This window comes from Canis lupus, chromosome 6 (assembly GCF_011100685.1).
Source record: "Canis lupus familiaris isolate Mischka breed German Shepherd chromosome 6, alternate assembly UU_Cfam_GSD_1.0, whole genome shotgun sequence".
Taxonomy (NCBI): domain Eukaryota; kingdom Metazoa; phylum Chordata; class Mammalia; order Carnivora; family Canidae; genus Canis; species Canis lupus.
This window is the reverse complement of record NC_049227.1, coordinates 43,917,033-43,989,121: the sequence shown is the minus strand read 5'-3', so window position 1 is coordinate 43,989,121 and position 72,089 is coordinate 43,917,033. Positions and strand designations below refer to the sequence as shown.

General features: G+C 42.0%; 1 long non-coding RNA gene across 1 annotated transcript; it reads left to right on the top strand.

Moving 5' to 3' along the window:
- Positions 1 to 23,927: 23,927 nt before the first annotated feature.
- LOC102151888 lies at positions 23,928 to 45,327 on the top strand. Its single transcript, XR_005360399.1, has 4 exons — positions 23,928 to 24,036; positions 36,917 to 37,087; positions 44,160 to 44,246; positions 44,802 to 45,327. It is a non-coding gene; the product is annotated as an uncharacterized LOC102151888 (long non-coding RNA).
- Positions 45,328 to 72,089: the final 26,762 nt, after the last annotated feature.

Here is a 72,089-nt window from a genome sequence, read left to right as displayed (position 1 = left end):
ATTTAGACCTGTGGAGGGTGGGAAGTCTGAGGTGAGAAAAGGGAGGTGGGGTTGGCTCCCTTAGTTCTCTGCCTCCCTCTTTTCTCACGTGAATGCTCCGGGCTGGTCCAGGACTGATGTCTGCGAGGACTCTGTCCAGGGGAGAGGACAGAGATGTGCAGGCAAGCAAGGCCTCATGTGACAGACGCTGAGGAGAGCGGCATTGGCTTCCTCTGACAGTGATGGGTGTTTAGAGCCGACTGGCATTGACAGGTGCTCAAAGTTGCCTCTTTCTGGGACACTCCAGTGGTTTCTTCAGAGACATCTCCTCCTCCTCTTATTTCCTGCAATTTCTCACTCTCTGTTCCTTTGGAAAGCTGTTCCTCTTTCAGCACTTGCTTATGAGACCCCTCAAACCTCTAATTTTACTTCACACAGAGTCTCTCTTGGGGTCCCATTGCCTTGCACAGCTAGGCTTCTTGGTCACAGGTACAGCATCAACTCGGTACCCCCAGGGGCTCCAGGGGACAGAGGTCAAGTTCTCTGAGTGATTTCCTTGGCGCTTTTTTTCCCAGGCTTAAAGAGAAGGGACTCATGCCCGCCCCTCCTCCATGGGGAAGCTTGAGACTTCATAGCCACTGTCAGTTCTCTCCAAAGAATTTCTGCCAGTAGTCTCCCACTCCTTTCTTGGAGCTGGATGGTCATCTGACAGTTGCAAACCTGGGTCTCAGCCCTTCTTTATATATCCTGCTTGGGTGACCCTATTCTGTTTGGGGAGCAATGGCATCCACTGTCTTGGGGCCACAATATAAACTGAGGCAAAAGAGACTCATTTTAATGTCTTGCTCCTCGTGAACACAGGAGAGTGACAAGTCACAAAGGAGTGCAGAGTGGCAGCATGGGTGGAGGTAAGATTTTCCCTCTGCAAAAGCAGTTCTCCAAAAGAGAACTCATTTCCCCCTTGGGAATCCTTTTCCTAGATTCCTAGTTGTTGGATTTCTGCAGGAGGGATGAGAACAGAGCTACGTGAAGTTACAATTGAACCGCCTGGATCAGATCACGTAGGAGGCCATACTATTGTTTCCTAGTGGAAGATTTACCAAAGCGGTTGGGGGCATGGATGGAACTGAAGTCAAGTCAAGACATGGTCACATTTATATTTTCAAGTGATTTTCCTGGCTCAAGTGTGGTAGGATTGGGGAATTACCAAGAGGTAGAGAACCGGACTTCATCATTCCATGTGCTTCGAGAACATAAACATAATGATATTTATAAAGTAACTATGAAAGAAGACAGAGCCGTGGGATACTCGAATTTTCAATCATTCAGATTACATTTGCAAAAGAGGGTATGATGTCCGGTTTGTCTTTGAACCTTAGTGCCTGGTACAGTGCCTGACCCACAGTGGCAACTCAAGGATGTCTGCGCAATTGAATTGAATTGAACACATGGGATGATCAGCAAACCACAAAAAAGTAAGAGCTCAAGGTGGGATTTCTTAAAATCCTGCTCTGATGAATCGCTCTGTTTGCTCTTTTCTGACCGTGAGACCTATTTTTGTAGTTTCTCCCTTTGCCTTGGCTGCCGGGGAGCTTAGAGTCAACTAACTATCTTAGCCCCCAAGTCCAGTACGTTTGCTTCCTTCTCTCTTTGAAGGGTCTCAATAGTTCTATCTTATGAGCTCTGTAATGTTGCTTTATACAATCTTGGAAAGAAGGCAGGACACAGATTAAGTCCTAGGCCTGTGTTCTTTGCTGGAGAATGAGGGTGAGCATCGAGGTCTGACTGATGGCCGATTCCTGGGATTGAGGTGGCCGCTTTAAGACAAAGGCAGGGCGACAGGAGACAGAGGTTGTCTTATTTCTGGGAGACCTATCTGGTGCTCTGCTGCAGATCTGTCCCTTCCCACCTCAACCCTGGGGCATCCTGAGAGATGAATAAATGCTTCTCCTCTTAGGGAAACTTGGAGGCAGAAGAACGACAGGAAGACAAATAGAACGTGGGCCAATGCGCAGCGGCCAGTGTGAGGCCTGGCTGCCCTGGGACAGAAGAGAGGTGGGGGAGGGGGGCAGGGAGAAAAGGACCCGCAGTAGCAGCACAGCCCTGGGCCCTTGATGGGATGGGAGGGGACAAAACAGGAAAGAAGGAAGATGGGAGAAGGTGGAGGGGAAAAGATGAGGGAGAAGGTGGAGGGGAGAAGATGAATGGCCACTTACCGAGCACTATTAATTCCTGGAATGAATGCCTCCTTTGTGCCAGGAACTAAGGCTACGATGATAAATAAGACAAAGAATTTTCTGCTTGCAGGCAGTTTACATTCTAGCTGGGGAGGGGGTGGGGGTGCTGTGCAGAAACTCTGAACAAGTTGTTTCAGATTAGAGACCTGATCTAACTCAGTGAGTGAAAAAGAGATGAGTAGGTAGGACCAAAGAAGGAGGAGGAATCGGGTGGAGGCAGAGCTGGAGACCGCGCCCCACGGAGCACAGGGGGTGCCCCGGAGTGAGGAGGACCGGCAGGGGGGCGGGGGGTGGGGAGGCAGGGGCCGCCCAGGGCCCGGAGGTCAGGGTGAGGGTGTCAACAATACACCAGAAGCCATGGGAGGCCATCAAAGGGTTTGAGCGAGTAATAACCTGGTCACATTTCTGTGTCAGAGGATCACTCCAGGCCTGGGGTGGAGGATGAACTGAAGTGGGTGGGCATGGAGGCAGGGAGACCGAGCTTCTCAGGCCCATCAGGCTTAGTGGGTGGATGAGGGTGGGGGCAGCGGGGCTGGAGGGAATGGTCAGATTCAAGGTAGGCTGGGGAAGGATGGACTACTGATTGTGTGGGGGGGAGGGGGGTGTAGGAGAGGGATGAGGCAAGGAGTCTCAGGTTTCTAGTTGAAGCCTGGGGCAAAGAAGGGTGAGGTCATTTTCTTAGGGAAATCTGGAAGAGAAAGTGAGGAGAGAGGGAAGGGTCAAGAGCTGTTTCATACAAGCTGAGTCTGAGGATCCTGTGAAACAGTCAAGTGGACACAGAACATAAAATTGGATGTATGGGGGTGCCTGGGTGGCTCAGTCAGTTAAGTGTCCAAATCTTGATTTCAACTCAAGTCATGATCTCAGTGTCGTGAGATCAAGCCCTGCATTGGAATTTTATCTCTCCCTCTCCCTCTGCCCCCCTCCCCTCCTAGCTCATGAACTCCCCCCTCACCAAAAAAAAAAAAAAAAAAAAAGTTTGTATCTCAAAGGAGATTCTGGGCTTGAGATACAGTAGTTTGGGGACTTGTTGGACCATAGAAAATAAATGAAAGATTTAGGATTGAATAAATTCACGTAGGGAGTGTCCTTGAAAAGGGTCTAGAACAAATCCCTGAGAGTCTCTGACTTTTAGTGGTCAGGGGAAGGTGGACAATGGATACTGAAAAATAGTTGCCAGAAAGTTTTCAGCTGATGTTTGATCAGGAAACCAGGCGTTACTTTAGATAAGTAGGAAGGTATAGATACAGGAAGTTATCCTGTAACCTCAAAACCTCTCAGAACTTACAGCAAGCAGGAAACGCTGCTCTCAAGTTCACTGCTGTCAGAAAACTAGGAAGTTGCAAGAAATTGCAAAAACTCTTGAGGTGATGCCATTTACCTGCTGCACGGAGGTGCTAATTCTCAAGAGAATGTTGGAGGCTGCTATAAAACCCCCACCTGCCTTCCATTGTTGGAGGAAAAATATCTCCTGTTTCTCCTCTGCCTTCGAAATCCTGCACAGATGATTGAGCAGGTCCCATTGGTGGGACGGAAGGCACAACGCTGCTGGCAAGGGATGCCGGGCCGAGCTGCCCAGACTTAAAGTCCCTTATGACCCAGGGAGAGCATAAAATGGAGTGGGAGTGGGGTGGGATGCTCAACGCCAAACAAAAATCAAAACAAGGGCAAACACAGCAGCAGGGAGACCAACAAAAATAGCAGTAAAAGTAACAGAATCCAGCCGAGGTAGGAAAGGATAGTGTCTTCAAAGCTCCAGAAAGAGTGTTTCAAAGAGTGAACTTTGCTCCTCTGGCCTTTCCAAATGTTCCCTAAGTATCCAGTCTCCTGCCTTCAACTCCTTACTCTTTGAAACATCCAGAGCGATTTCTATTTTCCTGACAAAAACTCCCTCTCGGACAACTGCATCTCTTTTGCTGTTCTCCCTCCTCTCCACATAACATGGTTGTTACTGTTTTGCAGAAGAAGAAAGGAAGGAGGAGAGAAATGAAATAATTTGCCCAGGATTAGAAAGCTAGTCCTAGCAAAGTCGACATTTTAATCCAGACTAATCTCAATTCAAATCCCATGCTCTTGCTATCATAGAAATCTTTTGTACACAGAGTGTGGAAAATAAAGACTATGAGAGAGAGAGAGAGAGATGGGGAAGGAGGGAGGAGAGAGGAGGGGGGAGGAAGGGGAGAGAGGGGGACGGAGGAGGAGGGAGAGGAGGAATGGGTATAAAAGCAAAGAGGAAGAGACAACAGCATCAAGAAAAGAGAAGGGGGGATCCCTGGGTGGCTCAGTGGTTTAGCATCTGCCTTCTGCCCAGGGTGTGATCCTGGGGTCCCAGGATCAAGTCCTGCATCGGGCTCCCTGCATGGAGCCTGCTTCCTCTGCCTGGGTCTCGGCCTCTCTCTCTCTCTCTCTGTGTCTCTCATGAATAAATAAATAAAATCTTTAAAAAAAAGGGGGGGGGAAGGAAGAAGGAAAGATCGAAGTCCTTTCTGTTCTTTCCCCATCCCAAACTTGCTTCTTGTTTCTGTTCTCATTCAACAGCCCCAGGATCACCCTGCATTCCCATTCCAAGCCCACCCCCCCCCCCCCCCCCACCCCACCCCCCACCCCAACCCCTGCCCAGCCCCAACCCTGCCCTCCTTTCCTTCCTGCCCTCACTTCAGGTCTTCCTCACTTCTCCTCTGAGTGACTGCCGCTTCTCTCCGTTGCAGCCTTGCCCCTGGCCCCCACCCAGTTCATCCTCCGCATCTGGCCAGAGTGATCTCCCAAAGCAGAAAGTTGACCTCATCTATTATCCTCCAAAAGGGTCTCATCATCTTTTGTAAGAAGTTAAAATTTCTTGGCGTGGCCCGTCTTGTCGTCTTGTCCGGGCCTGCCTCTCCGTCTTCGCAGCTTCCGTTCCCCACCCCCTACCCCAGGGGCCACCGACACCAGCTCACTCACACTATTCATGCCCCAGTCGTTATTCCTTGGACTCCAAACATCTGCGATCCCGTTCCCTCTGCCTGGAATGTCCTTGCCTTGCCCCTGCCGGTCTGACTGTTACTCCTGCTTCCTTCAGGGCTTTGCTCAGGAGGCTTTTGCTGACTTCTAGAGCTGTGCTGGCTGTGTCTCCCCTCTCCCACTGGCACCTTCTCACCTCTGCTAGAGCCCTCACCACGCTCCATGGTAACTACTGGGTAGCTTTTCTGTTTTTCCACCAAACTGTCAGCTCTTTAAGGCAAGGAATCCTCTCTTTCCCAGCAATAGATATTTTCTATCTCTTTGATATTTCATTAGCAGCTGATTGGGTGGGTGAATGAATGAAGCTGTCTGTAAGGATGGTGTAAGGGGGAAAGGGTATCTGTTCCACAGTGACCCATTGAGGTGAATAAAAATACCCTCATGAGGAGATGGTCAATTCAGTGGGTGAAATCAATGAGGATAATGTGGCATATAAAAAAGAAGTTGACCAAAGGCCAAGAGGCCAAAGAATTAGACTAAAACTCAGACTTATTATTCTTGGCCATCGATCAGCTGCTGACTCCCAAGTAAGGAGGAACTGGTGAAAGCTCAGCTTACATTCTTGCACCCTGTTTATGGTAACATAAGAATATAATGAGCTGCATATGTTTGTTTTGATTGCTTAGTAAATCTGTTTATGATTTTGTTCATGTTGTATAAATTGAATTATTGTGAAGTGATCCAATTTGTCAAAATGCTAAAGTTTAAATCCCTAACTAGGTATTGAAATTAGAAACCACTGACTCCAGATGCATCCTATCAACCCTCTAGTGGGTACATCATAGGCCAGCATAGACTGTTCTAAAGGCAGCTCCTTGCACACCACCTGGTGATTAGAGGAGCAGGTAGGGAGGAGGTAACAACATTTGTATCTGAAAAATAATAGCAGCATTTATTGAGGACTTTCTAGATGCCAGTGGGCTAAATCCTTTCTATTCATCATCTCACTAAAGCTTCATACTGATTATATGGCATTTGTGTTACTACACCCCTTTACTGAGGGAGAAAGAGAGGCTTTGAGGGGTTAAGCAAACTTCCTAAAGTCGGGGAGACACGTGGCAGAGCTATGATTCCCGTCTTTCTGACTCCTACTGCTGTGCTTTCCACCATTCACTGGCTGCACTTGCCTGCCTTTGAAATGACTCCGTCAGGGGTCTCTACAAGGGGCAGCAGAGCTGTTTGACTACGAGAAAAAGAAAGCATGATACAGCGACGTTCCAAGGTCTCATTGACTACTACCATAGGAGAGTCATCTAATGAGAACAGGATTTTGTTTGGCCCAGCAAACTGAAATTCATTCTTCAACATTTAGCTCAGGGCCGTCCACCAAGGGTAGGGCCTTCCTCAGTCCTCTTACATAAAGCTGACTGCTCCCTCCTCTGTTCATACTTCTACATATCTCTAAAAGGAGGCTTTTTAAAAAAATCTTCTGTTGGTAGGGTCTGTATGCCTACTCCTTAATGAAACTTGAGCTTCTGGAAGAAAGGAATGGTGCTTCATTCATCTCCTATCCCCAGCTTCTGTCACGATGCCCAGTACATGCAAACCTAGCAAATGTTTGTAGAATGATTAAATGAGTGAGTTATATAAACAATGAAGGCTGTAGCACGATCTGAGATAAGGGGAAAAAATGAGAATGAGCATCTGCCAGCTTGTGCACACAGGATGTGACCTAGACTTCCTCTGCTTGAAAAGTAATGCTCATACTCTGAGTTGTTGCAGGAACAAAAGAAAGAGAATGGAAGAGACATCGGAAGGCAGAAGCAGGAGTGTTCCCGTTCCTGGGGCTCTCCACCGGGGGCTCCTGGCTGGGGTTAGATTAGCACCTTCCAGCTCGGAGACACTGTTGCTACACAAAGGGGCTGGTAGGCACCTTCTAGTTACAAAACACAACAGATAGATTCTGATAACAGGCCTCTAAGCAAAACAACACACACATACTCACTCATAAAATCCAAAACAAAAAGCACAACTCAAGTTGCAAGCTAATTCATTATTTCCATGTTTGCTGCTCTGTCTGTAAATACCTCATAGACAGACGACGTAGTAGGCTTGGAGTCGACTATCTTTTCAGAACCGTACATCATGCCAACTTGGAAAACTCCCAGTCACCCAAAGTGACAAAAACTCTTAAATTAGTCAGGACCTAATTTTAAAAGACAAGGAAACGCTTTCTGGACCCCATGCCTCATGGGTGTGTACTAGAAAAGCCCTTCTGTCATAGTACTTGGCACAGAGACTTGCACTTAAACTGTTTAATGTTACAACTACAATCGTCAGCCATAGACTAAACTCTGGAGAGGAAGATGAATGTTCACTACCTGCTGTCGGCTCTGGCACTAAGAACTGGCACTGAGCCTCCCTTCCCACAAGAAGTGGGAATAAAAACAAACCACTCAGACACTTTTGGCCTTTATGTGGACTTATGAGCATAATCTATTTTTTTCTCTCTCTCTCTCTGTCTCACACACACACGCACGCACGCACACACACATATACTCCACATCATGATACCTAAGTAGAAGAGGTTCACATTAAGGAAAAGGAGTCTTGAAAGTCTGATCCAAGCAGAGAAGAAGGCCATCCCCGTCTCTAGGACTCTATACCCAATGTAATGTTTATTTCATGTGCTTTTGCCAGCACTCGCTTTCATCCAGCAAGAAGTACAAATATACACAACGCCACGACAGTGCTATTTGTGAAGTCCTTCCCTTCCAGCTGAAAAGGAAATAGGATCCAGTTTTTTCTCAAATAAGTGAAATCATCTGGTTATCGCCACATGTAATTGTTCAGTCTTTTAAGGTCTTTGCCGTGCTGATGAAGAAAAAATATCATTTTCTCAGGTAAAGGCTAGTGTCTGGCACAGAGCAAACATTCGGTAAATGTTCATGAATGAATGAATAAACAAACAGATGAGAGGGAATAGTCAACTATAAAGAGAAAGATGACAGATCTCATTAAAATGCAGTCATGTTATTATGGTCTTTTATCGGCTGGAACACAGACAAGGGAGCCACTTGTACAGGATAATAATTATAGACCTGCCACAAGTTTTCAAGGTTTCATGGAAAATATTATCTGGCTCTACCAAGACTTTCTATAATGTGGGCAAAGTATTTATCTCTTTTTTTTTTTTTTTTCTGACAAGGATGTTATAATTCATCATGTAAGTTGGTGTTTTTTTTTTTTTAATTTTAATCTGTAGCTTAAAACTTTCACAGCAAAAAATCTAGCTCACAGGCAATAGCAATCCTAGTGGGGCCCTTTATATATTGGACATCAGTTCAAAAACCCCACTGTGGGTCAGGTCTCCACAGGTCGCCAGGACCTCCTTGGAGTCAGTAAGAAAATCTAGCTCAGTTCAGAACCTCAAGGACTCCCCCCAAAAGTCCAACAAATCTCAGAAATGACCATCCTGGGGCCAGGAAGGCCAACCTTCCATGATCTACCTTGCAAGGGCCATGAGAGCTTTTCCCAACTTTAATGACCGTTATCTGGGATTGTCTGAGAATCTCATTACAATGCAGATTTGGATTTCATAGGTCCAGGATAGGGCCTGAGATCTCCCTTTGCTAATAAACTCCCAGGTGATGGTGATGCCACTAGTCCACAGATGGGCTATTATATCAAGAGCCTTCAGTTTTCTCATCCAAAAGTAGAAAGATATTAATGCCCAACTTTCGAAGTTGTTTGAAGATTCAGTGAAACAATGAAGTATCCCTGGCATGGGACCCATTCCTATAGTTCACATTTATTTTTTTCAACTATTGAATATAGAAATTCAAAAGAAGTAAGTCGTAAAGCTAAGCTACTCAGAGAAAGTTCTTGGAGGAAGCAGGATTGTATCTGAGTCTTAAAAGTATATAAGGATCAGAGTATAATTATCACCCTCTTCACCTAATTCTGAACCCCTGTTAAGCCTCAATTTAGATGTCATGATCTTAGGAAAAGCTTCCCTCCACAGGCCAAGCTAGCCCCTATACTGTACATTATTACAATATTTGGTACCTGCCATAGGTAATTAGCCTCCCACACTAGTCACTAAAGTCCATAATGTTGGCACAGTCTCTGCTTTGCTCATGGTTGTATCCCTCAACCTAGCACAGTGTCTAAGTGTATACTAGTCATTCTGTTCATCTTGTTTGCATAATTTAATGAAATGAATTCAGAACTCAAGTGGTCAGGTATCAAAATATATTTGAAATGAGATAGAATTTCTAAAAATTATGCATGAGATGTCAGAATTTCCACTCAACAACAAGAATTACAGAGGGTCAACAGTCCTTTTGGCCTTGCCAGAGATAGAAGAACACAGGCATGAGGAAGTCACAGGCTCACTCTTAGGCTAGCGGGATGATTAATCCACAGCCACAGTGGGATAAGCATTATTATTGAGGTGTATATGAGGTATTGCTGGAGCACAGAAAAAGCAGCAATTTCTTTGTCAGGGAAGGAGTGGGAAGGAGAGCAGGCTGAGCTGCAGAGAAGAGGACAGTTGAGCTGATTTTGAAGAATGAGCAGGAGTTAGCTTAATTAACATCTAAATGGAAGAGCATTTATTTCATCCTGAGGAGGTCCCATCAGGAGTACAAATTCTGAAGCGCAGCCCTGCCATTTTACTATTTGCAAAATTAGGCAAATTATTTATCCTCTTTGGGCCTCAGTTTCCACATCTGAAAAGGGGATTAATAATAGAATATACTTCACCAGATCTTTCATTTGGATTAAGTAAATTACTCTATGTCAAGTGCTTAGGGCAGTGCCTGGCACCTGGGAAGGGTTGTAGAAGAGTTGGTTGTTGCTGCTGCTCTTGCTGTTGTAGTTCCATTTAGCTGTAACTAAAAATGATTTTCACCTGTGAACCAAAGTTTGGCTTTATACCCATAATGGGTTCAAGTCCATTGTGTGCCTGGGCACAGCAGTCAAAAACGACCTCCTCTAAAGAGAAGGGAGTACAGCCAAAGGGAGTCCGAGATAGGCGGATGTGGTATCAGCTGACTACAGTAATCCAGATGAACAGTGGTGTCTTCTCACACACCCGACACAGAGCAATCCGCCCATGCCAGGGTGTTAGGGTGTTACAGGGAGAGAGCGAGGCTAGTGCCACTTAGGAGAAGAGAGGCCCGAAATCCGTCCTGTTCATTTAAGTGCATGTGCCAGTCAAGTGAGGAGTCCTTTAAGAATGGCTTCTCCCAATGGCTATTTTTTCCCTCACAATCTTTAAGGCAGGAAGATGGCTTAACACATCAAAGAGACATCATTCATTCTGTATGCGTTTTCTGAAGCAATCTTCTTTATCAATATTTCATGAAACAGACTCCCCAGAATGAGCAAGCAGACTGAAGGTCAAGAGAGGGTTATTTGCCACAGACACTGGAAGGCTCGACTAAACCCCACTGATGTCACATTCAGAGGCTGTCTACAATTGAGACAAAGGATACTACATCCTAAAGCAGAGGTTTAAGCAAAGAATTCTAGAGATATCTATTTTAGAAAAAAACAGAAAGCCCTGCAGTGTCTTACATTTATTACACGATCCAGTTCCCCACTCCACACAGTGGTGTTCCTCTTATTACTCAGCTCTTGGTTTTTCTTATCTCCACTCAATTAATTGTCAAATGATTCTTAGTCATAAGACAATTTTGTCACATGATAAGATGATCTGTGATTGCTACAAATTTCCTCCCTCCAGCCCCAAATTTCACCAATAAGACAAAATAATTTTGGTGAAAATCTCAGAATTCAGGACAACTTCAATCTCAGCTACAGTTCTGGTTTCTGAGTCTTCTCTGGAATAAAAACAATAGAAGGTCCATTAGAAATAAACTGGAGGATGGTCAGTTATCCATTCCAGCCTTTCCCAAGGCATCACCATGAACTTCCAAGAGCAAGGAGCCATGTCCAATTAAATGCTTAGCACCATGCCTCATGCATACTTCTATTTTTGATATTGTTTGATGATGATTGCAACCTTGATTCAGATTTTTTTTTAGAAAATCTTTATTGTATTTCAAATGCCTAAATAAATACCTCTAGTTTTAATTTGGCTTTATTAATAAATTAGGCCTGCTCTTTCTAGGTCCTCTCCAGGGAAAGCCTTCCCCAAAGCAGTAATTCCCAAAATGTGATTCTGGACTTCGCAACATCAGCATCACCTGGGAACTTGTTAGATATGCAAATTCTCCAACACCATCCAGCCCTATTAAATCTGAAATTCTGAAGGTAGATTCCAGCGATCCATCTTTTAACAAGCCCTCTGGATAATTCCGGTACATATCACTAGTTGAGAACCACCACACTACATGTATAAAAATTACTTTTCCAAACAAGTTATAGTGAGTCCCATAAGGTTAATACCAATATACTCATTTTGTTGACTCTTCCTCTATATATCAAATTACTTGCTTAAAATCCTCTGGTACCTACATGATAAAACACATATTCCTTAGCTTGACCTACAAAGATCTTAATGAGTCTTTCCTACCCTATCCAGCCTCACCTCCCTACCACATACATCATGCCTCAGACCCACTGTGCACATTCTTCACTCCATGTGATACATACTCTGGGGCCTCTCCCTAGAACACTCTTCCCCTCTCCTTTGCTTAGCAGACCCCTCTCCTCCTCAAAGACAAAGCTGTGATATCACCCCTTCCCCAACTCCCCCAAGCAGAATTAGATGCTGTATCCTCAGTGTTTCCATGTCTACTTGTTCATATATCTCTACAGTTATATATTAAATAATCTTGTAATTTATCTTCTCATGGCCATAGCCCCAGAGATAAACAATAAGCAATTTAAGAGCAAAGGCTGTATCTTCTTGGTCTTTGTAGTCCCAGAGCTAAGTTCAATGCCTGACTCTATCACATGTTCAACATGTTTGTTGAATAAATGCTCGATGCCACAGTCACAGAAAGAAAATCCAAACATTTATATATTCTGTACTAAGGCAAATACAACTAAGGTCAAGAAAAGAGTTCAAAACATTAAATTCTTTAATGTTTTGAATTAAATTAAATTCATCTGGGGCTAAAAGGCTGTATGAATAGAGATCTAACAGTAGAAAAGCAAGTGCTTCCAAATCAGAAAACATGGGTTTTGGTTCCATCCATTAGAGTTGTTTAACCTTGAGGAAATGAATCCCTGAGTCTCACTTTCCTCCCGTGTAGAATGGGGGTGGATAATACCTGCCCTGTTTGCCTTACTGGTTGTTGTGATGACGTGAGTTACCGAAAGATATTACTAATGTCCATATGGGATTTGATCTTATTATTAAACGTTGCATTAACTGAAACATTAAAGCACATTAAAGCATGAAGACTTCAGAGCATTCACTAAACATGAGGCGCTGTGATAAGAGGAAGGAGGAAAGGAAAAAAGAAGTTCACCAGTTGAAAAACACCCCTTTGAACTTAACCTAGCAGAGTGTCTCAACCCAGGAAAACTTCCTGCAAATATTTGCTCTACAGAGTAATCGTGGCTTTTGTTGTTGTTGCCTTTTTCTCTCTATGCTTCCACCCTTCAAATATCCTCGACTTCTGGTTTCTGAAAGTGAAAGCATCAAGAGCAGCATATACTTGCGGTCTCCCCCACCTCTCTTTCACATTCTATTCCCATTTTCCACCTCTAGGAGGGCAGGGGCAGTCTGCCAATTACATTTCTTGTCATTCTCCCAAGAGCCTTCACGGTACACAATTATGCCAAGCTTCAGACTGCCTACAGTCAAGTAGTCAGGCTATCTGACTGTTTTCAGCTCCACGCTTTTTGGCTGATATAAGGAATCTGGTGGTACAGGGAAGGGCCTTAAATTCCCAGCCTGCTCGCCAAATCCGGCTAATGCTTAAATCAAGAGTAAAGGAATTTGAAATGGAGTCTGGCTTTGGAAATTCTGTTTAAGGGATGTCAGCAGTTTATAAAATTTAGTCATGTTTTAGATTAAGTTTACTGGGTTTCATCTGTGTGTGTGTGCTAATCTATAATCTCCTTTCATTGGCAATTCGTTCATTCTATTTTGATAGCCCTGCTCAGACTCCATTAATCATATGTCATGATGACTTTCCTACCTTTCAATGTTTAAGATGCTTGGAGGAAAGTCCATCTTCCCAGACACTTATGTGCTACATTGTAAGCTATTTTTGCTATGAAGAGTGTTGTAAGATCAAATATGAGCTTAACTGTGCTGACAATGAACACAGATGTGGGCCAGGCAGGCTTGACCTCTTGCAATAAGGATGGTGAGCAAACAGCCTAAGCAAAATTGAGAGGAAATGAAGCAAAAAGAGGAAACAAAAAGGTGAGAAAATAGAAGAGTTGGGGGCAGGCAGGCAATTTATGAGGCCACCACAAAAGGAATGTGTTAAGTGACCAAAGCAAGACCGCTAGAGAGGGCTCATGCGCATTAGAGAACACAGTGGGCTCTTCTCTAAAGTGAGAGGTGTGTGCTGAATGAAGAAAGAGAACAACTTGTTCTGAGAAATTTCTAGACTGACGGAGTCCAGGAAATTTACTAAAGTTTCAATAGCCATGAGGCCGATTTCAACCTGGAACCAAACTGCAGACTCAAGATTCCTACAAAACTTATGCTTCTTCCTTGATGAGAATGGATTAAAACAGCTTAGGGAAGGGATAGGAATAGGGAGAAATAGCAGTCTTGGAAGAGTCAGCATATTAATTTATGCTACCTAAAATAAATACTGATATACTATAATTATATCCCCATATGTAGTTTCTCCCATGAGCTCTCTCCAACCTGCTAGTGTTTTGATCCTCTAATAGACTGATGATGGCTGTGGTCTGCCACAGAGGACATTGGAGGGGATGGGGATTTCTAACACTAAAACGAGGGGAATCCCTCTTTCCACTGTGTGATGATGGCAAAGATGTATATAAATACAATTTGTCAACTGGTGTCCCCCTAATAAATATACAAGATTGATTCAATTCCTTGTTCCACTAATCGGGACATTTCCATGCCTCTGTAACATTTCTGAATTGCTTGTAGTCACCTCCAGCTCTGAGTTCCCACTGGCAGCGAAATGTTTCAACGATCATCATAGGGCATTTCACCTGTGTGGTCCTAATTCCTCCTCATACGGACCCAGATATTGAATCCAACTCCTTTGCTTAATTTTCAACACTCCCAATCAACAAATCAACAAAACAAAACCATCAGGGAGATATTTGTGAGAATAGAAGACTTTGTCAAAGCTTGGGGCAATGCCAGGATATATACAACAGATAGGCAACTTAAAATTCCCTGATTGATATCTCTATTCCTAGAAGTCTCTTTGACCCTTCTCAGAATGGACTCCAATCTTCCACCATATTGCTTCATCCTTATCTCTGTTGTCTCTCAATCCCACACTCCAAAAAGGTCAAATATCTCTTTTTTTACTCTAGTTCTTACCAATCCATTTTATTATGGGCACATCTACTACAAGCAGCAAAGTGTTGCCTTGTGATAGGGAGAATTAGATCTCATATGTAAGCTACTCTATATTCCCAGTGAAAATGTCATTTCAAGGTTCATTGAAGAACTATTTGTTTAGTGCCTCCTGTGTGCCACAAGTTTCAATGCATAAAGTTGTTCATATGACATCTCTAACAATGCAAAACTGGAGAAACTTAAATTCTGACCAGAAAGGAATGGGTAAATTCACTATGATTCAGTCACTCAATGAAGTAGTATATTCAGTAGGGATCACAAAATATAAATCACTTTTCGACTCAAATGTGCAAAAAGCTGTAATCGTAATTCATTAAACCTCTAATTCCTCTGGTTTTACTCCACTGATTAGTGAGAGGAAGATTTGGCAGATCTGATTTAAAGTTTAGTCTGCTTTGATAATTTAGGTGGTATTCAGGCTCCCTGGATAAAAAGATTAAATCTCTCACAGCTCTCTGCTTCCCTTGCTTCTCTCATTAAGATAGCATCTGGCTATATCGGGGCATCTTATGTGTCCTTTTGGGGGCAAAAATGAAGGGGTGCCCTCTAGCACAGTGCCCTTTCCTCTTCTGGATCTCTGGAGGCGTGTCAAGGATGCTCTGTGACTTGCCAACATTCACTGATGGAGACTGCTGCTAGTTCAGCTCAACCTCATTTGCTTTGCCAAGCCCCAATGTGCACCTTGGCTGCTTAGGGCCTTGGTTTGGCTTTGACGGCTGAACACCCCCAAGCAGCTGCCCTAGTCCTCGTCCAGCCTCTGGCCTACAGTCCATCCCCAGGTGCTGCTCCTGGGTTATCCTGTTCACCACAACAAACCACACAGGCTCCCTGGCTTTCAAGTCAGTATGGATACCTCTGGGAATAGAGGGGTGTTCCAGAAAGTGGCACCAGACCATTTTCTGGTGCCGTATGACCATCAGCCCTTCTTAATTTTCTTCTACCTGGTGATGCACAGAAGTCTCCTCCCAAAATCTTAAACATAAGTGACAAGGGGTGGGAGTGGGGGAGTAGGTAGGTTTCTTGGAGCTTTGTTTCTCCCTCCAGTTATAGAATGCACAGGTAAACTGAAACCTCCACTTAATTCTTTCACTTTCCTCCCTTCCCCTCTCCTCTCTGTCCCACCTGCGTCTGGGGCAGAAAGAGAGCAAACTTTTATTTTGCTTCCTTTGTCTTAAACTTAGCCCTGCATATACTGCACAGCAAGCTTCATGCTTTGCTGTTGAGGCCCAAATGAGCATCTCCACACCGCAGGAGAACTCGACGGGTCTGGGTCATTCAGGCTTGATTGTAATGTGCAGGAGAGGGCTTTGGCCAAAGGAATAGTAAATCCTTTTTCCCTGCAGCTTAATCCTATTTGCATGTCAAAGGCTAAGTATTACCTCAGCCTTCCTCCGGACATTACTTCCACACCAAGGAGGAGGTACCTTGGTCAATGGGAGAAGATGAAAGTCAAGTACTCAGGAAGACAGAAAAGAATATGAATACTTCCCCTTTCTGATATTTCCCACTCATTTTACATGAAAGACTCCTAACTCTGGGAAAGAACTAGGGGTAGTGGAAGGGGAAGTGGGCAGGGGGTGGGGGTGACTGGGTGACGGGCACTGAGGGGGGCACTTGATGGGATGAGCACAGGGTGTTATTCTATATGTTGGCAAATTAAACACCAATAAAAAATAAATTTATAAAAAAAAGAATATGAATACTTAAACATGTATCTTCATTATAGAGTAACCATTTCAAATTATGCTTATAAAGTTCTTAACAAACTAAAAAAAAAAAAAAAAAAAAAAACTTAATAAAAATGTATGTGTGAGGGGCAGCCCCGATGGCCCAGCGGTATGGAGCCACCTTTGGCCCCGGGGTGTGATCCTGGAGACCCAGGATCCAGTCCCACATCGGGCTCCCTGTATGGGTCCTGCTTCTCCCTCTGCCTGCGTCTCTGCCTCTCTCTCTGTGTCTGTCATGAATAAATAAATAAAATCTTTAAAAAAATGTTTATGTGAGTATGCTATCATAAAGAAAGCAGGATAGAAATTTATGGGGAAAATAAAATCACAACTATACTAAAATGTATAGAGAGGAAAGATTGACAGGAAAGGTACCAAAATGTTACCAGTGGTAGTACATCTACAAATATAGGTGTACGAAAAATATATAGTATAGATATATAGTATACAAAATACTCCTTGGCTATTAAATATAATTAAGCAATGATACAGAAACATTTTCAAAATATAATCTTTAGAACAGTGTACAGAGCGTGCTGCACACACGCATACTTGTTTAGGTATATCTCTTTCTGGAGAAATACATAAGAAACTGTTGATAGTGGTTGTCCCAGGGGGAAAGGTCCCTAAAGAAGCAGAGGACAGAGGTGGCAGGCAGGATTGCTTGTTATATTTGAATTACTTAAGATTTCTTATATTAAATGTAGTGATTCAAAGGAGCACCTGCACTCCAATGTTTATAGCAGCGATGTCCACAATAGCCAATCTATGGAAAGAGTCCACATGTCCATCAACAAATGAATGGAAAAAGAAGAGGTGATATTTATATACAATGGACTACTATTCAGCCATCAAAAAATATGAAATCTTGCCATTTGCAACAATATGTATGGAACCAGAGGATATTACACTAAGTGAAATAAGTCAATGAGAGAAAGACAGTTATCATATGATCTCACCCATATGCGGTATTTAAAAAACAAAACAGAGGATTATAGGAGAAGAGAGGAAAAAATAAAACAAGATGAAGATGAAATCAGAAAGGGAGACAAACCATAAGACATGCAGGAAACAAACTGAAGGTTGCTGGAGGGGTGGCGGGATGGGGTAATTGGGTGATGGGCATTAAGGAGGGCACCGGAGGTAACGAGCACTGGGTGTTACATAAGACCGATGAACACTGACCTCTACCTCTGAAACCAATAATGCATTATATGTTAGTTAACTGAATTTTAATAAATTTTTTTTAAAAAGTTGCTTCAAGAAGAAATTGGGTGAAGGGTACAAAGGAACTCTGTATTACCTTTGCAACTTCCTATAAATCTATCATTCCAAAATAATTTTTTAAGTTAAAAAAAAGATGTGCTTGTATTATCTATTTTAAAAAAGAATGATTTAACTATATTTTTAAAAATCCTATCTGTCCATATGAACCTCCTAGTTTGCTCCATCTTTTTGGAACATTTAAAAATAATTTTGACTATCCTATCACTCAATTCTATTTAAGTTACTTCTATGAAAAGAGTGTCAATTTACATAGAACTCTATATTTAGAGAATGTTGAATGTTCAGTCTCCCAATACAAAAAAAAAACCAACTTTTTTTTAGACTTTTAAATTATCTTTGCATATTTTCATTCACCTATCCTCTTAGTAAGCTAAAACGTTCTCAGCCGGGGCAAAACAAAGTCACCTGGAAGGCCTGAAAAACAGAAACCGAGCAGAAGAGGACTCTGCAGGGCATGAAGTCCCAACCTCAACCTGCGGTCGTCCGTGCTCTATACACGTACCACAGAAGCTCATTGTCCCCTGAGAAGCCCCGCGTGTCGGGGTCAGCTCCGGCTACCTACGGCCGTGGAGGAGCGGAAACCGTAGGGCCCGCTGACCTCCTTTCTCTACCTGGACTATCCCCGCTAATGCCCCCTAGTTCCCCAGCCTCGCCTCGGGGGTCTGCTCCTGGTGCACCTGGGCCCTCGCCCCGGGGTCTCTGCTCCTGCTGCACCTGGGCCCTCGCCCCGGGGGTCTCTGCTCCTGCTGCACCTGGGCCCTCGACCCGGGGGGTCTCTGCTCCTGTGCACCTGGGCCCTCGACCCGGGGGTCTCTGCTCCTGCTGCACCTGGGCCCTCGCCCCGGGGGTCTCTGCTCCTGGTGCACTTGGGCCCTCGACCCCGGGGGTCTCTGCTCCTGGTGCACTTGGGCCCTCGCCCCGGGGGTCTCTGCTCCTGGTGCACCTGGGCCCTCGCCCCGGGGGTCTCTGCTCCTGGTGACGTCGCAGGCCCATCACCTCAAAACGCCCCCCCTCCGCCTTCATCCTTATCTAATCATTTAATGGGCATTAAGCTGAACCAGTGCCGGCTGCAAGAACTTGCAGGCAGGCCCCGACGCAGGCGGCCCCGCTCAGCCGAGGGCCGGGGCAGGTGTGAGGCCCCGGGGCTCGGCCCGCCCGGCCTGGAGCTCCGGGCTCCACGGCTTCTTCCGCGGCCGGGGCTGAGCTCAAGCGCCGCGGGCGTCTTAGGTGAAGGTTGGCGAGTCCTTTTCGCTCGGCCAGGAGCCAGCAGGGCCCGAGCCGTGTCAGCCCAGGTTCCGCTCCAGGGCCGCGTGGCCCGGCCCCCGGGATCTGGCATCCGGGTGTCCTAAGACCGGGGGCAGCTGTCCGGGGCAGCCTGGGCCTGCGGGGAGCCGCGGAGGCCGTGGGCAGCCCCAAGGCGCTGGGCCAGGCCGTGGCGGGAGGGGAGCCGGCGCAGGCCCGTCCGCGTCCTCACCGCCCGCAGCTCCCCTCGCGCCGCGCAGGCCCCGGCCGCCGCTCAGCAGGTGGGGACCGCGCCGCGCCCTCGGCGACCGGAGACCCCCGGGGCCTGCCCGCCCCAAGCCGGGGGCGCGTGCCCGCCTGCGCCCGGGATGAGCGGGATGGAGACGCAGTGTGGCCACCGGCCAGCTACACGGATCCGGAACCAGCCGGGCTGGGACTCACCGCTTCACCTGGAGCGGGTGGGAGCACGCGGCTGCCTCGGGCCTGTGGGACGGGAAACATCCCGGAGCGCGGCCGCGCCGTGGAGGAGGCAACGGGAGCCGCTCGGGCCTGGCGCCGACGAAGCCTCCGCGCGCAGCTTGTCCCGAAGACCGTCCTCTGGGCGCCGAGCACTTGCGGTCCCTGAGCCCCGAAGCCCAGCGCTCTGTGCCCAGAGCGGACCCCGGGGTGCCTAGGACCCCTGCCCTGGGCTCCCGCCCGGCCGCGGAGCCGGCGTATCCACCACCAAGCTCGCGACCCGCCCATGCAGCGCGCGCTCTCCCTGGGAGCCCCCGCCCCCACCCCCACGCCGCGGTGCCCTCCTGTGAAGCCGAGACCCCCCCTGCTCACCCAATCCAGGCTTCACCCGGGCTCCCATCTAGGCCATGCCGCTCCCCGCCAACGGGTCTCCCCTCGTCTTCTCTCCACCCTCTCCAACCTTTTCTCCATACAGTTGCCAGAGGGTTCTGCTGAACCATAAAGCTGCTGTGACACAGATGCACGCACTGTCCAAAATACTTCAGTGTCTCCCCACTGGCTTTTGCATAAGAACTAAAATCCTGCCAAGGTCTTGCATGGTCTGGCCCCACCCGCCTCCCCAGTCTCATCTTGTACTGCTTTCATTTTGCTCTTTGGGCTTCCTTCATGTCCTTGGACAACATATGCCATCCTACCCCAGGGCCTTTGTATTTGCTGTTCCCCCAATCACTTTGCATGTCATTTTTTAAAAAAGATTTTGTTTATTTATTCATGAAAGACAGAAAGAGAGAGAGAGAGGCAGAGACACAGGCTGAGGGAGAAGCAGGCTCCATGCACCGGGAGCCCGACGTGGGATTCGATGCCCGGGTCTCCAGGATCGCGCCCTGGGCCAAAGGCAGTCGCCAAACCGCTGTACCACCCAGGGATCCCTGTATTTCATTTTTTTAAAAATTTATTTATGATAGTCACAGAGAGAGAGAGAGAGAGAGAGAGAGAGGCAGAGACACAGGCAGAGGGAGAAGCAGGCTCCATGCACCGGGAGCCCGATGTGGGATTCGATCCCGGGTCTCCAGGATCGCGCCCTGGGCCAAAGGCAGGCGCCAAACCGCTGCGCCACCCAGGGATCCCCTGTATTTCATTTTTTATTAACTCCTGCCCATCCTTCAGATTAAGCCCAGATACTTTCCTGAACCCTTGGTTTCTTTTTCATATATTCTTAACCATGTACCTTTCAAGCCATGCTTATATCTAGATGTATATTAGTGTTTTTATTTGAATAATATCTATCTTCATAATAAACTATTAGGACAATCACCAGCCCATGGGAGGTGCTCATTAAGTATTTTTAGAATTAACCCATAGAAGACTTACATTTATTTAGTGATTCTACCCCATATATTACCCCCACTTAACCCTCATGCAGACCTTTGAAGTCAAGTATGATTGTCTCATTTTAGCAGATGAAATCCCTGAAGCTGAAAGACTAGATGATTTGTTCAAGATCATACAGAAAGTAAATGGAAAAGCTTCAGACTTTTCAGAAAAAAAAGCCTCTTCCTACAAATACTTTGACAGCTTGTCTTAAATAGTCCTTTTTCATAGAACAGAACCTTTGGTTAGGGAGCTATTCATGTCTGCACTGAGATGCTGGACTGGTCTCAACCAGAGGTTCCATGTAGCTCAAATCCCTGCCATCTCTCTGGCAGCTCCACCTTGTTGCACATCCTGGCCCAGGGAACGAAGGAGAGAGAGAGCTCCTGCCAAATGGAAGGCAGGGCCTCTGCTAATTCTCACATCATTGCCCAGGGAAAGAAGTTCCCCACATGCCCCTCCAGCCCAATCTCCAGCCTCTAGAGACTGGAAAAGGAAAGGAAACGGGATCTCCCCTAGAGCTTCTGGAAGGAAGGCAGCCCTGCCAACTCCTTGATTTTAGTCCACTAAGACTTATTTCAGACTTCTGACCTCCAGAACTGTGAGATTCTAAACTTTTGTATTGTTTATGTCCCAAGTTTGTGGTAACTTCTTACAGAGGCAATGCACGTGGTGTATCCCTTCTTCCCACACTGCAGTCTCTCCACTAGCTGAACCCAACTGGGAGCCAAGTGACAGAGAAGCCAGGGAAACAGGCTGCAAGAGAAGGACAAGGAGAGGATCTGGGGGGAGCGGGCGAGGACCACTGCAATCACCTTACAGCCTCTTTGGGAAGCAGGAGCTTCGCTGCACATCTGAAACTCATTCTTCCAAGTCCTGTGGGTATAAATCATCTGGTCGAGCTTGCTCTAATATAAGTGGGGAAAAGACTGACTGGCATATTGAAACCTGTGCAGGGATGGAGGCATATATATCACAAAAACAAGGCTTATTCTCTCCTGACCCGTTCAATCATCATTAATCGTTGGAACCAAGGAATAACATTTGGTCAAGGAGGAAATTTCACGAGATGGTCTGGTAATTTTATGGACTCCTTTTGATTTTTCCTATTTTACTGGCATGTAAATCAAAACATGACATCACCTTATCTTTCTCAACTGCACTGATAACAGACTGCAATCTATAAAATGACAGTATTCCATAAAAACCAAGCCCTAGCTGGGTTATCATGTGTGCAGGTTGCTGCCCGCTGCCCCTGTCCCTGAGTCAGTCCCCAGTGTGACTTGGCAGCCCATCTCCATCAGCTCTGTGGTTGAAAAAAAAAATGGGTCATTGCACTGTGACAAAAGAACATTCACTGAAAATACAGCAATTAAGAAAAGTTTGAGCTCTAACGGTCTCAAATGCCCAAAGGAAGCTTGTACTTGCCGTGTGTGGGTGCCAGAAGCAGACAGACTGACAAAGCAACACAAGCTCCACCAGCAGCCCACCAGGGACACGTTTAAGAATCTAATCAGACAGAAGGAAGTGGCTGAAAGCCACTGATGGAGGGGACATGAGGCCTTAGAAAAAGGCTGTTTTCTACATTACTAGCATTTAATTGAAACATTCTGGAACCGCCAGTCCCAGGACCTAAAAATAGGGCATCACAACCAAAGACTCGGTAGTAAAGTTTTCACTTATGAAATCCTATTTTAGCCTAAGCGATATGGAAAGACTAGAACTCACAGGATGTCAAGCAAAGTGGCTCTCACACCAGCCCGCAGAACAGGAAGATGTTCGTGAGAGAATCTAGGGAAAACCAGACAGCACTTGGAGCTCCGTGATGGGTACACGAGTGTTCACCATGTCCCTCTGTGCTCAGTCTTTATGAGAGTTTTTAAATTTTCCACAAACAGAGGGGAAAAGGCAGTTTTGATTTCATTGGATGCAGGAGATTTTTCATAGTTACTTTTCCTTCACAAGGCTCATTTCATAAATATTCTCACCAGGTTTCACCACCCGCCGAGCCGGGGCCGAGCTGCCAGGCCCATGGGGAGCAGAGGCCTGCTCTGGCCCAGGGCCTGGGCATCCAGGGGCAGCAGGCTCGAGGGGTGAAAGAAGCCGGGCAGCCCCTCCCCGACAGGCCCGGGGAGCCCCGCTCACCTGCGCCCCGAGGGACCCCCAAACACTAGCTCGAGTTCAGCTTCCAAAGCATTTACTGAGCACTCGTCATGAGCCAGCTCTGGGTGCTGAGCTCAGAGCAGAATGAGAGCCTCCATCTGCAACAGCAGTCGCTTCATTGTCTTGAAAAGTTGAAGAACGTTGACTGAATTGTCTGCAAAGACACTCACCTTAGCAGCTTTCACTTTAATCAAGAAAAATCTGAGAACACAAGTTCTCCAAATGCTGCTGCTCAGCACCAGCTCCACCTACGAGCCGAGCAGGTGAGTTGAAGATAGACTAGGAGCCTCTCTTGTCAGCATCGCTTTTCAAACAGCAAGGCAAAACTTGGCTTCTCTAGAAAGTCCCAAGATGGGCAAGATGTACATCACGGAGGGGCTGACTGTACATAGCAATAAAGTGGAGCGCGGTAAGAAGGAGACCCGTGCCAATCCCATTTTGGAACAAATGTCTGAAAAATCACCAGGGTCATTAGCTCTGGTCCTGCTTGGCTCTGTCAGGGTAGGGAATGGGAAATGGAGCAGTGAGGAAATAAGCCAGGAGTGATAATGGGCAGTGCAGGGCCTTATCCATCTAAAGCAACGTTCCCTTCCCCCTTTTTTCCTTCTTAACAGCTGGCCCAGAGGACCTAAACTTAGCAAGGGCGAGGTGTAGGAAACTAGATAGTGCATTCTGCAGTTGGATAGGAAATACTGGGCTCAATGTGTTTAAGGTTAAGATTAATTCCTCACTTCCTCTGAATCTATTTTAGAAACAGAGCAAAGGATGGCATATGCTTTCTTCTAACAAAATGACAGATGATCAAAGGATAAACATGATCCGTATGTCAAACCCTCCTACTGACGTGGCCCTTTGCCTACAGAATTAAAAAAAAAAAAAAAGTATTTTATCATTGTGGTTAAAATGTGGTTGCCTGGGTTTATTCAGAAAATTCAGTATGGCAACAGCCAGAAAAATAGTGACTCGTGATTGGCTGGACTGACACAAGACTGTAGAACAAAGGAAAAATCTAGTGGTATTGTTCTTAAACATCATCTTCGCAGCAATAAACAAAGACCACAAGGCCTCTCTCTCTCTCTCTCAAGTCTGAGACTTGGTGTCTGAAAGAAGAAATCTGCCCACTGTCGAGGTAGAGAATAATTTTTTCTGATTTGCTGTAACAATCCTAATTAATGTTGGCTTGTTATTGTTCCCTGTGTTCTGTAAATAAGAGCCCTCTTTCTGCATAGCCACTCATTAGGGCTGAGTTAATTGAATTTCAGAAGGAAGGGATGGCTGCCTCAGGAAGCAAAGGACTGAAGGCTCTGAAAGAGCAGTGTTTTACAAGTGACACACAAGTCACACTATGTCAGAAACATGCAGAGGGAGAATGAGCGCAGACCCCCTCCCCTCCCCTTTTCTCTGCAGAGTGGTTTATATGGGAGATTTTCAGTCTCCCTTTGCCTTGTTCCTCAGAGTTTGTCATTTCTTATGTCCCTTGAGCATGGCCCGCTGTGAACTTTTCAAGATCCCATATATCTGGGAGAAATGCCATTTAATCCATGATTCTTATTTTATTTTATTTTATTTTATATTCATTCAATTAATTAACATATAGTGTATAATTAGTTTCAGAGGTGGAGTTCAATGCATAAATAACACCCAGTGATCATTATATCACTTGCCCTCCTTAGTGCCCATCACCTAGTTTTCTCATCCTGCCACCCACCTCAATAACCCTCAGTTTGTTTTCTACGAATTAAGAGTGTCTTATGGTTTGTCTCCCTCTCTGATTTTGTCTTGTTTTATTTATCCCTCCCTTTCTCTATGCTCCTCTGTTTTTACTCTTAAATTCCGCATATGAGTGAGATCATATAATTGTCTTTCTCTGATGGACTTATTTTGTTTAGCATAATCTCCTCTAGTGCTTTCCATATTGTTGCAAATGGCAAGAGTTTTTTGATGGCTGAGTAATATTCCATTGTGTGTATATATGTAACGCTTCTTCTTTATCTATTTCCGTTGATGGACATCTGGGATCTTTCCATAATTTTGGCAATTATGGACATTGCTATAAACATTGGGGTGCAGGTGCCCCTTCAGATCACTACATTTGTGTCTTTGGGATAAATACCTAGTAGTACAATTGCTGGGTCCATAGGGTAGCTCTATTTTTAACTTTTTGAGGAACCTCCATACTGTTTTCCAAAATATCTATAACAGCTTGCATTCTCACAAGCAGTGTAAGAAGGTTCCCCTTTCTCCGTTTCCTGACCAACATTTGTTATATCCTGACTTGTTAATTTTAGCCATTCTGACTGGCCTGAGGTGGTATCTCATTGTGGTTTTGATTTCTATTTCCCCGATGCCAAGTGACGTTGAGCATTTTTCCATGTGTCTGTTGGCCATGTGTGTGTCTTCTTTGGAGAAATGTCTGTTCATATCTCCTGCCCATTTTTTGAGTGGATTATTTGTCCTTTGGGTGTTCAGCTTGATAAGTTCTTTATAGATTTTGGATACTAACCCTTTATCTGATAAAACATCTGCAAATATCTTCTCCCATTCTGTAGTTGTCTTTTGCTTTTGTTGACTGTTTCCCTTGCTGTGCAAAAGCTTTTTATCTTGATGAAGTCCCAATAGTTCATTTTTGTCTTTGTTTCCCTTGCCTTTAGAGAAGTTTAAAGGCAAGAAGTTGCTGTGGCTGAGGTCAAAGAGGTTGCTGCCTGTGTTCTCTTCTAGGATTTGATGGATTCCTGTCTCACATTTAAGTCTTTCATCTATTTTGAGCTTATTTTGGTGTACGCTATAAGAAAATGGTCCAATTTCAGTCTTCTGGATGTGGCTGTCTAATGTTCCCAACATGATTTGTTAAAGAGACTGTCTTTTTTCCTCTGGATGTTCTCTCCTGCTTTGTCGAAAATTAGTTGACGATAGAATTGAGGGTCCATTTCTGGGTTCTCTATTCTGTTCCTTGATCTATGTGTCTTTTTTTGTGCCAGGACCACACTGTCTTGATGATCACAGCTTTGTAATACAACCTGAAGTCTGGAATTGTGATGCCAACAGCTTTGGTTTTCTTTTTCAACTTTCCTTTGATTATTCGGGTGTTTTCTGGTTCCATAAAAATTTTAGGATTATTTCTTCCAGCTCTGTGAAAAATGTTGATGGTAGTTTGGTAGAGATTGCATTGGATATATAGATTGCTCCGGGTAGCACAGATATTTTAACAATATTTGTTCTTCCAACCATGATCCTTTTAGTATAAAGAAAAATCAGAAATTGGCCAGCGCTGAGATTCTATTGATTCCAAGTTCCATCTTTAATGCTCCAACTAAAATGCTTTTTCAATCAAGGCACTTTTTAACTGTAGGTAGGACCTGATCTTTCTTAGAATAGGGTGTAATTACAAAGACTGTTCATTCCATCTTTCATTCACTTATTGTACAAATAGTTTTTGAGCTCCTAGCATGTGTTGGGCTCAGCTCTGGATCCTGGGAGTTAGTACTGAACAAGACACAAAAGGTGCCTGCTGTCAGGAAGATTATATCCCAGTGCAGGAAGATAGACAGTAAGCATGAAATAAAATAAATGTTCAGAAGGATGGTGCCACAAAGAAAATGGGGCAAGATGATGCAATTATAACTGTCAGGTGAGTCACTGAAATTGGGGGTCAGGGAAGACTGTCTTGAGGAGGAGCCATCTGACTGAGGTACAAGGCAAGAACAAGCACAGGAAGGTCAAGGAGCAGCAGATAGGCCATTGGGACTGGAACACAGGAAGGCGGTGAAGGGGGGGCTGCCCATGGAGGAAGCAATGCCAAATCCAGCCGGGCCTTCTTTCCAGACCAGGGTGAGGAGTTTAAACAGGAGAGTGACACATCAGGTTTGAATTTTTAATTTTCTGGCTGCTTTGTGGAGAATCTATTGGAGAAAGAGGAAGAATAGAGGGAATGAGACCAGTTAGGAAGCTACCTGAAAAATAATATAAAGATAGTAATATAAGAACAACAAGTAGCATGTATTGAGCACATGCCAGGCATTTTGCTCAGCCCTTTGTATGAGCTACCTCATTTATTTCTCCTGAAACTCCAATGAGAAGTTAAGAGACATTAAGTAACTTGTCCAAAATCATCAGTGGTGGATCTGGATTCAAATCCAGGCAATCTGATTCTCACTTTTGCCTGCTTTGGAACTTCAGCAATGAACACTATATGAACCCTGAAAAAAATCCATTTAAGACAACCATACTTATTCCCTTTCTTATATCTGATGAAATCTTGATATTAGAAATTATCTGCTCTGATATTCTGGTTTAACTATTGTTTTATTGTCTGTCTTTGTGGATATGTGTATAATTAAATAATTTGCACACTTTTCCTGCCTAGGGACAGCTTTAGCTTTGAGTATTTCCTCAAGTGACTTGATTTGAGCCTCTGATGGAACAGACGATCACAGTTGGAATGTCAGCCTTCTGTAGCCCAAGCACTCATTTGCTTAACAGTCTCTAGCTAAGTAGTACCAAGACCACAGTGCCCACTTTGGGGTGTACCCCAGGTATTCCTGGGGCTCTCTAAGGACAGAACACATTCCATAATCCCTGTAGGCACTCACTGGTCATGTTTCCTGGACATGTGCACTCCAAAAGGTGACTGCTATTCTCAGCTCTCTTGCTGCTCTCTCCCTTGCCTTGCCTACACCTGTTCCCCTCCACAGCCATCAGGACCTCAACATCATCTAGGGCGCCTAGCTCCAACACTCCAGGGGGCGGAGAGGGGTCCCTCTCACAAAGAGGAGACCCAGAGTCTCATCACCTGGAAGACAATCTCCATAAAGATAGTAGTTATCCAATTTAGAAATACTTACCATCTGAGTCTGAAGCATTTGTCTTTGGTTTACGGTACTAACTTCTGGGTTTTCCCAAGAATAATTACTGAACATTTACTCTAAGATTATGTGACAATTGTGTGACAGAAAATAAGTAGATGGGCTCCTCTGTCACTGACCTGCTCCTTCTATAGCCAGAAAATGCTGGCATCTTTAAATGTGGCCCTCTCTTCAAAAAGCACTTCCAGCTCCCTCTTAGGCAAGCATTCTACCTCATTTACAATAGAAAAATGCAAAAATCCTGCCCAGTTAGCAAAGACTGCAAAATAAATTAGGGTATATACCCTTATAAGAAAATATTAGTCCATCACTTAAAAATTGTCACAGGAGAATATATAATGACACAGTGAGATGTTTATGACATGCTAGAAAGTGGAAAAAGCAAGTTACGAAAAAGCAATATATACCTTCATGTATGTGTGACTCCTGGTCACTTATTATTTTATGATCTGCATTTTCTAATATAATGAAAATGCTTTACTTTATTATAGTTTTTTTTAAATCAAGACTTTTTTTTTTATTCATAAAAAAAAAAAAAGCCTTAGCCAGAGCATCGAAATCACCAAGGAACTGAAGGAAGACTAGCAGGCCCGAGTCTGATATCCATAAAGGACTTGGCATGCTTAGGTCAGTGTCAGTCAATAGAAATATAATGACAGAAGACACAAATAGAGGCCATTTAGGTCATTTAAAATTTTTCAGTAGTCATATCTGTGAAACAAAAGGCAACAAGTAAAATTATCTTTAATATTTATTTTACCCAATATATCCAAAGTAGTCTCATGTTTCAACATGTAACCAATATAAATACATTGAGACATATTATATTTTCTTTTCCTAAGACCTGGAGAATGTTCACACTTACAGCACATTTTAAGCATTTTGGCACATGTGGCCAGTGAAGACAGGGGAGTGTGATGGGAGTGTAAGAGCCTCAGAGAAAGTCGGGGTTTCCCAAGTAAGTACCAGAGAAAAGACATGAAGTAGCAGATGGGGCTGAGAGGATGCTCCTGTTGCCTTCCAACTCTTTGGTCCTTGGGGCTGGGGAGAAAAAGCAAGTTCTCTTTGCAACCCCTGCCCTTGGGGGAGAGCTGGGTTTGGGTGAAGGTGAAGAAGCAGAGGGAACATTCTATGACAAACAAGTGTGGGGGTGTACAGCTGAATGGGGATTGCAGAGGACACATTGGGAAGACTGGCAGAAAACACAGCAGTGGGAGGATGAGTCAAGGGCTAAAATGCACAAAACAACCCAGGAATGAGCACATGCAAGCATGTCCAGGAGGGCTTACATTTTGGATGTTGGCCAGGTCTCAGATGAGAAGCAGGAAGCTAACAGAGCTTGTGGTTCCAAACAGAACTTTGGCCAGTGGGTCTTGCCCTGCCCTGTTGCTGGAGGGCTCGAGACTTGTGGAAGCCCCCATAGCCTCTGCAGTTCTGTTGCTTACCTGCCACATGATGCCAACATTGAGGTGACACATATAATTTATACCCTTGAGATAGTCAAATGTCCCAAAGAGCTCTGTATATAAAATCTAAAAATCTCAAAGTTGAGCTTTTAGGGCTAATCCCTCTCAAAGCATTTCATGTCTTCCTCCTCTCTGTATAGGCCTATATGGATCAATAATTTCACCACAGAACAGGAACCTAAACTTAATTTGGAAGGTATCACCAACTACACAGGATAACCGAGAGCAACGGCATAAAATGGAGTCAAACATTTTTTTTTTTTTTTGCTTTTCTAAAATATAGATCCACATAATTGCCACCTACATTACCAATTTTCTCAATTAATTCAGGAACTCACATAGTAACTTAAGGGAATCCTAGCACATATCAAGTTCTCAATACATATTTGAAAAAGGAATAAAGTGAACTTACATATGTTCTATGTCTGACTGCATCAAATGACTACGTTGGTGTTATTACAGGCTACTGCCATTTTATTCAGGCATGTTATAGAAAAAAAAGTCCAAGTCAAGTAAACAGCACTTTTATATTTGTTAACAAACTCCAGCAGAGAACAATGTTCATTGTATGGTTCAATTTTTCTTAAAAGATCCCCCAGAGAATTGTTCAGAAATTGACCCCCAAAATCTAGAACTTTCTGGCAGAACTAGTATTCTTCCTTTGTGATCAGAAAAACCTCCAAGTGAAGGACTTAGTTTAATGTTTAAGTGAATTACTGCACAGTGGAAGGTGCACATGACTCTCACTGCAGAGGACTGACCACGAGGCCCAGTTTGCCAGGCACCAGCCCAGCAACCAGCTTTCTTGTCTGCAGACTAGCTGTGTCATCTCCCCCTTACAAAGTTTTGAAGCTTAAATGAGGTAACATATGTTCTATTCCAGCCATTTATCCACCCAGATTATACCTCAGAACCAAATTCTGCAGCCCTACTCCAGATCTACTGAACCAAAACCCAAGGGGTGTGGCTTAGGCATGTGGGCTATTCATATATTTTCCTAAAACAACCACCAGAAAACAAAACAAAATAAAACAAAAAAACAAAAAACAAAAAAAAAACCAACCACCAGGATTTTGTGTGTGCCCAGGAAGGGGGACCACCTAGAAGCCTTTTAATACACATTTGATAGCCAAATCCCCACAGCAAAATTAATAATGGCTGCGCTTTGGCTCTCCTCAGGACTTCTAGGGAAAATGACGTCTTCTATTTCAATCTCCCTCTTGGGTAAGCAACGGTCTTCAAAGCTGTAGCCCAGCAGAGGTGTTAGGACCAAGCCGCCACTGCTAAGTATCATTGCTACAAGGACTCCCTGATGGCCCCTATCCTCCTCCCCGTGCAGTGTAAACTAGGTGCCCCTTCTAAGTGCTCACTTGCACCTCGTGCCCGGTTCTGTCCTCATGCTCCTCAAACCTCACATTCTCTGTCCCTACACCTCCCTTCCCAGACGGTGAGCTCCTTCAGCGAGGAGTGTGTCCTAACTCACCTTAGAATCCCTAGCACATGTATTACAGGTGTTCAGCATATGATAAAGGGGCATCCTCCTCCTTCTATCTTTTCATTTCTGATCATCTTGTCTTAGATTACTGGTTATACTCTTCCTAATTTTCTGGGGTAGGGGTAGGGGATGCTCCAAAATAGAGGATGAAGTCATTTTGCTGAGAATCTTGGGAAATGGTAATTAGGAAGAGAGCCAAAGGAGGGAAGGAAACTAAGATGCACTGAGTGTGTGCTACATGCTAAGAAACACAGTAGGAAGTCTTACTAGTGTTTCTCGTGTATTTCTTCCGGCACTTCAGTCCTAAAAGCTTGTGCTCTCATTAAAGCACTCACACATTAACCCACACAATGACTTCAAGTCAAAAACTTGACCAAACTTGAGCAAATTACATGAGCAAATCAATTACATGTTACAGGGATACCAAAATAGGTTTTTAAAATAGAATGACACTCATGCTGCTGATCCCTAATCCCAAGAAAGCAAATTGAACATCAGAAGTCAAGAGCCCATTATTTGTATCTGGATCATCCACCCCTGGGCAATAGGTCAGAGAATTGAGATAATTATATGCTTTCTGGTTAATTATCTGAGATGAAACATCCTACAGATATGTAAAATGTGTAATATGTCAGTGGATCTTGCATTTTGGTGCGTAAGAATCAGTTACAATTTTTTCTGCTACTCAACAAGAGTCAAGCAGAACATATATCAGGATATAGAGGACTAGAGAATCCCATACTCTGCTTGCAGCCCTTCTCCTACTACCATTAGTTTCAGCCTCCCTCTCAACCTCCATCTGGGCCTCTACCCATTCATTGTTTCAGTGTGGGTCCTTGTCCCTTGTTGTTTTGTTTGTTTTTGATTTTGTTTTTGAGGGAGAAAGAGCACATGTGCTTAAGGGTGGGGTAGAGCCAGAGGAAGAAGGGGAGAGAGAATCCTAAGCATGATCCATATCCAGCACGGAACCCAGCACAGGGCTCAAGCTCACAAAATCATGACCTGAGCTGAAATCAAGAGCTGGACACTTAACCAACTGAACCACCCAGGCGCCCTTCCTTGTCCCTTGCTCTTACATCACACCATCTATAGGCTCAGTCTCACCTCTATCCAGAGTCCTTGAAAATTAAGGGTAGTGGGCCAAAAGCATGAAGAGAGGAGCACCCTAGCACCCCTATGTATACACATGTGAACAAAATACTTTCTATACCTTCCCTTTCAATTAGATCTTCTGTCAAATTTTTGGCCAGAGCAGTTGAGGCAGACATTACTGACTGCCCTCTCAGTGTATTCAGACCACCTTCTCCTTTGCTAACAGGCTATTCATGAAGCCATGGACTCAGTGATGTAACACAGTACTAGCCTGTAAGAGAATGTCTGCTGGAGGCTTCAAGGAAAGATTTCCTCCATAAGAGAAAGAGGATAAGTGAGATGAAGTATCCTCTCTGCCTTTGGACATTGTTGTGTGAGGACACTATGCTTATAGCTGCTGTAGCTATTTTGTTCCCAGGAGGGGAAAGCCAAGAAATCTGAAAGAAGCTGACCTGGAGCCCAATTAACCAATTCTACTACTATGTGAGAAATTAATTCTCTATTGGTTAAGTCACTTTTAGTAGGGTATTTGCCAAAAGCACCCTCATCTGTTCAATGGAACAGCTGAGAACATCTAGTCCGTTATTCATACTTAGGGCCTGGATAGAGGACAAGACAGGAAGCAACAGGAATGCATCTCTACTTCTGGCATTTCATGTTTCACAGAAGGTTTAAGAGTTGTTTGAGGAAGAAAACCATCCTTAGACCAGGTCCCTCAAGTGAGCTTGTGGAAATTGCCACAACAAATCCTGAGGTTTTATTAAAGATGTATATTAACCATGATCAGCTTCTGTCTGGCAACCTCAGCATCTGGGAACCCTGTGCGATATGGGGAGAAAAAGATGCATGTGTGACTTACAACACATTTTTCAGTTGGGAACAAATTCTGTCCCACAAGCACCAATTATATTTGTTTTTTTTTTTTTTAATTTTTATTTATTTATGATAGTCACACACAGAGAGAGAAAGAGAGAGAGAGAGAGAGGCAGAGACACAGGCAGAGGGAGAAGCAGGCTCCATGCACCGGGAGCCTGACGTGGGATTCGATCCCGGGTCTCCAGGATCGCGCCCTGGGCCAAAGGCAGGCGCTAAACCGCTGCGCCACCCAGGGATCCCTATATTTGAAGCTAGATTTGAGACTCCAGAGTCCTATGATTTTAAAGTCGGAAAAAAAGTTGGAGATCATTTATATCAAACACTTTATTTTACAGTTGAGAAAACAAATTGCCTGACCTATTTCCTAGCAACAATTACTGAGATTAAAACTAACAAAATTCTCACTTTTGAGGATGAGGGAGAATTTCTTCAATAACTCCCAGACCATCTATTTCAAACAAGACAGCTTATTTCCACTAGGGGCTTGGCATGGAGGATTCTCTTTTAAAGCATCTGTTGAATAGCCTGAAATAACGAACTCATGCAAAGGGATAATAATCTGGCTACTGTATGCTCTCAAGATGTCATGTGATGGGGACCCCTGGGTGGCTCAGTGGTGCCTGCCTTGGGCCCAGGGTGTGGCCCCGGGGTCCTGGGATCGAGTCCCGGGTCAGTCTCCCTGCATGGAGCCTGCTTCTCCCTCTGCCTGTGTCTCTGCCTCTCTCTCTCTCTCTCTCTCTCTCTTTTTCTCTGTGTCTCTCATGAATAAATGAATAAAATCTTAAAAAAAAAAAGATGTCATGTGACATGTTTGTGAATGAGTGTGTCAGGATAGATTTATTCCTTCAAATGATTAAACCAGGATGAGTAAACTAAATTTGCATTTGTGCATAGTTTACTCCTTCCTTTCCTTCTAGTATTTTACAAACATGTGAGTGTATGTTTGTTAACCATACATAGAATGTTGTCTTTCTATATCTATTTTACCAAATAACTTATACCTCCACTCACAGGGGAGGCTTTGTGCCCTTCTCCTCTCTAATTCCAAAATGAAATGATCTTGTCTTAAGTCATACTCAGTTGCCCTTCTCACCCTGGGAAACTATTAAGAGAACAGCTCCACTCCCAACTCTGTTTCCTGCCTCCTCCCTGTGTGGCCAATGATTTAAGCAATCATGCCTGAGTACTGAAGCCCAGGAAAACCCTGGACCCAAGCTTGGAGGAACTTCTTAGTTGATGAACATATTGATGTGCTGGGAGGCTCATATACTAGGATTCCATGAGGAAAAGACACAAAGGAGCTCTGCAGTCCCTTCCCCATACCTCACCGTGTGTATCTTCCACTTGGCCATTTCTGAACTTCATCCTTTATAATGGAACTATAATGGTATATGTACTCACTCTTAGTGAGTTTGGTGAGCTATCCTAGCAAGTTATTGAACCTGAGGTGGTCATATGAACCCCAGTGGTTATGGCTTCTCTTCAGAAGCAGGGGTGGCCTCTGGGATTCGTGGCTGGTGTCTGAAGGGGGGTAGTCCTGTGGAAGATTGAGCCTTTAAACCTGTGGGGTCTGGTGCTAACTCTGGGTGGTTAGTGTCAGAATTAAATTGAAGGACACCCAGTGGGTATCAGAGAATTGAAGTCAGGATAATAGAGAACTGTGTCATTTAAACTCTTTTCCCAATATTTTTTCATTTTTTCTATTGTTCTAAGTGTACAGTGTTCCTTTCTTAGAAGGAACGTTCCTCTGAAATTGTTTAAGGTTCTTCAGACTGTACAAAGTGAAGCTGAGTTCACGTTAAATGCAGCTGACTAGATGATTTTTGTGGTTTCATATGAGACCAAGTATTGAAAATAAAATATCAATTCTGGATTATTTTGAAAATTCAAACACTAATAGTTTTTTTAAAAAACACTAATAGTTTAATATGAATAGAAATAATATTTACTATTATATTAAAATTTGCTTATGATATAGTGGAATGGTCTTATGACATGGAACTCTCAGGTATACATTTCACACACTCTACAGCCTTCTTATGATATTGCCTAAAGTTTCATGATAGTACTTGTATCATTTTTTTTTCTAGATTTGGCTTCCGATCAACATGGTGGGAAACAATAGATTCTAACTTTAATGTTTATTGTTTTATTTTGAACAATAAAGTAAGAATGCTTAAAAACAGAAAAGGGATGGTTTTAGACTAATTAAAGGCAGAAATTACGCTAAAAAGAATTACTAGAGACAACAAAAGATCTAGATTACTTTGTAAAGTATGTGAAATAACAATACTATTAAAAACTTCCTTCTAATCATTGGTTAAACAGAAGTTTAAAGTCTTGAGATGGAAAGAAGGAATAGAGTTTGAGAATGACTTCGATGAAGCATAGAAAAGGACTTACGTTTAGAAAGATAAACCACTTTTTTTGAATAATGAACATGACAGTCTCACCCAGGCATGGGGTGAAGTTCTCTGTGAACCTTCATGTCAGCCAAAAGTAGAGAAAAACAGGAAGAGAAAAGGAGAATACTAACCGGTTGTACCTCCCAAACACTTTTTTTTTTTTTTTTTTTTTTTTTTATAGTCACAGAGAGAGAGAGAGGCAGAGACACGGGCAGAGGGAGAAGCAGGCACCATGCACCTGGAGCCTGACATGGGACTCGATTTCGGGTCTCCAGGATCACGCCCTGGGCCAAAGGCAGGTGCTAAACCGCTGCGCCACCAAGGGATCCCCCAAACACTTTTTATAAGTAAAACGCTTTGCTCATCCCAACAACCCAAAATGCAAATAAAAGCAACAAAGTCCCTAACTTTAAGATTTTTGCTGAACTTAAATTTTCAAGTGAAAGCTGTGTGAGTTTGAGAGATAATTTGTTGCTATACAAAATGGGAGAATTAAAATAAAATTTCCAATGCTTTCCTTCCTTGAAAGCTATACTTTTGTTATTTTTAAGGTTGACACTGGATAGTTCTAATATTTGCCAAGAATTCCTAGAGATAGCAAGAAGAGCACTTATGATTCCCTTAGCAGAAGCGAGAGCAAAACAATTGCATAAGTGGATTTTAAGTAAAATTATGTCCAAATTCTTTTCTTCTGGGAAAGAAAGCAGCCAAAATTTGGTGTGGATGTGGCACAAATGTGAAATAATAAAAAGCATCAAGATCCAAGTCATTACTCCTTTAGTCTCCTAGCCTGCAAATATAGCTAAAGCAAGCTGGAATGAGATTTTACCCCAAATAAAATGAGAATTAAGTGTTTACTTTCTAGGAAACTAGTTAAGAAATTAAGAGGAATGTGGAGGCTATGGCTACTAAAATAAAATTTATTTGAAATCAATCATGTGTTTAAAAGATAACAGCAATTGTTTACAAATGTTCTTTTTTTAATAAATTAATTTTTTATTGGTGTTCAATTTACCAACATACAGAATAACACCCAGTGCTCATCCCGTCAAGTGTCCCCCTCAGTGCCCATCACCCACTCGCCCCCACCCCCCGCCCTCCTCCCCTTCCACCACCCCTAGTTCGTTTCCCAGAGTTAGGAGTCTTTATGTTCTGTCTCTCTTTCTGATATTTCCCACACATTTCATCTCCCTTCCCTTATATTCCCTTTCACTGTTATTTATATTCCCCAAATGAATGGGAACATATAATGTTTGTCCTTCTCCGATTGACTTACTTCACTCAGCATAATACCCTCCAGTTCCATCCACGTTGAAGCAAATGGTGGGTATTTGTCGTTTCTAATGGCTGAGGAATATTCCATTGTATACATAAACCACATCTTCTTTATCCATTCATCTTTCATTGGACACCGAGGCTCCTTCCACAGTTTGGCTATTGTGGCCATTGCTGCTATAAACATCGGGGTGCAGGTGTCCCGGCGTTTCATTGCATCTGCATCTTTGGGGTAAATCCCCAACAGTGCAATTGCTGGGTCGTAGGGCAGCTCTATTTTTAACTCTTTGAGGAACCTCCACACAGTTTTCCAGAGTGGCTGCGCCAGTTCACATTCCCACCAACAGTGTAAGAGGGTTCCCTTTTCTCCGCATCCTCTCCAACATTTGTGGCTTTCTGCCCTGTTAATTTTCCCCATTCTCACTGGTGTGAGGTGGTATCTCATTGTGGTTTTGATTTGTATTTCCCTGATGGCAAGTGATGCAGAGCATTTTCTCATGTGCATGTTGGCCATGTCTATGTCTTCCTCTGTTTACAGATGTTCTAGTGAATAAGAAGGCCGCAGTCTATAGTGACCTGAAGCACATCAGATATTTAAAATTGGGAAAACCTTCAGTATAACAAGATGTCCTCCAACTCCTTTAATGGCATTGAATAAAAATCAATTATTTGTAATTTACCTTAAAATGAGTTGGGCCCCCAAAATCAGGTATGTATGCCTATGTTGCTCAATCTAGATTGTGGCTAAATGAGTAGTCACTGAATAATTCATTCTACTTTTCTGTGTTGAAATTTTTTTTATGATAAAAAGTCTCAATATCAGTTAATCAAACAAGAAGAATTTGAAAAAAAAAACTGTACAACAGCTAAATAAGTCAAATATCCCATTAGCTGGTACCAAAAAGAACCAGATCATTAAGACTCTTCCGAAAACTTGCTTAAAAGGCACTAATGAAGACTGCTTTCTATCTTAGGCTAATTATAAGAGCCTACATATTTTTTTCTTCCAAGATTTTATTTAAATTCAAGTTAGGTAACATATAGTGTAAAATTAGTTTCAGGAGTAGAGTTTAGTAATTAATCACTTACATATAACACTCGGTGCTCATCATAACAACTGCCCTCCTTAACGTCCATCACCCACATAGCCCATCCCCCACCCACCTCCCCTCCAACAACCCTTTGTTTGTTCTCTATAGTTAAGTCTCTTATGGTTCACCTCCCTCTCTGTTTTTATCTTATTGCATTTTTCCTTCCCTTCCTCTATGCTCATCGGTTTTATTTCTTAAATTCTACGTATGTGTGAAAACATATGGTATTTGTCTTTTTTGGACTGACTTAGTTCACTTTGCATAATACATTTTAGTTCCATCCATGTCATTGGAGGTGGCAAGATTTCATTATTTTTGATGGTTGAGTAATATTCCATTATATGTGCATACACCACCTCTTCTTTACCCATTCATCTGTTGATGGACATCTGGGCTCTTTCCATATTTTGGCTGTTGTGGACATTGCTGCTATAAACATTGCAAACGACAAGAAGAGCTTACATATTTTTATTACATGTTGAGAACTAGGAAATGAGAAAAGTAAATAAATTTTCACTGTAGTCAATTAAACATAAAGGTGTTTGGGTGTTTGTGTTTACCCCAAAAATACATACAGCATTTGTCAATGAAGAGAATGAAATTCTAAGACAAATAGGTATGTGCCCAACTCTGCAGGTGATATATGTCCCCAAAGGATTTATACCTGGGCAAGAAAATAAGACTTATACACAAAATAATTAGAAATTATATAAAATATAGAGCCAAATTAAAAACAATTTTGGATTAAAATGTATTACAGGTACACCGATATAGGGTCTATATGGTAGATAGAATAACAGTCTCCAAAAGACATCCATCCGTGTCCTAATCTCTGAGAATATGTTACCTTCCATGGCAAAAGATAATTTGGAAGTGCAATTAAATTAAGGATGTTGAGATGGAGAGGTTACCTAAGATTATTCTGATGGGATTGCTGCAATAACAAAAATCCTTTTATGAGGGCAGCAGGAGAGTCAGGGATGTGACAAAAGAAGCAGAGGTTAGCACAATATGGGACAACAAGCCAAAGAATGTAGGCAGCTTCTAGAAACTAGAAAAAGCAAAGAAACAGATTCTTTCCTGGAATCTCTATTAAGAACACAATCTTGCTCACTCTTTCTAGATTTCTAACTTCCAGATTTCTGTTGTTTTAAGCTGCCTAGGTTTGTGGCAATTTGTTTAGCAGCCACAGAAAACTAATACATCATATTATAAATGGGATGGCTGTGGCAGTCAGGAAGGAGAGAGATTAAGATTTATTAAATAGAGAGGGCTTCATGGGGGAGATGAGATACGTGAAAGGCTGTGAAGACTATGTTGGGGATTGTCTTTGTTTGCATGTAACAGAAAGCTATCATAATGTTGTAAACAAATACAGCCATTTATCTTTTCATACCACAAGCTAGAATGGTAAGTGATTCTATGATGTCAAGTCTTGGGCTCCTTTTAACTTTTGGTTCCTCCATCCCTAGCATGTGGCTTTCAGCTTTATGGTTGCTTCATAGCCACAAGGTGGTTGCTCCTTCTCCAGCCTAACATCTTCAGCCCAGATAGGAAGAAGAAAGCAAAATGAAGAAAAAGTGGTACCTACATCAGGAAAGCAAAAGTTTCCTGACAACCTCTGGCAGATAAATTCAAGCTGTGACATATAACCTTTCCTAGACCCCCAAAAAGCTCGCAAAATATAAATGCCTCAAACAAAACTTGGATTCCGTTGGTAATGAAAAAGAAGAGAATGTACATTAGGTGGGCAACTAGTAGTATCTGAAACCAAGGACTTACAAGTTTTGAATAGCTGCAGAAACCAAGATGGCATTCTAAATAAGACAGAGCGTCATGAACTCAGGTGGAAGTAAACTTGGAAGGGAGGAAGAAAGAAGATCATCGTCACCTCCAATATGTGATTCTCCTTCCTATTGTGGCACTGATGCCTATCAACTTCCTGTAACTACCTTACTCTTTATGGTATTGTCAATAAGACAGTACCTCACTTTCTACTTCCCCAACCTGTTGAAACTCCCTAAGCTAGAGAAACTTCCTGGATCCTCTTCCCTCTTCCAGGTCACATTCTTCCCCAAAAATGAGGATATGCTGATATGGGCAGGTGAAGAGTCAAGATATGTATTGGGCAAGCATTTCAGGAGCATGGTCAGAGTATGATATATGTCCCCAGAGGATTTATACCTGGGCAAGAAAATAAGACTTATACACAAAATAATTAGAAATTATATAAAATATAGAGCTAAATTAAATACAAATTTGGATTAAAATGTATTACAGGTACACAGATATAGGGCCTATATGGTAGATAGAATAACAGTCCCCAAAAGACATCCGTGTCTTAATCTCTGAGAATATGTTACCCCCTCCAGCTCCCAACATTCCCCTCTGTTTCTTGTTCTCTCTCTCTTTCCTGATTCTAGTTTAAGGAAGTATTTTTTTCCCTGGTGATTTCCCTTAGGGATAACTGGAACAGATAGCTTTAACCAGATATGTTTTAAGTCAATAGGAACTCCCTTGCCTTTCCTTCATCTGCTTGTTAAGACGATGTCAGAAGAGATAGGTAAAGAACTCATGCATTGGAGTTTGCCATCTCCTGCTGCCGGGAACCCCTTGGCCACCGTGCGAATAGCCCAGGCCACATTCTGGAGGAAGAGAGACAATGTAGGAAGGGGCACAAGCTACCTGCCCCCACCCTGGCCAAATCCCCTGACATGTGAGCAAGGCCAGTCTAGACAATCCCCTCCAGCGGAGCCAGCCTAGACCAAAAGAACTGCCCAGCCATCCCACAGAACCCCGAGGAATAACAAACGTTTGTGGCTTTAAGCCACTAAGTCTTGGAATTGTTTGTTATGTGGCAAAAACTAACTGATATACTGCTTCTCCTTGCATTCAACTTTCCCCACTAGCATAATAGTAAGATGCTTAGAGCTGAGGAAGGGTTGGTGTGGCCACAGAGGGAGAGAGCCCAGGGGGGCTGCTCATAGACCGTGGACATCTGCAAAGGGGCTTCTGCACAGTCTGTTCTTCCTCTAGAAAGCAGTTTGCAGTTTGAGTCTGAAGCTCAGAACATTAAAGAGGGTCACTTCCCAGCCTTGTACGAGGGATTTGGATTAAGGAAGAGGACTGTAGCATCAAAGCATTTAGGTATTTGGATCCCAGACCAAGATTAATGGGAGATAAGATTAGGTAAGTAAAGGGTGCCTGGGTGGCTCCGTCAATTAAGCGTCTGACTCTTGATTTCGGCTCAGGACATGATCTCAGGGTTGTGAGATGGAGCTCCATGTCAGGCTCTGTGCTGGGCATGGGACCTGCTTAAGATTCTTTCTTTCCCTCTGCCCACCCCCCAACTCCTGTTTCTCTCCCTCTTGAAAAACAAAAACAAAAACAAAGACAAAACAGAAATGAACCCCAAACCAAACAAACAAAAAACAGATTAGATAAGTAAAATGGATCCAAATTACAGAGAAATTATGAAGAACTGGGATGAGGAAAGACAGGAAAAGGACATGATGGACATAGGATTTTAAGAAGATACATCTATTGGGGCTCTATAGGGTATATTGTCAGAAATAGAAACCGAAAACAAGGAAGCCACAATGATGTTGTCACTATGATTCAGGCATGAAAGGGAAACATAAAAGGCCACCAGAAAATCGCTTTAAATCAAAATGGAGAACTCTCAACAAATATTTTATAGAACTATATAAATTAAACAAAGCAGAGACTGGCTACTATTTACCAATTCTGTTTCTCTTTCTTCCTGGGCCCATAGCTAGTCTACATTTCCCAGACTCCCTTGCAGTTAAGTACAGCCGTGTGACTGTGTTCTCACTACTGTCCATACCATGAGGGCAAAAGTAATGTAATCCACTTCCAGGTCTAACCTGTAAAAACTTCCTGTGGGATTCTCTGCCTTCTCTCTGTCTCTCCTTATCTACTGGCTGAATGGACAGGATTCCAAGAATATAGAAAAGAGAAGAGCTGCAAGATGAAGGAGACTAGGTCTGCAAACAACCACATGGAAGGCTACCCACTAAGCAGAAACATCTGCTTTGAACTCTGTGAGAGCAAGAATTAAAGCTTTATTATATTAAGCCACTGAGATTTGGTGGTTTGCTGACATAACAGCTAGCATTTCTTACCCTACATAATACAGCTATTAACTTCAAACCTAATGATTTATAATATTTTAACAACAAAAAAAAAGTGGAGGGAAGGGTGCTATATTTCAAAGCCCAGGGAATAGAGAACAGGCCAACTTAACAGGAAATTTTAATGGAGTACAGTAAACACAATCTGAGACTTGTAAAGATGAAACTTAGAACCCAATATTGGAAGGGCTTATCTCATTAATAAAAAGCAGATACGCAAGAAAGGAGGCAGAGAAATGGCAACACTCCAGAGTAAAGCCCTGTCTGGGAATCCAGTATTCTGATAATACATGCAAATCAGAAAGTATTTAGTTGGGGATAAAAAGAGAAAGAAGACTAATTAAATGGCTATTGGCATGCTCCATAGAGTACCAAGCTAGACGAGAGTCACTGCTTTCCTAATAGAGATTAAAAATTCAGGATAGAGTACAATTATGCTAATGACATCAACAGTTTCTAAAAGTCCCCTTCTGCTGAAAATTAAGTATCAAACTCAGTCTTTACTTGCCCTCCCTGTAATTTCATCTCTTGGAAAACACAGGAAGCCACAAAGGGAACTCATGTTCCAACCTTAATTCTGAGAAATAAGGGAAATATGGTTGGTGATTGAATATAACAGGAAGTAGCCATGTCACTTGGAGTTTTTAAGAGAGAAGGAAAAGAAAGTTGCAAAATGTTGGACATAAACTTGAGGAAATAGGATATTTGATTATTTTAGAGAAAAGATAGACATAACCAGCAGTCCAGAAGAGGAATTTGGCACAAGAATGTTCTGATATTTTCAAAGTATGAAATTCTAGGTATATAGTCCTGAAAAATCCTGTCCTTGTTAAGAGAAAAGTGGAGAGACATTTAAAGAAATCAGTGAGATTGCATAAAAGCTTTCTGATTAACTCAGATTTAAAGCTATACATTGGGGAGAGGTAGGAATGGGTAGACATATAGACATAAAACCTGAATAAATAGCTACATGTATAGACTTTGTGAGGGTAGAAATGATACCTGTTATCCTTAATTCTGTAAAAATTATATCAGAAAATCTAAAAACTTCCATAAGTATACCTTATGACTAAAACCTCCATAAGACACATACTAAAAATGTGTCTTAAAGCTTTTGTCCAGAAATTAAAATATTATAAATCATTAAGTTTGAAGTTATATAGCTGTATTATATAGGGTAAGAAATGCTAGCTGTTATTTCAAACAAACCACCAAATCTCAGTGGCTTAATATAATAAAGTTTAAGTAATATAATGTAATCTCGGTAGATGATAGAAGACATCTCGACTTTTGCTCCTATATTTTCCATCAAAAAGAATGATCTTCAAATATTTAAATTGGAATAAGCAAGTTAAATATTGTAATAAAGGGGAATGATTCTTAAAGTAAATGAGAAGATAGTAGGAAGTCATCCAGATGCTTTTCAATATGTTTAATTCAAAAACAGTTTGAGAGGACAGACTGGGCATATGTTTGGCTTCCTCTCCACAAGGTCCCATTGAAATAGAATAAAAATAATACATATATAAACTAAGTAAATGTCTGAATTCTTAGTTATAGACTCAACATGGTATCTTCTTCAAAGAAAAAATTCTGACATGTATGTAAGACAGTGAGGAGTACATTCTTAATTAGCAGCAAACATCTATAATGTCCTCTTCTTCTCTCACTTCTCTATCTTCTCCATCTAAGCAGCATCTATCCCTACAGCTCTCAATGTGCCATCTCTCTCTCTCCCCTCTCTCTTTTTCTCCACGTGTGTGTGTGTGTGTGTGTGTGTGTGTCAACTTGCCCAAATACCTACTCCCTCAGGTTCTTGTCTTTCCTCCCCTTCCTCATCCCTGCTGTAATATCTCACTACTCTGCAGCTGAAATGTCTGTGTTTTCCTGTGAACTGCATCAGGTAGCTTCAGAATTTCTGGAAGACCTAGTGTCTCCACTTTTCTGCTCAAAGAAGGAAATGTGTGAAGTTCCCTGGGAAATATAATTTTCTCACACTAACACATTTTCAAATCTTTATGTAGAATTTGTGATGAATAAAATCCTTGTTACCCCAAAAGACTAAATCTATAGATGTGATGAAGACAAGGTGGCATTAGACAAGTGTTTTTGACAGTTTTTGATGGAAAGTGAGTTGAATCACACCGACAGCCAGAGTTGGAATAAAATTAATGAACAAGCAAACCAAAACCCCAGAAGCCTAGAATACCAGAGGCAGCAGACTTATCCTTCTTTACAGAACCAAGAGAGGTCCAACTCAAGGATGGCAAGTAGAGAATACAGCATTAAATCTAGGGTAGCAATCAGGTAAGAAGACAATGAGATGCACTACTGCTCCTGTCAGGTAAAAGCAAACTGCTCTGCTGGTCTTTGCTACTCAGTTTAGAGGAATAAAGTATTTTCCAGATCAATAGCTGCATATCAGAAGTGAGAAGGTGTGTTGGTTGATTTCAGCAAAAAGAAAATATTAGGAACAATAGGTGCAATTCAACTTACCACTTGATTAAATTTATGATATTCTACTCTCATCATCCAGGACCCATCTGTCTTCTGCACAGACCAAACAGACAAGATGAATGAAGAAGATTACTTCATCATCCATGCATCTTTCAAGTCCTTGATGGTAGCATTAATTTCTGCAGTTCCCCTAGAGACTTAGTATTGTTTTGGGTTTACGAATTTGTCCTTTCTACTGGAATAAATCTTAAACTACACACCAAAGTGAATATTTTGCTATTCACTTACATGAATAGCAAGAGTCACTATATCACTCTTAATATGTCTATTCCAACTATACATTCAGGTCCTGAAGAAATAACCACAAACAGACCTGTGGATCCATTGGGCCCACTGTGACTGAGATTTGGGGCAAAACTCCATTTAACACCTGCACTGGTCAGGATTGTCTATTTTATGCAGCAATGACAAATAGCCCCAAATATTGGTGCCTTACAAAAACAATGCATAATTTCTTATTCATATTACATGTCATCATTGATTGGGTATGGCTGTATCCTACTCTGTCTTCATTCCAGGACTCAGGCTAATAGCTGCTGCTGCTATCTGGAGCATTACCTATTTTAGGATTAAGGAAAAGAAACATGACAAAACATTTTAAAAATGTGTCTTAAAGCTTTTGTCCAGAAGTGACATCTGTCCCTCATGCCTTCTTTCACAGGTCAAAGCAAATCACTCAGCCAAACATGGGATAATTAATCCTGCCATCTTAAATATACTTCAGAGAGAGAAAATGGAGAATTTGGAAAATAGTAATAAAATACACTATATCATCTGACCTGTATGGACTTCCACCCTGACTGATGGATCACAATGGCATTTTGGAACCCTAGGAAGTAGTATCAGCTTAGAGGCAGTGGACGATAATCCCAGAAAAGTCTGGGAATTTTTCAGTAAAAGACATATATTATATAGTTACAGCAAGGACCATAGGAGTTGTCCTCCAGGAGACAGATCTTCCCTTCTAATCAATGGGTTTCAGATTCGAGAATGAGCTTGGGTCTAGAATAGCAAATAACATTAGCTCTCCATTTTAAACCTTTACTTATAGACCTAGAACTTTTACATTTTACAGATGAAGCAAAACCTTGTCACATAAAAGTCAAGTTGCCCATCTATATCAGTCTTAGGGATCAATTTTTCATGTCTTCATGATCAATTAGCCATCTTTTAAAATGTGTATAGATTAAACCATTCTAATTATCACTATTCAGTCTCAGTCTCACCTTGTCACTATCTGCTGCCACTCTGTCACTGAGATCCATCATCCACAATGAAATCAAAGAACCTATTTCTATGGCACCATCTTCAGCTGTCACCTCCAGTCTTCAAGGACAGACACTAAAGTGCTTTCAAAGAACACTGGTGCTCCTCTAATGTCTTTCCTCAAGTTTGATATAGGTAAAATCCTCTGAGAGGATGGTATTAATTTATTAGGGTTGTTATAACAAAATACCACAGATGGGGTGACTTAACCAACAGAAATTTATTTTCTCACAGGTCTGGAAGCTAGAAGTCCAAGATCAACGTGTCAGCGGGTTTGGTTTCTTGCATCCCTGGTGTCTCTTCCTCTTCCTAGAGGAATACCAGTCACATTGGGGTAGAGCCCCACCCTTAAGACCTCATTTAACCTTAACTGCTTCTTTAAAGGCCCTGTCTCCAAACACAGTCACATTGGAAGTTGTGGCTTTAACACATGAATGGGAAGAAGGGCACAATTCAGTCCATAACACACTCTTTCCTAATATGTCCTACCTTCCTTCACATATTAGAGTTCTTGAGATAGCAAATTCACTTGTTTTACAATTATTCAGTGTGCAAGATCAAACCTTTGGTCTGGCTTTTTGTTGCATTGCTCCTATAATTCTAAAAGATAAGATTTTATTTGGGGGCAGTCACCAGAAGTACTCTGGTGTTCTGAGACTATCTTAAGTAGACATGTTACAACCCTGGGGTTATCATTTCTTTCTATAATCTTTACAGTGCGCGTAGAAATATCCAACCTACTAGTTCCTTCATCCTCACTCAAACAACATCCAAATACTGCAGCAACTACTTGGTCTCCTAAAACTGTACCTTTAAAGGTATTTTAAAGGTACTTAAAGGTATTAATACCAGGCACTTCACCCTATGCAAGTACAGGTCATAATTTATGCAACTATTTTGTTAATCATAATTACTACCAAGTAGATCATCACTACTTCAATTCTTAGCAACTCCAAGTAACAAAGCTTAAATTCCTTTTTTTAAAAATGATTTTATTTTTTTTTTTAATTTTTTTAAATTTTTTATTTATGATAGGCACACAGTGAGAGAGAGAGAGAGAGAGGCAGAGACACAGGCAGAGGGAGAAGCAGGCTCCATGCACCGGGAGCCCGACGTGGGATTCGATCCCGGGTCTCCAGGATCACGCCCTGGGCCAAAGGCAGGCGCTAAACCGCTGCGCCACCCAGGGATCCCAAAATGATTTTATTTTTAAGCAATTTCTGTACCCAGTGTGGGGCTTGAACTCAGAAACGGTCCTGAGACCAAGAGTCACATGCTCCACTGCTGAGCCATCCAGGGATCCCCTAAATTCCTCTTTTGAAGGTATTTTTCTCGAAGCCCCTCTTAGGAAGTGTTCAATCAGAAAAAAAAAATCTATCATAGGCAGTCTAAACAGGAAATGATCTAATATAGTCATCTCACATTGTTGAAAGGGCTAAAGGATGAGAGGGAGCTACAGAGAATCAGGAAACCACATAAATCTGCTGGTAAAAATACAACTTCTAGGTCTAATAGCAAAACGTAAGAAAGCCACCGCAGAAATTCGTGTTAAACTGTCACCATTTCTGATGGGAGAAGAATAAACCCTGTCTTGCTTCCTCCTTCAGGAATTTCATGAGTACCTTTAATTGCTGGCAAAGAATTCTGGGAAATGTCATTTCCAGGCTTCCAACCTCTGTCATGCAAGGGAATACCATAAAAGTTACTGAAAGCCAGTATAGATATACCTAGCACACATTTCTTCCCAGAAGCCTTTGAAGGATATGCTCCATAAAAATGAAAAGTTAAACCAAAAAGAAGGAAATCATGAGATCCCAAAGACAGAATTCAGAACAGAAGAGAGGCAAAAGAATTTTTCAGGAAGATTGGAACAAGAAGTCCTAGGATGACAGCTGTGTTAATTGCCTATAGAGCAGTCTATCCAGATTGGAACAAGAGGATATAGGATTTTAAGAAAGGACTCCAAGGAAAACAAATGAAACTGATCAAATAGTTTGACTATATTCAGAGGATTTTTACAGTACTGTTGGAGAGATAAGGAAGGATTAGGTCTAGGTCTAGGTACATAAAAATCTAAACAAATTAACAAAGCAAGGCAATAATTAACTCCAAGAACAATTTTAGAAATATATTATTTGTTTTAACAAATAATGTTTATAGCCATAACACTATAAACACTAAATATTAGTTTAATCAAAATTGTATTATAATTATGTTGAATGGAGGGGAAAGAAGGAAGGTCAAAGTGGTTGTGTAAAAAGTCAAATTCTTACCTTCTGTGATAGGAAGCACAGGTTGGTTCTAAAATAAATAAATCTATAAATAGTAATGTGATCATCTTAATTTTCAAGTTAGAGGTAACTATTAGAAGAAATAGCTGAAAGAGCTAAAAGTGGTTAATTTAGGAAGTGATTAGTGTAAATGGAGAGGGACAGAAAATGGGTCTGCCATTTTTTGTTAGGAACCTTGTAAAATTATTTGACTATTAAAACTATATACATGCATTAGTTGGTTATAAAATACCATTAGTCGGGAGGCCTGGGTGGCTCAGCGGTTGAGCATCTGCCTTCCGCCCAGGGTGTGATCCTGGAGTCCTGGTATCGAGTCCCACATCGGGCTCCCCGCACAATGGTTCTCCCTCTGCCTGTGTCTCTGCCTCTCTCTCTGTGTCTCTCATGAGTAAATAAAATCTAATAAAAATAAAATAAAGTAAAATAAAATACCATAAGTCTTCTTAAAAGACCGAATGGGACTTAAAGAAATGGAGCACAAGTGGTAGGCTTGTGCTTCTCCAACTATCTACACACAAATGACCTGGGCCCCTTGCTTCAGATCTGGGTGGGATCTAAGAGTCCACATTCCTTCCAAACTCCTGGTCCTTGGACCTTACTTTGAGTAACAAAATTGTATACCATTCTTCACCCTAGGGAAAGCAGGAGAGAGAGAAATAATTAGGATACCAAGGATACCTTTTAGCTGTGAGAGGTCCTAATATACCCCTGTTACTTTCTCCCCACTCTACCTTTACCACCTGAAAATCTGATTCTTTAAGACCTACTTCACATATCATCTTCTCTATGAAACTTCCCTGATCTTTTATCCCCTCCCAGACTCAAGCAAAATTAATTACTTCCCAGTGTAGGGACTTCCGGAAAAATCTACACCCATAGGAGCATTTGTCTCATTGTATCACTATAATTGGTATCTTGTCATTCTTCTCCCACTACTGTGTGGGAAGGAAATCATGATTTCCCTGCCTAAATCTGTGTAACCCTGAATTCAGGGTATTTATAAATATCAAAGTTTGGTATTAGAAATATCAAAGTTTGCTTAGAAGGAACAAATCACAATAGATGAAGAGAGCAACAAATCATAGTCACTAGAAATGTTTGGAAGACCGGTGCATGCACATTGGCAACATCATAGAAGAGATTTTTTTATTCCATGGGAGGAGGATGATCCTATAAATCCCCTCTAGGACTCCATAATTCTATGCCTTCGGTGTTATGAAATAATAATAATATGAATATATGAAATAATATTTCCAAAGGAGATATGTTATCATACTTTCAATAATTTATTTGGCAGAATATTTTAAGCTTTTAACATATCTGGTTACAGCTGATGACCTAAGTAATAGGAAAAAATATCCTCTCATATGGTAGAAATCGACAACACAAAGGTTTAGCTGTCAAGGTCACTTTGGTAAGATTCAGATCCCAAAAACAACACTGACCTCAACTTGGCAGCTTCTGCAACCTAAATTATAGGACTAAAAAGAAAGTCAACACTCACTCTAATTAGAGTGATAACCAGCTGTTAGCAATGAGCAAATGGCCTGGAGAGGGTCTCCTGCCAGCGCAACTTTTAAATAGCAGGAAGTTCATTAAAATGATTAGGAAAGAGCAGTAAGAGACTGACACATTGTTCCAGCTAGTCCTGGGAGGTGGGAAGTACAGACCCCTGCTGGACCTATCATTCCAGATCCTGGATTTAAGGCTACAGGTGTCTACTGATACAGGATCATCTAATTATCAGAATTAGAAAAAAATTAACAAAAATAAAGTGTCACAAAATAACAGCTGATGGCCTGTCATCTGCAAAAATTTAGGTTTGAATTTACACCCCAAGGTCTAGAAGGGAATTTACAGATAAGTTGCTAGTTAGGGTTCTCATACGTGGATGCATGTGAGAATCACCAGGATGCTTCAAAAAAATTACTGATGCTCAAACACAACTGGAGATTCTAATTTATTTGGTCCTCACTGGGGCCTAGTCTCAGGATCATTAATTTACTCAAGATCACCCAGTTTTGTGACACCAGGTGGCTCAGGGGTTGAGTGTGCGTCTGCCTTTGGCTCAGGGCATGATCCCAGGTCTGGTGATCAAGTCCCACATCGAGCTCCCTGCATGGAGCCTGCTTTTCCCTCTGCCTGTGTCTCTGCCTCTCTCTCTGTGTCTCTCGTGAATAAATAAATAAATTTCTTTTTTTAAATCACCCAGTTTCTAGTTAGTTGCAGACTATAGATGATCATTGTTGGTACCCAGGTCTGCAGATGCTTTCTCCTACCCAGCTTCTGTTGTAACTGTCCCCTGATAGGCCACAGATGCAATGGATAAACAGCCTCACTCAACATTACTAGAACATCTTTCATTGAGATCAAAAGCAAACTCAAAACCATGTGTGGCTCAGTCCAACCAGAGAGACTATGTCAAAAGAGCTTGTTTCTATAGGTAGAACATTGTCCATTCCTCTTTACTCCTATCACAAGCCAATCTTGCAGAAGCCAGGAAGTTCTGAGTAAGATCTGGGCAAAGAAATAATAATTCTAAAATTCCCAATTGGCCTGCTTCATCCTGTAACCAAACAACTGTTGTCTGTTTGCTGAGCATGTGTGCCCCCACCCCCCCCCCACACACACACAGACTGTAACTCACCATCAGCTATAGCCAAACAGTTCTCTCATGCCTCTAAAATGCCTTTTTTAGCACGGATGTATTGGCACATTCCTCCAAAATACCAGTACTTAATTCCATCTAACCCTGATAATACCTTGACATCCATATTCTAGATAAAGAAATCTAGTTGGCCAATAATATTTAAATATATTCCAAATGGGCAAAAGCACCTCATGGGAACTGACTCATCATGTCACCATTACTGTGCCATGGAACCTGTGCTCCCTCTCCAGATGGTGGTACCACGCCCTGCCCTGCACTCATGGCCTGAGGACTCCCAGACTGTCGGCTGGATCACCCCAGGGCGCACCTCAGTTCCTTCCCATTCCTCAGGGATCACCGCTCCTTGTTAACAGATGTTTCAACGTCTTGAAATTTCTTATTTCCTATATTTTGTTCCATATTTTTTGTTGTTTCAGAAAAGGGTTAAATATAGTCCCTTTCATTTTAACTTGACCCTAAAGCAAGAGCCTTGGATGCAATTTTACTTTTAAAAAAGCAAACATTAAATGTATCATGCTTAGAATTTGATGAAGAGTAAATAAAATTGCTTTGTAATTGTCCTCACTAGATTCACAGGGGAAATGATTCAGAGGCTGTTTTTTTCACCTTCCATAGATGTTCTGACGGCCAGATTTTCTCAGCTGTATGGTGGGTCAACTGTAAGACACATCATTAATTTAAAAGTAATTTTAGAGGGTTTGGTGAGAAACACCACATTGAATGTATACACCAACTGTAAGGCATATCTTTTTTTCAGAAATATTAAGGTGTGGGAAAGTATTCATCTTAAAATTGAGGAAATATGGTGATTTCCTTTTAATCTTGAATTTTGGTTACTTATTACAGTCCTTCCTTCATTGCAAATACACCTCTGGAAGGCTGCAGCACTACTGACAGAGTAAATCGACAGGACAGGACTCTGGAATCCCAAACATTCTAAATGGTGACTAGATGGTATGAGTGTTTCAGTCATATTGTGGGTAAAAGAATCTGTTGTGGGCCTTCCTAAGATCCTTCTTTTTTTTTTTTTTTTTTTTTTTAGATTTTATTTATTTATTAATGAGAGATACAGAGAGAGAGGCAGAGACCCAGGCAGAGGGAGAAGCAGGCTCCAGGCAGGTAGCCTGACGACGTGGGACTCAATCCCAGATCTCCAGGATCAGGCCCTGGGCTGAAGGCGGCGCTAAACCTCTGGGCCACTGGGGCGTCCCCCTTCCTACGATCCTAATCAGCATATGTAACATTGTTGAGTGGAAAAGTAGTTTCTGGGCAGAGACAACCACGTTCTTCCCCCATCCTCACGAACTCTCTTGCTTGCTTAGATGGCAGGAAGGAACTAGTGGTAGTAAGAGCATTTCTCCCCCACCTCCTGGATTAGTGGTTCTCAAACTTCAGTGCAGGTCAGAATTATCTGGAAGGCATGTTATCACAACACATTGTTGGATCCTACTCTAGAATTTTAGACATGGCAAGTCTGAGGTAGGGTCCCCAATACTTGCATTTCTAGCAAGTTCCCAGGTGATGCTGATGCAAGTGGTCCTGGGAACACCCTTTAAGAGTTAATGCTTTGGAGCTCTGCAAGAGGAAGAGAACCCACTGTCTTAAGGAATACTCTTCCCTTTTCTAGATTTAGTAACAGGCACAGGTTGAGCTTCGTACATAAGGGCATTTGTAAGTCAGATGTTGCCACTTTGGGTCCCATCCTTAGGGACCCGAGATTGTTTGTCCTACAATTTTGTCACATTTTACCTATTTTACTTTTTAAGGAAAGAAAAAGAATCAATTTAAGTGCCATTTTCCATTACAATAACGCAGGGGAAAATATACAAGGTTGTCTTTACCCAAGAGAAGATGCCAAGCCATTATTCCTTCTAAACTCTTCCAGTTTTGTTATCCTGTAATTCAATAATCAACAGCCAGTAGTGAACATGGAAATTGTCAACCCTCGGAAGTCAGCGGTATCTTTATTACATACTGCTGATGACAATTTGAATGCAAATCTCACATGGTAACAAATAGTCCCACCAGCTGTCCCTAACCCCTAAATTGTTGGAGGCTCAAAACCTTCACGTCTCTCTCCATCTCCTCTCTGTGGAGCTGTCATCTGCTTCGCCTTCCAGCATCAGACAGCTTCTTGCACCTGATGAACCCAGCTGAGGAGACAGATGTTTGTTTGTTTTTTATTTTTTATTTATTTTGTTTTTTGTTTTTTAAAGCAAGATTCACTAAGATCTTATGTTTGCTTTCTAGCATGTTAAAAAATATACGCTGGGCAACCTGGGTGGCTCAGCGGTTTAGTGCCACCTTCAGCCCAGGTCGTGATCCTGGAGACCCGGGATCGAGGCCCACGTCGGGCTCCCTACATGGAGCCTGCTTCTCTCTCTGCCTGCTTCTCCCTCTGCCTGTGTCTCTGCCTCTCTCTCTCTGTCTCTCATGAATAAATAAATAAATCTTTAAAAAAATAAAAAATAAAAAATATATGCTGACCCAATAAAAGGCCTGGAATTCAAGCCTTCTCCTGGCTTTGGAGCATTTTGATGATAAGTAGTTTTCATACTTTGATGTGTATCAGAATCACCAGGGGAGGGGGAGCTGGGAATGTGTATTTTTAAAATTGGTAGTTTTATTAATAGACTTCATTTCTTTAGAACAGTTTTAGATTTACAGAAAATGAAGGCAGTAATACAGGGAGATATCTGTGCTCCCCTTTACACACTTTCCCCTATTAACATCTTATATTACTATGGTGTATTTGTTACTATGAAGGAACCAATACTGATACATTATTATTAACTAAGACTGCAAAGTTTATTTAGATTAGTTTTTACCTAATGCTCTACTTCTGTTCCAGGCCATATTATAATACGGTTGTCATGTATCCTCAAGCTCCTCTTAGCTATGACAGTTTCTGAGACTTGTTTTTGATGCCCTTGGCAGTTTAAAAAAGTATCGGTCAGCTCTTTTATAGGAAGGCCCTGTACTGGAATTTGTCCAATGTGGATAATGAGTTTTGGGGAGGAGAATCACAAAGGTAAATGCCCATTTTCATCGCGGCATGCCAAGGGTATATACTATCAACATGATTTATGACTGTTGTTGACCTTGATCATCTGGCTTAAATAGTGTTTGTCAGGTTTCTCTACTATAGTTACTCCTCCCCTTTGAAAGGAAGTCACTATGTGGAGCCCACAAGTGAGGAGGGGGACGGTATGCTCCTCATCCTTTAGGATGGAGGATCCACATAATTAATTTGAAGTTTTTCTGAATGGAAGATTTGTCTCTTCTCCCCAATTCATTAATTGCTCAATAATTTATTTATATCAGTATGTACTCGTGGATATTTATCTTATACTTTGGGTTATAATCCAAAGCTACTGTATTTTGTTGCTCGAAACATCCTGGCTTTGGCCATTGGGAGCTCTTTCAGTTGGCCCCTGTGCATCTTTGACATACTCCTGTGTGTGTGTATACGTATCCATCAATAATGCTACGTTAACCATCTGTATCAATAGTGCCATGAGATTCTACTGAAGCCCCCAAATCTAATCCATGACCATGTGGGTCACTCTCTCCCTTCTCAGAGAATTCCCACACCAACAGTCAGAAACTTGGAGCTACCAGCCATCATTCATTTCCTGTATTGGTCCATCCCAGCACACATGTGCATATGTGGCAGTATCAGAATTGTCAATGCTTGCCTCTGTCAGAAACAACTCTCTAACCAGAGCCCAGTACTTACGTGCACTCTCTTTTTGCCTTTGGTCTCACAGACTCCACTTGCTTCCGAAGCTACAAGGCCTCACTCCAGGGAGGGTGTTGTACGTATCTGTAACGCACTTAGATTGTCTTGTCGTGGCTGGCCTTCTTTCCTGGGACCTCTTAACCTCCTACGTGAATTTTTTTAAACTTGCATATGTTAGGGTTCACTCTTGTGTTGTAAAGCTCTCACAGGCCTTCACAAATGCATAATAGCATGTAAAAATCATTACAGAATCCTATGGGCCGTTTTTACCACCCTAAAAATGCCCTGTGCTCAGCCATCCTTTTCCATGTCCCCAAGGCCCTGGCAACCACTGACTTAGCCTGGCTTCTGTCACTTAGCAATGTGCGTTAGAGGTTCTCCAATGTCTTTTCATGGCTTGACAGCTCATTTATTTTTTTACTGCCAAATAATATTCCATTGTATGGATGTACCATAGTTTGTTAATCCATCCACTTAAAAAATACCTTGGCTGATTCTAGTTTGGGGTGATTGTAATTCAGGCTGCTATAAACATTTGTGCACAGGGGCACCTGGGTGGCTCAGTGGTTGAGCATCTGCCTTCAGCTCAGGTTGTGACCCCAGAGTCCTGGGATCGAGTCTCACATCAGGGTCCCTGCAGGGAAGCCTGCTTCTCCCTCTGCCTGTGTCTCTACCTCTCTCTCTCTGTCTCTCATGAATAAATCGATAAAATCTTTTAAGAAAATTTGTGTGCAGGTTTTCATGTGGACATAAGTTTTCAACTCCATTGAGTAGATACCTCCTCAGTTAAGTTGAAGAGTGTGCTTGCCGAATCATATGGTAAGACTATTTTTAGCCTTGGAAGGAACTCTTAAACTGTCTTCCAAAGTGGCATTTTTGCATTCCTGCCAGGATGAATGAGAGTCCCTGTTGCTCCGCATCCTCACAGCATTTGGTGTTGTTGAGCTTTTTTAAGTCTGACAATTCTAATAGGTATGTGGTGATATCTCATTGTTGTTTTAATTTGCAGTTCTTTAATGATAAGTGACATTGGGCATCTTTCACTTGGTTCTTTGTCCATCTGTATGTCTTTTTTGGTAGTGTCTGGGAATGTGTATTTTTTAACAAGCCTAAGTGGTTCTGATGAACACTACGTTCGAGGGCCATCACTCCATACCCATCATTTGCCACTCTCATCTCTACTTCACTGCTTGTCCCTCATTACGTCATCCTTGACAACAGGGAAATTTTCCCTTTTATCTGATTTCACAGCTAAACATTTTTTGTCTTTGAAAATTTACCACTTGCCTGTTTATTAACAGTCTAAATAGAAGAATGATCAGCTCCTGAAATCCTGAGATGGAAGTAAACATGAGGATGCCTATGCCTGAGGATGGGCTTTTCATGTATACTTGTAGCTTAGAGACACACTAGTTTCTATAGTTTGATGAATCTGTACCCAGAGAAGTGTGATTCCATGGACCCTGGTAACCTGGCCCACCTGCCCAGGATCTCCCTAGGTGCACATTTCTGGTGCCATAGCTTTCAGTTCACAATTCAGGACATGTGGTTTTTCTGCAAATATATAACTTTTTAATAAAATAGAGCCTACATGTCCATTTGTGAACAGCATGACATGCAATTTAGAATAAGGCTTAAAACTTAAGTAAGAACAAATAGCTTCGCACACTATAGACATCAATTGTTAAACAATGGCCACTGAACCTAACACTGTATTTTTTATTTTAAGAAGAACTTCCTACTTTCTCTTATGCTTTGATGTCTATAAAGTCAAGACCTGTGTGACTCAAACTTTCTGGGGATTCATCGTTTCATACACTGTTCTCAGGAGCTTCAGAGGGTATTATGGTCTTCTAGAGGAGAGGCTTTCACTTCCTTAATTTTTCTTTTTAATAAATTTTATGTATTTATTTAAGAGAGAGCAAGAGCACAAGGAAGATAGCGGGCCAGCAGAGGGAGAAGCAGACTCTTCACTGAGCAAGGAGCCTGACTCAAGGGCGGGGAGGTGGCTTGCTTCCTGCACTGTACCGACTGAGCCACCCAGGTGTCTCCCTCCTGACCTCTTCTAATCAACAGCAGGCTGTCCTTATATCTGGGTGGATATAAGGATCCACCCAGATCCTCCCAAAAGGGATTAGTAATTTGCCTTATGGGTTCTATTTATTCTCTTTAAAAGGTGAGATCACAACAAAATAATAGTCATCACCTGGTTACCCTTATGCATGCCTAAACATTGGCCAGTATCCCCAACCGCCTTCTCTTTGCACCCCCAGAAAGGGCGGGTCTGCATTCTTGAAGACCAAGTTCCTACTCTCAGTTACTACCCCCATGTCTTGCAGTTCTGGGCAGCTATGAATGTTTTTATATCTAATTCTTTAAAATTATCTGCTAGTTAGCCCTATCACCTCCTCCTAAAGCCACCTCTTTTGACCTCTTATTCCTTAAAACCTTTTTTTTTAATCTCTCAAAAAAAATTTTTTTAGATCTTTCTAAAATTTTTAACATGTCAGAGTAGAGCCATTTTTAAAGGGTTATAGTGTAATTTCTTCACAAGGACCTAACAGTGGAAAACAAGGTCATATCTACTACCTTTCCCTGAGGACCACAATCTACTTTCTTTCTGTATTGTCATCGGCTGTGGTTTATGTGGAAATCCATCTGTGCGGAGACTATATTATGTCTTTGCTCTGTATTCAGACCGGGCTCATTGTTACAGATGTATACCTGTCAAATTATGGCAATCGGTTATTCTTGGCTGCAACGCTGACTTCAGCTGTAACCTTTCTCAAGTCGCATAGATTTCTCTGTTTTTCAAGTTTCTCCTCCTGTAAAAATACTGACCTACTTAAATAGAAACACCCTGAGGCTTAACCAATAGATTGTTCTGAAAATGTCAGGGTCTATAAATATTGTTATTAATGTGTTAAGCTATATATATATATATATATATATATATATATATATATATCCTTATATTTTTAATTTCAAAAAAACCTGTCAGCTCAATGTTGTTACCTATATTTCCCAAGTATAATGCTAGATTAAAAAAAAAAAAAAAAAAAACTACTCACATTTTGCTTTTCCTGGGACAATGGCCAATACATGCCAAGGATTTTATTAGTTGCCTTTTTCTTTTTCTTTCTTTCTTTTTTTTTTAAGATTTTATTTATTTATTCATGAGAGACACAGAGAGGGAGGCAGAGACACAGGCAGAGGGAGAAGCAGGCTCCCTGCGGGGAACCTGATGCGGGACTCGATCCCAAGAGACCCAGATGACTCCCTGAGCCAAAGGCAAACTCAACCACTGCACTGGGTGCAGTGGTTCCCCGTGTGCAGCCAGGGTAAGAGCCAGCGAGGCGATCGGGTCCTTCCTCAGCCGCCTCCTCCGGGGCGGCCCGCGTTCCTCCGGCCGTGCTCCACGGAGCCCTCCACGTGCCTGGCGCCGTAAGCGGGCAAGCCCAGGGCCGCGGAGCCCCACGCCCTGCGGGGCGCTGAGCAGGCCCCCTCCCCCCGCTGCTCGGCGGCCCCGCGCTCAGGCGGACCCCCCGCCCCCCGCCCCCCACACCTGCCTGAGGCACGGCAGGCGCTGGCCACTGGGCTTCCAGCTGTGGCCCTGGACTCCCTGATCCCACCCGGGGACTCCGCCTTGCACCCCCGTGGCCCCCTCCGAGGTCCCCATGCAGACCCCGTCGTCACTCGGAAAAACTCCCTCGGTGACTTCGGCCCCGCCGTCTCATTCTGACCCTTCTCTACTCAGTTCTCATACTGTTTTACTCCTATCCCAAATGTCTCTTTTCTTGCACAGCCAAGATTTTGAAGAACGCAGTTTGCGCTCATCAGCATCCAGCTTCCCACCCTCCGGCTACTCCCAATCCCCTCACCTGGCTTCTCAGGCCAAGGGTCACGGAAACTGCTCTTCCGAGGGACACTGCGAAGTGGTCATTCTCTTGAATGCTTCACAGCAGACAGCGCTTCTCTTGAAACCATTTCTTTTCTCAGTTTCTAGAACCACACTCTCCTGGCTTACCTGTTACTTCAGTGACCACTGTCTTAAGTGTCCTTTCAGACTCCTCTTCCCCTGTCAGACTTTTAAACATTACTGGTCCCTAAGGCTCCAGTCCTGTCTCCTAATAACCTTTGAACTCATTTAAGCATGCCCGTTGCCTCAGCTACTGCTCTTACACAGATGCCTCCCAAAACTAAATCCCCAGCCTAGACCCCTGAAGTGAGTTTCAGTTCCACTACATATCTCTGAAAGAACATCACACAGTCTCTTCAAATTCTGTTATATTCAAAGCAAAACTCATTATCTTCTCCTTACCCTTATAGGATCCTAAGGCCAAAAGGAACAGCAGAGGCTGTCGGGTTGAACCTCCAATCCCACAGCTTCGAGAGTCTCTACAAATACAGGCATTACTGCACAAGAGCTACCTGGTGGTTCATTCAAGTCCATATCATCCTGGGAAGAGCCCTTTTGGAAAGTACACCTAAAATGGTCCCCTCCCAGATTCCCTAGAGTATGACACCAAATTCACTGAGTTGCAAAGGGCAAAAAAAAATATGAAGTCCTGCTAATTGTACCTTTCTCTCTCAATTCCACCCTCAGGCAATCACCAAGTCCTATTAATTCTGCCTCTCAAAGTTCTCTTAATATTCATCCTCTCCAGTTGTTTCATTTAAAAATATATATTTAGAATCTATTATGATCCAGGTATTGTTCTAGACTCTTAGGACATAGTGATAAACAAGAAAGTCACAGCCTTGCCCTCACCATCTTCAGGCTCAGTATCAATCAGGGCTCAGTCAGAGAAGAGAACCATTCAGAGTGAAGACACCTATTCTAGGGATTTGACAGCATGTAATTTTTGGGATCCAGTTAAGGAGTTTATGTACAGCTGTGGCTTCTTCATTCGGTGCTGGCCTGAAGTCAGCAGGGCAGGCAGCTAGTAGGGAAAGGCAGACAGGAAGTGGGGGAGAGCAGGGACAAACTGGAACCCGCAAGGGTAGGTTGGAGCCCTAGAGGACAAGATGAAATTCTCCTCATCTCCCAGTACCTCCAAGTTTTCACCCTTTATCCGGACTCTAAACCACAGTTGGCCCAGAGGCAGAGGAGCTGAAAGAGAAGATCAACAAGAGTTGGACTAGATGCAGGCCCAGCTGCTGCCTAGAGCCAAGAATGTGAACCAGCAGATTCCCGACCACATGTGAGCTGCAACAATGCCCAATCCTACATCCGCTTCCCATGTAAACGTTGTTGCTACTCCTCTCTTCCCTTTCAAGTCTTGGGAAATTTCTTTTGAGGACAGTTCTAACTGACAACCACACAGGGAAGGGAAGTTTAATTCTAGTTTAGCTTGTTTGACCCAGTACAAAGCCAATGCATCATAATTGAGTGACTCTACCCACCCCTGCCCTCGTGTATCCCCCTCTAATCCATCCTTCACGGTGTCCTCAGGAGATGGTTCCCTTATGTGACTCTGACGACGTTGCTGCCCCAACTTGCAGCATCCCCATTCACATTTCCCACTACGTTTCCATCAGCAACAGCACAAAATCTAAACTCCTTTGCATAATGTATTAATTGGGATTAGGTATGTTTGCAAGAGACAGAAAACTCAATGTAACAGTTGTTTAAACAAAATAGAAATGTGCTTCTCTCTCATGTGGTATCCAGCGTAGATGGTCTGGAGCTGTAAGATTACCCATGGCATCAACGACTCAGGCTTTCTATCTTGTTCTGTACTATTGGCATTATTTGCTTTCCAGAATTTATTTATTTATTTATTTATTCATTCATTCATTCATGACACACACACACACACACACACAGAAACACAGACACAGGCAGAGGGAGAAGCAGGCTCCATTCAGGGAGACCAATGTGGGACTCCATCCCGGCACTCTAGGATCACAACCTGGGCTGAAGGCAGGCACTAAACTGCTGAGCCACCCAGGGATCCTCTGCTTTCCAGAATTTAGATGGAGGAAGGGGCAAAGACAAAACAAACAAAAAGCATGTTCTCCTGCTCACTGTCTTTAAGGACCTAAGGGCAGACTCCCTAAACCTACCATGTGATATTCTATTTATAGAACTTAGTCACCAGGCCACACCTAGCTTCAAGGAAGTTTGGGAAATGTAGTCTTCAATCTGAGCTGCTATGTGTCCAGCTAGTATGTCTATCACTAATTGAAGAAGGGAGGAAACAAAGACTGGGGCACAATTAATACTCTCTCCCACATGTGACATATGAGACCCTTCATCACCTGTCCCCGACTACTCCTCTGTCCTCATTTCCTGCCCATCCATCCTTTATATTTTAATACCAAGACTGGAATACTAGATGTTTTACCCAACACCTCATGAACTATTAAAATTTCATGACTTTGCACGTGCTGTTCCTTTGCCTGGAATTTCCTCATCCACTCACCTGCTGAGCAAACACCTATTTATCCTCCAAGAGAAACTCATTGGCTCTTTGTCCAAAGTGTTCCTTCCACACCTTCGGCCCTTTGAAAAATATCCATGAAATAGTTATAGCATCATATGATAACTACTTATTGCCATATTTGCCTCTCTTCTGAGTTCCTTAAGTGTGGGTGGTGTCTTTTCAGCCCTGAATCTCAACATTTGGCCAGGTGTCCAGCGCATAATGCATAGGAAATGTCTGCAGACAGAAGACTTGAAGAATACAAAGGGACTGGCATTTTATTCTGTCCATATGCTGTATTTCTATTAACGCAGTCTACAGTTGCTGGGGTAGCAGCCAGCCACAAGCTTCTCTGGTGGTGGAATTGCCGCTTTGCTTCTACTGTTTACTAAGGAGAGATCAAGGCAAAGCTTCCTGACAGAAAATGAGCTTGCCTGAGGAAAGAAGCAATTGCTTCTTTATCTCTTAAACACAGTTTTGAGAGCAAGCACAGATGGTTCCCTAACGCTCCCTGTGCCTTCAGAGAAAAAAAACAAAAACAAAAATGTCACAAGTCTAGAGCCAACATGCTACAGGGTATATAAGGAGGTTAGAAGAGGGTCCCAGGAGACAAACTAATAGTCAAAATGACAAACATCACTCATTATTAGGACATAGTATTCTTCTTAATGCTATAATCTGATGGGGGAGATAGCCAGCCCCATCCCCACCAGGAAATACTTACTGACCTCCCTAGGCATCTCCCCAAGAACAGGGAAGCCTTTGAGATGCAACTTTGTCCCCACCCTCACCCCCACCATATCTGCTGTTCTTTTGGAAGGATATAAATGCTTTTCTTTTGACACACAAATCCTCAGAGCATTAGGGAAAACCCTTCCTGGCAATTATTAGTATTACAGCTGTCATTATGTATTGCTGAAAAGCAAATATTAAAGATATATTCAATAAAAGATATTTTAAGAGAGAGCAGTTAACTGTACTATCTAGTTTGTCATTTGGGGACTCGGAAATAGCTGTTGTATGTGAACAATTCTAAGCTTTGATTGCATTCTCCTATGGACCATTTAAAAGAAAAGCCCTAAGAGAAGGTCTCCTGAATTATTTTCTGTGACTATTGGCAGACAGACCTTTGCAAAGCCCCATACGCTGCTGGTGTTCAAATATACTGGAGTGCCCTTTTACCCAGCAAATTCCATTTCTAGGAAATCATCCCAAGGAAATAACCAGTGATGTACACAAAGATGTTTGTAAAAGGATATTTATCTCATCGCTATTCAAGATAATGAAAAAACTGGAAATATATGTCTAAAGTCGTTGTAGCAAGATGTTCATGAAGTTAAGTAAGAACGTGAAGGTCATAAAAGAATATTCAGTGTGATCCAAATTTTATTTTAAAATCCAAATTATTATATCATATATTATAAGATACTTTGGCTGAACAGGCGCCAGCCCAGACTCAGAACAATGGCAGATTTGCATAATGCCCCTCTGAATATAACCATTTGTGTTAAAGCTTAAGAATTACTGACAGTCTGACCACAATATTTATGTATCCAAAAATTAATAGAGGGAGTAAACATTTCTGGAAGACCTCAAATCCTTCCCTTTGAGAAAAGGGAAGTTTTTGTAAATTGTCTGATGGGTTAGAAATGAGAGGGTCTGAGTTTGAACTTTAAGGAACAATAGTGAGAATCCTAAAAGGAACTTACCATGTAGGTGGGAGGAATCAAGAACAGAGAACTGGTCTTGGCACCAGGGGCTAAGGGTCAGTATAGCCTCTGTCTCAGAACTCCCCTCAACTAGCTACACGGGAGGTAGCTTTAGCGCTTGAGGTCCAGGCATATTTCTGTGGGGCACAAAAGGTGAGGCAGAGAGAAGATGAGTAGTTCCTCACCCAAGGAAGTACCACTGCAGTCATCTCCCAGGGGTGGGTGGATAACAGAGGTGGGTAAATGGGGCCAGCAGGAGTGGGGGTCCAGCTAGCCAGACCCATAAAGGTCAACCAAGATCTCCATAAAGCTGGCAATGACCACACAGTCACTCTGTAGGAGTAAGAGCTATAGAAAAAAAGATGCCTTAGGGCATAAACAACCTTTCCTAGAGGGTCCCTTCCATCACCAGCTGATTCTCATTTAATTGAGCCTATAATAGAAACTTTCCCTGTGAGAATGAAATTTGGATCTCTCTATTAGTCAAAACCAACATATCTGTCCTGCTGGATGTGGACTCTCTGGAGAACCAGCCCCATGACCAACAGTAGACTCAATGTTGGATCTAAGTTCCTATACTACCTGTACGTAGTAGAAAGATCAAGACAAATTTTTGGAACAAATTAGCCCCTATGGTAATTCCAGAAAAACCAGGGAAGAAAAAGGCTAGGACAAGCTGGCCAATGGGATCTGGGAGTCATTACCGCTTGAGGTGTCAATGTGAGGATGACTGTGGGAAAAGGGGACAGGACACTGCCCAGAATGATAATGGATCTTTGCCCAGTATACACTTACCCCATAGACTATCTAGAACAAGAATTATATGATATTGGGAACAACTGTATGTACTTTTAAGCGTGCAGGAAAGAATATAGACTCTTAGAGGTGACTGGTGGACCCCAACGAAAATGAAATTAAAGGAATATTACCAGCTTTTCAAAGGTTTATTTATAAGAGGTTCAAGAAAAACAAAGGGGGTACCAGGATGGCTCAGTTGGTTAAGCATTTTCCTCAGCTCAGGTCATAGTCTCAGGGCCTGGGATTGAGCCCCATGTCGGGCTCCACACTCAGCAGGAAGTCTGCTTTACCCTATCCCTTTATCCCTTCCCCTGCTTGTGCTCTCTTTCTCCCATAAATAAATAAATAAATAAATAAATAAATAAATAAATAAATAATAAATAAATAACTTTAAAAAAGAAGAAGAAAGAAAAGAAAAACAGGGAAGAAAGTTAGTTTTATTAGAAAAATAGAGGTAAGTAGGTACTCTAGAGGGCTCAATTGCAACAAATGACCACAATTTTGAAATCATCCTGATGACCACCTAAGGCCCTTCTGTTACAAGCATTGTATGGATTGGGACTCCATACCCAAGTCCAATTGCCTCTCTCTACTTCAACTATATGAGGTGGGATCTCCTGAAGAAGGGGTGGGGATTAAGGAGATATGGTTACATTCTTAGTTTGGGGATGGGATGGTTCACCAACAGAGTATAACCCTAGATTATCTGAAGTTCTTGCCCAATACTATAGGGAAAGGCTGGGGAGCTTCTGGATATTCTTCTGATCCTTGTCTTGAGTGCAGATTCTGCCAAAAGATAGAAACTACTTTACTTCTCCTAAAACTGTCACAACTGAGTCACCTTGTTTAAGTCTTGAAAACTTTTGATTTAAAGACTCTTTAGCTCCAAGATCATGGAAGAAACAACAGGAGGAAGATACAAATAAGGAGTAAGATTATGTCTTTCCTGAGCGTAATAGAACCTGTTTTCAGAGTAACAGCATAAAATAGAGAGAAGATATAAGAACTTTGACCCTGAAAATAACACCATAAAAAGAGTGCTCTGCCTTTAGTTAACATCTGGTTAGAGCTAGCAATCAATGACATCATCCCAAGGGTGGTCATACTTTATTATTTAAATGAGAATAACTTGAACATGAAAGGGGACCCTATTAATGTTTATACCCAAATGATGGGCATAAAACCAGGGCTGTCTTAGACCAACCAGAATATACGGTCATCTAATTGTTTTTAAGGCTTATTGTCCATATATTTCTATTGGGTTATTACAGAAAATCAAGGCAAAACTTGGAGATAAATAGGAACTACTGCATTCTGAATAGATGCACCAAAGGAGATCTGTGTACCAAACTCACAAGGCCAGGATACTCTAGACAAAATGTTAGGAAGCCAGTTGTTTTCAAAAATTGTTTGAAGAAGTATCATCAAACACATAAGACTAACCAGGATAAAGAAAAGATAGTATTCTTCTATCCCTTAAGAGTCCAATATAAAATGATGACCCAAGGGATCTTGGAATAACTGCTATTTTCTAGAAACTGATGGTAAAGTGATTAATGACATAAATTATATGAAATTTTGCTTATATGACCTAACATTATTTGACAAGACCTTGGACGATCATGAACATGATGACTCTCCATCTGGAAGACACAGGCTTACAGTTACACCTTGACAGATACGCACCCTGCTAGTATAGAATTACCTCAGTGATGAAAATATCTCTGCCATCACTGTCAGCCTAGGTCTATCAATGACAGAAAAGCAAAAGCCTTTTTCAAGTTCAAAGGCCTGAGTCAAAGCGATTAGGTCAGAACTGTGGCACTATTGTTGAAAGGTGGGCAAAAGGGACAGACTGAGGAATTTCTAGAAACCTACCACCCCAGTCCTCCTGGAAGAAGCACTGTGGGGAAATATTTGTAAGCATGCATTCAAGGCTGCAGCCAGCTTCTAAATCTGAATTCCTCTTTTATTTTACACCCTCGTTACTATATCTGAGGCTTAGGAGCTGTGTTTCATCCAGATAATTCAAAGGAAAAGAAGCCCAAGGTTTCTGTCAACAAATCTTTCCAAGACTGAAACTCAATATGTTCATCACAGATTAACCTTCCTGCTGCTAAAACGCAAGTACAACTGAGAGCCAGGAATGTGTTGATGGAATGCTTCTCTGGACATGGAACGATAATAATCTCCTAATATAAGAAGCTATTCCTAGTGTCAAACTACATATTACTGCAACATAGCCGAACACACCTCAGGTGAAAGGTGAAAAAGCTTTTTTCATAAACATAAAGTCAAGTCTGAAAATTGCTTTCAGACTCAGCTAAGAATATCTGATGCCACAGTCAGGGAAGGGATTCTCTCCACTTCACGTTAGACTAGACGGACTGTTGCCTCTGGAGGACATGTGAGGGGCCTCAGCACAACAACGCATGGGCAAGGGAAGCGGACCGTAGTGGGAGGCCGCACCTGCCCAAGGCTTGCTGCTCACCTGAAGCCCAGGCAGCAGACGGCACCCTGGGAAGCTAGAGCCAGGGCAGAAGAAAAACATGGCCTAGGGAATTTTATAGACTAACGGTTGTCCTCCCAAAATTCATAGGTTGAATGAATCCAATCTCCAATGGATGGTATTCATGGTTGGGCCTTTGGGAGGTGATTAAGTCAGGAGGGTAGATCCTCATGAGTGGGATTGGTGCCTGTATTAAAGAGATCCCAACGGTGCCTGGGTGGCTCAGTCGGTTAAGTGTCTGACTCTTGATCTCAGCTTAGGTCTTGATCTCAGGGTTAGGAGTTCAAGCCCTGCCTTGGGCTCCACATGCAGTGGAGAGAGACAGAGACCCTAGAGAGCTCCCTTGTCACTACTGCTATATGAAGACACTGCAAAAATACAACTATCTATGACCCAGAAACGGGGTGCTCAGCAGACACCAAATCATCCAGCACCTTGATCTTAGACTTCCCAGCCTCCAGAATTGTGAGAAACAGAATTTCTGTTTATAAGCCACCCAGGCTGGGGTGACTTGTAGCAATTCAGACTAAGACAGGGGGCATGGCTGCTGAGCTTGATGGCTTCCCAAACACCTAGGAGATGTCCCAAGGGCTCCAAAAGCAGATGTAACCTTCTTTCAAGCAATGAAAATTCTGAAAGAGCAAGAGGGGTAAGTTTTTTAATTTTTTTAATTTTTTTTTTTTTTTTTTTTTGCGGGGGACTAAGTTTTTAAATGTTGTGCTGATGTAGCTTGCTAATACAGTTTCCATAAATAAGGCACTCTGCTTTCTTTTTTTTCTCCAACTTGTGTGATTTTATGAATAATGTTTTTAGTTACAGTTAGATTCAAAAGAATTCTGTTTTGATTATGGTACTTGTTATTTTATCTCCTATTGCCAAAACAAAGAATATAAAACAAGATGTGCAGTGTTATTACAACTATCTAAAAATATGCAAGTGCAAGGGCAAAGATCAAAAGGTAAGATACAGAGAAAGAAACAACTGCTTTTTAAAACTTAGAGTTGTGATAATTAAAACCAAGATTTGTTGTTGGTATATATATTTCTGGTTATAATAATTCTCAGTTACTGATATTTCAGAACAAGTTTTATTCAAAAATCTTTTATCAAAACAGTTTAGAAATAAATAGGATTACTTTTACCATAAATATATCAGATTTGGCAATTTATACTAATATTTTGGTGAGTCCTCCCTATTTTCAAAGTTTTGGATGCTAGCTTAAAATGTGTTAGGAAATAGGATATGCATCTGAGTGAGGAAGCAATGATTCTTAAAAGTCTGGCTGGCTCAGTCAGTAGAGTGTGTGACTCTTGATCTCAGGGTTGTGAATTCGAGCCCCATATTGGGTGTAGAGATGACTTAAAAATGAAATCTTTTAGGAGTGTCTGGGTGGCACAGTCAATCTGGCATCTGACTGTTGGTTTCAGCTCAGGTCATGGTTTTGGCTCAGGTCATGATCCCAAGGTGGTAAGATCAAGCCCTACATCAGGCTCCTGGCTCAGTGGGAAGTCTGCTTGAGAGTCTCTCTCTCCCTCTGCCCTTCCCACACTTTCTAAAACAAATAAATCTTTTAAAAATGAAATATTTTTTAAAAGTGTTTGAAAAGGGAAATGAGGCTTTCCTCTTGGAACGTTAATCAGCTTAATATTGATGGTTACAAAAGTTTTATCTAGAAATTGGTTTTAAAAATGTGACTCCAAGTCCACTGATTATTAAGTGAAAGGGCAAAGCTATAACTCTGACCTCCTAACTCCTTACCCAGCACCATTCCAAACCTCTTCACTGCTTTGAAATACAGTTAAACTCCCTGTTCTTGTGCTATCAGAGCAGAAACATCCTTATTTCAAAAGATGTATACATTCCTTATTGGACCGTGCCAAACTTGATGGCCAAATAGTACACAGGAAGTTCTTGTGCCTTCCACAATGAGAGGCTTCTAGAAACAAAACATATCCATTCAACTCTAGTAGACTAACTCCAGTGAGAATGGATGGACAATTTTGAATATTAGCATATTTAGATGTACAGGAATTCTCCGGAGATGATGAAATGGCAGAAAGGCTTTACTAGGAAACACATCTGTTTATAATATTAGGAATCCAGGACACTGACCTCATGAGAAGCACCTTATACCATTTCTCACTTCAGCAAATAGCAAGGCCCAAAGGTTGGGTCAACAAATGGGACTTGAAGGAATTGTTTTACGTGGGTGAAAGGTCACGGCCTGAAGACAGCAAGCCATCAGCTGGATGTTGCACTTGGAAGTCTAGTGTGTAAGCCAGAAGGAGTCCCAGTTCCCTTGCCAAATAATACTACGTGCTCCTTCCCTGATAGTCTGAGTTTTTCTGTATCTGTTTGAATATCTGATTCAGAAAATTCCCCCCAAAATCAAGAATTTAAGACAAAATAAAGCAATAGATAAATGAACTGTATTTCATTGTGTTCAATGCTTGCCAAAAATACAGAACCTTAAAGAAATGGAAAGCATTCATATAGGAAGGGAATGCAAGATTGGAATCAAAGTTATTTTCAGGCATAGTAAGTGTCAAGGCTCACTTTCCTTTCAATAGATAGGTGAGCAATGACCCAGAAAGGCAGCTGGAAGGATGGGGGAACCAAAATATTTTTATGTTTATGTATAAATTAATCCTAAACCACCTCTCTATTTGAATTCCCTCTCCTTCTTTTACCATCCACCAATGTTAAAAGGAAGAGTGGAAGGGAGTTAAAAAGTAATATTTATTGTATACCTATTAAGTGCCAGAAACTCTAATAAGTGCTTCATTCATTCACTCAAAAATATTATAAAGCATGGTCTGAATGTGAAGGACACAACCATGAATGAGAATGAGACACAACCAGTGGTCTCAAGAAGATTACATTGTAAAAGAGATAGGAAGTAAATATGCAATTACAGCACAATTAATGGTTGCTTTTCTGGAGGTATATACAAACCATGGTGGAAGCATAGGGAAAAGAATACCTGAACCCTAATAATAATTAATAGTAAAATAGATTATAAAACATCTACAAATACATTTTAAAAGATAAGTACATAATGTTTATTAGAAAATAAAAACATGAAATTTCCCCAAAAATATAAAGGAAGACCCAAATAAATGGAGATTCAAGCCATGCTCTTGGTTAGAGAGCTGTGATATAATAACAATATAAATTACCCCCAAATTCATCTATAAATTTAATGTAATTCCATCAAAATCCTAGTGGGATAAAATGTGTAGAGACTACTAGTTTTCTACCCCAATACATGTTTTTTAAACTTACTTTCTTAGTAATAAATCTTCGAATGTAGGCTGAACACCTGGCCACACAGAACAAAGAAAATATATTTCCAGGCTTTATGACCATTAGGTATAGCTATGGGACCAAGTTTTGCCAATAAGATGTAAATATAAACATTGTATGGCAGCTACTAGGAAACCCCCTCAAGGCAACTAGAATGCTCCCTTTGCATCTTCATCCTCACTTACCTCTTACTCCACGTGTTATGGCAGGAGCTTGAGAGGTTATTTTAGACCATGAGGTCAAAGCCAAATGTTGAGGTTATTGAAACAACATGATAGAAAATACCGGCATCCTATTAATGTGGTACCTACCATAGTGTCCCTGGACCAAATTTTATCTGATAAAAAAATACACTTTCATCTAGTTTAAGCCACTGTTGGCTTTAGGTTTTTGGCTAAATCTGGTCCCAATCAGTAGCATGCCCAAGAGTGAATGGACAAGAACTGCCAAAAAAACCTTTCACAAATATGAATGAAAGAAGACTTGTTATCTCAGATGTTAAAACACACTCCAAAGTTCTAGTAATTAGACGGGGTGGCTTTGGCATAGGAATAGACAAAAGCTCAATGGGACAGATTTTAGGGCCCAGGAATGGACCTATGTGTAAAAGTATATGACAAAGTAAATATCTCTGAACAGTGGGGGAGAGAAAAATAATCCAGTGGAAAAATAATAAATAAATAAATAAATAAATAATCATTAAATCACCATCTTACATGATACAAAAGAATTTATTTCTTATGGATTTTAAAAAAACCCTAAGTATAAAAATAAATGACTATAAGAAAACATAGAACATTTTAAGTTGTCAGATAGAAAAGGGCTCTTTCAACGAAACATGAAACTCAGAGGTCATAAAAGGTTAATAGATATCTCAGTATAATTTTTTAAATTTTATATAGCAAAAGATGTTATAAAAAAGTTACTAGACAAATGACAGACCGGACATAAAGATGTGCAATATGTTTAAGAGACAAAGAGTTAATATCTATAATATATGAGTTTCTGTAAGGTAATAAGAAGAAATTCAATAGAAAAGTGTACATAGTACTTAAAAAGGAAATTTATAGCTAAATAATGGTGGCCAAAAAATATTTGAAAGGATAATCACTCTTAGTAATGAGGCAACTTTATAACTGAATGTGATATTTTTTGCCCTTCATGACAGCAAATATTTTTTAAAGATTTATAGTAATCTGGAGAAATTTGGGCTCACATACTATTGGTAGGAGGGCAAATTGATAACCTTGTTTGGAGAACAATTTGGTTTTTCCTTTTAAAATGTTCATATTTTATCCCTATGAATTTATGTGTCAGAAATACTCCCACAACTGCCCAAAAACATACACCTAAGACTCTTCTTTACACCACTATTTGTGATTACAAAACTTGGATATTTGGATACCTGGCTAGGTAATATTCATAAGTATGGAAATAATTAAATACACTTGAATTTATGCATACCATGAGCCATGTGTTCTAATGTAGAAAGATGCTTGGGAAACATTACTTAATTTAAAAAAGCAAGCTACAGAAAAAAGTATATAGAATAATCTCACTTTGACAAATTATAATATGTACAGAAAATAACTGGAGGAATGTAGGCTAAAATGTTGACTATGTATTTCTGCGGTTGGATTTGTTGAGACTTACTTGGCTATTTTGCTAACGTTTGAATATTGCCTGTGTACTGTACTTGTAATCAGAGACAAAACAAATGTCGTGGCTTAGGAAATTCTTCATTATCTGGAAACTCTATCTCTCCAATCATTTTCACTTCTCCTTACCTACTAATGTAGGCCACACAGAATTACGGAATTACGTACAACTTGTTTCTTACTTCTTTGCCTTTGTTGATACAATAACTCCCAACCCCCTGAGGGACAAAAGACTCAGACACAAAAACATATCCAGTTCTTATTCATCAGTTCATATTCAGCTGAGCTGTCTCCATCTCCAGAAACCCCCCTTAGATCTCCACTCTCCACTCCGGCTGGCCTAGGTGCTCCTCATCAAAGATACCACAGCACATCTTCTTTGTTATATTCAACATTATATTGTAATTATCATGTAATTATCATTATCCCACTAGACTGGGAGATCTTGAAAGTAGGGATTTACTCAGTACTCAGGGCTCTTAGGTCATAAATTCCATGAAGGCATGGGATATGGCACCATTATTCACTAACCTAGTATCTGATAGGTAGTAGGCACATTGATAAATGAATAATGAATCATGAATGAATTAACTGCCCACTTACCTGACTGTACCTTTGTAGTCATCTCTTCAGTTGGCCTGAGTCAATGCCAAACTCCTATTCAAGAACTTGAGTTTCAAAAAAAAAAAAAAAAAAAAAAAAAAAAAAAAAAAAAAAAAAAAAAAGAACTTGAGTTTCAGGAATTTATGCCATATACTTAATTCAGCAGAGGTGGGGAAAAAAAAAAAAAAAAGCTGTGCACAGTAGTTCACAGCTATATTTTAAATAAAAGAGGGAGAAAGTGCAGGTAACCAGACAACCAGAGTATCTAACTTTAAACATGGATCTTAACCAAGGAAATATTTACCAAGCATCTACTCTGTAGGAAAAGAAAAATGAGATTTAGTTCCTGATATGGGTTGAATTATATTCTCTAAAAAGGTATCTTGAAGTTCTAAACCCCAGTATCTCAGAAGGTGACCTTAAATATGAGGGTGGTTGCAGATGTAGTTAGTTAAGATGAGATCATATCAGAGTAGGGAGGATCCTAAATCCAGTCTGCTTGGTGTCCTTGTAAGAAGAGAGAGACACACAGAGAGAAGGCCATGTAATCACAGAGGCAGAGATCGGAGTGCTACAACTGCAAACCAAGAGCACCAATGACTGACAGCCCCCGGGGGGCTAGGAAGAAGCAAGGAAGGATTGCCCTACAGATTCCAGGGGGAACATGGCTCGCTGACACCAGGCTTCCAGACCGCAAGCCTTCAGAACTGCAAGACAATACCCTTCTGTTCTTTTCAAGCTACCCAGTTTGTAGTACCTTTTTACTGCAGCCCTAGAAGAAAACTAATTACAGTCTCTATCTCCAGAAACCCATAAGAGACACACATACAAATATTTACACCATGGAGTGATGAGACAAAAATAAAATAAAATTGTGTGCAACATTCAATTGTAGTAACAAGTAGTGGTTAACTCTACTGGGGACCTAGAGAGGGGAGGGAGGAAGTCACACAGGCTTCACAGATACG